The sequence below is a fragment of the Octopus bimaculoides genome, chromosome 15 (assembly GCF_046866305.1).
Source record: "Octopus bimaculoides isolate indiv1 chromosome 15, ASM4686630v1, whole genome shotgun sequence".
NCBI classification, from domain to species: Eukaryota; Metazoa; Mollusca; class Cephalopoda; order Octopoda; family Octopodidae; genus Octopus; species Octopus bimaculoides.
The window spans coordinates 17,930,664-17,985,663 of record NC_142942.1 but is presented as its reverse complement, the minus strand read 5'-3'; the positions used below and the strand labels follow the sequence as shown (position 1 = coordinate 17,985,663).

The following is a 55,000-nucleotide window of genomic DNA, read 5'->3' as shown; positions in this document are numbered from 1 at the left end:
CACCAGCAGCAACACCTATGAAGGTCTCTTGCGTCTGATGTCTTTCTGCCACCTGAACTGTCGTTGATGAAGATGACAAGGATGATAACGACGACCAAGAAGATGAAGACGATGACGACGATGTTGCTGGTGTTGGCTGCCGTGGTTCTTCAGGTGGTGGATTATAGTTCGTTGTTGTTGTTGTTGTTGTATACAGGGCAACTTTCCTTTCCATTGCTGTCGGAGGACCTTCGTCAATTGAAGAAGATTCCATGGTGGTACAAAGTTCATCCAGGCAGTCATGAAGGATTTAGGGGACTTGAAGGGGTTTTGTTGTTGTTGTTGTTGTTATTGTAGCTATTATTGGTAGAGTAATTGTTATTTTCCTTTCAGAATTTAGGATATATGTCAGGGAGGGGTGGCATAACGGGAAAGACTGGCTGTCACAGTTTCTAGGTCTCGGCTAAAATATAAAAACAAACAAAAAAATAAATAAAAGATAAAAATACAAAATAAATTTAACAAAAAAAAAACAATTAACCACAAAATTTGGAGAGAATTATTAGCCAGAAAATGATGCTGGTTTGTCCCACCGGTTGTTGTCTAATAAATATCACATTATTATTATTTATAATCTCTGGTTAAGGGGTTGAGGGTTACGCCAATATCTGCTCGAGATAATCCGTGGGATTAGTGAAGGGGAGGGGAGAGTAGAGACACATTCATTAACATCAAAATAGGAATTTTAAAGACAGTAAGGGTTTGTTCGGGGTCCCTTGAAGCAAGTCAAGACTAGCCGAAGGGCTAAACATGTTTAAAATGTAGAAATGAAAGCAAGTCCCAAGAATGACAACATAATTTCCATCTAGAAAAGACAGAGTGTGAGTGAGGAGAGAAAGAAAGATAACAGTGTGAATGAGGGAGGGTGAGGAGAAATATAAGACAGTATGAGTGAGGGGGATGACGATAGAGTGAGAGAGAAAGAGATACATAACAAAGAGAGAGGGAGCATATAAAAAATTGTGTGAGGGAAAAGAGTGACAGAGACGGCGAGTGAAAGAGAGAGTAGAGTGTGTGTGTTTGTTTTAAGAGAACAAAGTTGAAAAAGACAATTCTGTTGTAAAGAAACGATCATGGCAACAGGGTAGAATAGTGAAAAAGTGAATTTATAAAGCGAGAATAATTAGTAAGAATATTTGTCACACCTGCATTATAAATCATCTTCATAGATGCACAGAGAAAAATGACCCAATCACCATGAGGTACTTACTGGGTTATATTATTCCGCATTTCTTTTTTCTTTTTATAAACTTCTACTTCTTCGAACACCTATTTATGACGATTGTCTAAAGATATAATCACCCTAATAAAAATTACAATTAATATTACGAACGATATCAAGTCATGTATTAGAATTTACAACTTGCGTTTCATCCATAAATTCACAGAGACATAGAGAACTATTTTTTCTCAAGGCGCTTTTAGCAAGGGATGTCGTATGCAAAATAGGCGTAATCTGCCGGTAATCTTCCGATAGTAATCAATAACGACAATTCAATTCGATGAAAAATTTAAGAATTGTCCTAGGAAGAAGAAAAAAAAATAATCATTAAATAAAAAGAAAAAAATTAAATTAAAATAATTATTATCTAAAAATATAGAGTAAAATTTTCTAGAGAAAAAAATATTTGATTGCTCGTTAGAAATATATAAAATATATTAATCGCCCGTACTTAATATATATCACTTAGCCTAGATAGCTTTAGGAAGAAAAAAACTTAATCGATTCATTTGAAGGACAACACAACACATGGTGTATTTCTTCAACGCTTTATTATTAAGAATAATATTTATTTTATTATCATCATCGAGTTTTTAAATGGGCCGTTGTGAAGCCATGCAATTTCACTAAACGTTACTAATGCCCTTGAGAAAGGCATGAACATCACTACTTCCTTCCCTCCCTTACTAATAAAGAAGCCTAGATATTATTTTTTAAGAAGGCGATTAAATAAAATAGCGACTAATACTTTTTTTTTTGTTTATGTTTGCTGGTGTATATTATATAAACGTTACATCGCAAAAAGGATTGTCAGCTTTTATTGTTTATATAGCATTGAAAGGATCACTAAATTGATAAAATAACTTGTAAAATTCTAAGGCTCTCATTAAAGTGACTAAACGTTTCTTACACTTATAAATAAATAAAATTAATACTGTATTCTAAGTCATTAGAAACTAATATTTATTTGGTATAACAATGCGGTAAGCTGGCGGAATCGTTAGCACGCCGGACAAAAATGTTAATCGGTTTTACGTTCTGAGTTCAAGTTCAGATCTCACCTAGGTCGACTTTGCTTTTCATCCCTTAAGGATCGATAAAATAAGTACTAGTCAACCTCTGGAGATCGATGTGACCGACGAGTCCCCCATCCCTACGTCAAGATTTCAGGCCTTGTGCCTATAGTAGAAAGAATTATTTGGTAGAATCGTTAGCGCGTCGGTCAAAAATGCATTTTGTATTTAATTATGGACTCTTTATGTTCTGATTTCAAATCTAACCGAGATCGACTTTACATTTCATTTATCTGGTGGGTCGATATAATCGACTGTTCCTTAGGCTTTAAGTCTATAAAAAAATATATATTTATTAACAGAATGAGATAGAAGAGTCATAGTATCGCTCCGAGTCAGCCTTAGAATAGCAGACCCATGACCAAAATTATTTTAGCCATGATTATCTTTTAGCATATTTTTGTTTCCTTTTATTTTTCTTCAGGTATTCTTTATCTGGGACTACATTATCCACTGTGTCCTTCCGTTTTCAGCATGGTATGTTGTCATTTAGCTGCTGTTTCTAGCAAGCAACGGGACTATAGACAGGCCTCGTTTGTGACGCGCCTGCACTTAAATGCAGGACTGACAATGCTTTGTAATCAACGGTCTGTTATATATAAACACGAGGAAGATAGAAGGGTCACTTTACTTTTTATCTCTACCAGGATTGTCAGTAGAGTGGACCAGTAATATGAGAAGAGTATTAAGATTACAGCGGAGGGGAAGACATAACTATTAGTTTTATAGTGCAATGGATGGGAGGACATAAGTGTTTCCTAGTGCAACAGGGGAAGTTTTATTAACATCACATTACTATAGTGCAGCCGAGGGGTCAGTGATGTAACAGTGCAGATGAGGGGAGGTTAAGCCGATAGAAGTAACATTATAAAAGAACAATTTAAAAGCAATTATAACAGAATCAGATGTTCAGGGAAGAATTTTTTTTTAAATTAAACATTAAAAAAATATTGCTTTATTTTTTTTCCGAGGCAAGGAAGATTTGTCAGGTTGTTTTATATTATTTTGTCGTTATTTTTGTCTTATGTATGTTTTTAAAATTTTTGACAAAGTTGTGAAAAAGTATAAAAGGAAGAAAATATTCACTGCTGCAATTAGTGCATCACTTCCGGAGAGTTCGACGTCCTTATTGTAATGTACTTCCACTCCTTTACGATGAGTGAAGCCTTGAACTTCCGGTTTTGGTCTCCGCCTCCATCTCCTTCCCTGTCTCAGTATTTCGTGACGAGAGGAGAGTAATAGTAGTAATAGCACAGCAAGAAGTGATGGGAAAACGATGAGTAAGAGAAGACGATGGAAGTGAGAACGAGTGACGAGTAAAGGGAGAAGGAAGAGTGAAGGGTAGGAGGAGGAGGTAAAATAAGCGAAAGAAAAACAAGTGTTGTTGGCGAAGGCGGAGGTGAGGAAAAAAAAGGGACGAGTAAGAGGAGAAGGAGCAGATGAGAAAGACTTGGAGAGGAGGGAGAGCGTAAAGAGTAGGAGGTGAACGAAAGAGGGAGGTATAAATAAGCGAGAGAGAAAAACAAGTGTTGTTGGAGAAGCTGGAGGTGTGCAGAGCTGGATGGAAGTGTCCTTGTTTTAATTTTGTCTTCCAGTCTCTTTTTTTTTTTATTGCTTGATTGCATGTTTTGTCTTTCTGTCTGAGTCTCATCTAGCGCTTAATTAATTTTTTTTTTGTTTTGGACATAGCGTATCAAGCCAAGCAATCTCATCTAAGCATCTCTCTGTCTCTCTCTCTCACTTTCTCTCAAGAACGTCCAGCTAAGAACTTTGTTATAAATTCTTCGACTACACAATTATTCCTCACAACACCGACACCTACACACACAGTAACTCTCTTTTTAATAAGAACTTCGAAACACATTTTGATTACGTTTTTATGCTTGATTCGTTAGTAACAGGCTTTTTTTTTTTACCAACAAAACAAGACTACCCCTAACGCTACACCATCTCACTATCTAAAGCAGCTAAAAGAAAACAGAAATAAACCATTTGCAGAAATCTTCGAGGCAACAAGCCGCACACACACGCACACTATACATATAGTTGACACTTGAGAAAATTAAAGAGCAATTTTACTGAAATATAGCTTTAGAAAAGGAAACTAAGTTTTTCCAAACAGAAAGCTAGCAATAAAAATACTATAAATTTGTGTAACGTACATATATATATATATATATATATATATATATATATATATATATATACATACATACATATAATTGACTAACGACTACAATGTCGCTAACGTTATATTTCAAGAGGAATGGTGTTGCTGCATCAGTGACATGTTTGTTGTGTTACGTGTGTTTGCTGTTGGTCAGTGTTGTACCTTTGACCGTTACTGTGGACACTGACCTGACAGTGGAAATTGCTCCAGGAAACCAAGAATGCTTCTACCAGCATGTCCTCATGAAAGGGGAGACTACTCTAGAACTAGAGTATCAGGTAAGACTTTTCTGGGGTCCATTTTTTTAGGTCCTCGGACCTTTGACCTTTCTCTAACACTTACCATTGTTGCTTGTTTATAATAGCCCTTTGCAGGTCAGTCCTGATCGATCGATCGTTCTTCTGACCGACGCTGTCCAATCGTGTTTACCTTTCACACAGTGTGAAGGCAGTGCTCCAGCGGGGCCCTTCGCTGTGATGGTAAATATAGGACTTAACCGATCTATCCTTTTTGGGGGCGGGGGCAACTGAAATGAGACACCCCCTCACTAACTTTTCCTGCTATAAATACCAGACATATCCTGAGGATCGTTTTAATCGACAATATCCTTCTTCTTATCTATCTCTATCAATGGAAATTCTTTTTTTATTACTCAAGTTCACATCTTATCAAACTCGAATTCGTATTTTCTAAGGAGTGGAGCCTATGATCTACTTCCTTTCATACGTTAGATACTATTTTCAAATTCCGTCTCGCTCCATTGAATCTATTTATCACTGTTGTCGTCAAATACAATATAAAACACTAGATTGACTCCCTCCCCTTTTTCTTTTTTGCGATCTACTTCTCTTCATTTACCACTCACCCTACACCTTGTGGGTCTCTGCCAAACTTTGATATTACATAAGGTTCTGTCTCATCATTTCGCCGGTGGTAGTTCTGTTTAGGTTTCATTGACAGAGACAACATAAAGTGACCGTCTCCGCCGTGGCCACCACTCAGTCCATCAACTATTTGTTCGCCCCTCCCTCCTAGAATATATATGGCTTGCGACGATGGAGCATATCTGGGACATCAGTAGTATAATGTTCATTAGTAATTGCTAAATTAATTATTACTATAGCTATTTCAAATTCCGCCGAACTTTCATCCCTGAAATAAAGTACTGAAGATGATTTAACTGAATATATCCCCCCACAAAATATGCGGTCCTGTGTCATTATTATAATGGTTATTATTGTTAAAATTGTCTGTCCTGTATTCTATTTGGTGGTTACATATTCACATTGTCTAAAATAGATACCCACATAAGTATTTTGGCAACAACACTGTAATGTCCCATCTAAACTTTAATTTATTAACACGTCTCTACACCACCGTCAGCCGATGTGCTAAAAATAGTAACGAAATCTCCAATAAACATCCTTTTGTCTTAAGGAAAGGAAGGATGTTTTTAACTCCAAGTCGGCCCTGATCATCATCTCCATTGCTTCTTTGTATATCTAGGACTATACTGTCCAGTGTGTCATTCCTTTTCTTATACAATAAGATGTGGTTTGATAGAGATTCAGCTGCTACTTCTAACGAGTCGAGCGACTTGTTTCTAAGGCTTCTGTCGTTAGCTCGTGGTGATGGTTTAGTTGTAGATTGATTTACGAAGGAATGGCCACAGTTGGAACGTCTTTGGTCATAGATCTGTTGGATCAGAACTGACCTGAAGCTGTGGCTTCTATTTATTCCACTGCTATTGAGTCACTTCGGTAAATATTCTTGCGAGAATTTCGACATTTTAAAATTTATGTCCTAAGTCCTTGTGAAAAGACACTCAAAAATATATAAATTAAAACTTGATTTGTAACAGAAATTGATAAAGTGTCTCGACATTTATTGAAATGATGAATGATCCGTAAATTTCCAAATATTTATTTACTTATGTATCTCTGTCCCGATTTCAAATCCGATGTGTGAGTGAGTATCTGTAATATAACAGGGTTTGACTTTGTGGGCATTGCTCCTCAGATTCGAGAAACCTAGAGAAACCAATCCATTCCTAGGGCATGGACATACAGGGTGGTTTCCCGGGGGTGGGGCTTCATGGGGTCCAGGGTACCAGTTTTGATCTATGTATCCTGTGATTTGGTATCAATAAAAACTATAGGGTTCAGTGCATTGACTTGCCCATGGGGCTTATAATGCTGCTCAGACAACCTTGCTAACAAGTAGAATTTGTTGTCCTTTCCAATAAAGTCTGGATGGTTTCTGTTGTAGAAACTCAAGGAATCACCATTCAAAAAAAAAAAAAAAGATAACTTATCCTCGAAAAAAAGTTGTCAAAATTCCTACAGAAATATCAGTAACAAAAGCGACTGAATCTCACCCATCGTTGCCTGTTTTGTTGTTTAAAACGATGGCATGAAGGCCACAGAATCCCCATTTTCTGCCCTTCCTTCCTTTTTCAATATTTGTTGTCTCGAAAGACAAAACTACAGTTATGGCATAAACGCTACTACATCCAATTTCTCCTCATATTTTAAGTGAGTTAATTACTTAGTGTTTTATGCTAAGTCCTTATTTATGCCATGAACGCCACAACTTCTAATGGTTTCCTGAAACTGTATAAAGGCTGTTGAACTCTTATTAAAAAATGTCGAAGTTTCGAGCCTCGGCCCCCTTCTACGTTGTGACTACGTCTTTCTCTACGTTACTGGGTCAATCGATTCCACTGTCACTTCTTTCTCCTTCCCTATAAATGTGTGGCCCTGTTTGTTCCTCCTTATTTGGAGGAAACATTCCTTGGCACCAATAAATGTTACCCTAAACATCTGCGACGATATATTTGGGCTAAAAACAATATCCTATCTTTTTATCTCTGACTTGCTGGGACACCGCCTCGAAGAGTTTAGTCGAACAAATCGACTCCATGGTTGAGTTGGGGTTTTTTTTTTCTCTTGTAAGCCTGGCATTTATTCTATCGGTCCCTTTTTGTCAAACCGCTAATTTGCGGGTATGTAAACAAACCAACACTGGTTTCCAAGCGGTGGTGGCGAGAAGACAAAGTCACTAACAACACATCGATACACACACACTTACATAGATATACTATATACGACGGGCTTCTGTCAGTTTCCGTCTACGAAATCCACTCACAAGGCTTTGGTCGGCCCGGGGCTATGGTAGAAGACACTTTCCCAAGATGTCACACAGTGGAACTGAACCCAGAACCATGTGACTATGAAGCAGAACTTCTTATCACGTGGCTACTCCTGCGACTTTGAATTATTATAACATTTGGCATGGGGAAATACCAAAGTCCAGTTCATATTGTTAGCTTTTTAGAAAAACAAATGACTTCCCGTATTTTATTTTATAATTAACCCATTAATATTAACGATGTTTCTGACAAATTCCAATAGGCGGAGACGGACTATATGTAATCTGAACCTTCCCCCCCCCCCCCTTATTAATTAATTTTTTTTACGGAATCCCACGTTTTAGGTTATGGAGATTCTGATTCTGAAAAAAAATTGTACTGTATCTCACTTTTGTATTAAAGGCGACCGTATTAAAATCTCACATCATTGTGAATCCCAGTGCTAATTAAATAATTATCATCTTTCACAATTTATATGGCAAGGTGTTTTTTTCTTTTTTGTTTTGAGTTCAAATCCTGACACGCCTTAGACATGTCTGATTATGTATATATATATAATATATATTTATATGTATGTGTGTATATGCACGTGCGTGTGTGTATTCATATATACATTTGTATATAGATGTGTATGTATATATTTGTGGGTGTGTGTGTGTATTAAATGTGATTTAGAAGGCCTCGGGAAGTTAGAAATAAAGAGTTGAAAATAACCCCAAAAAACAAGACGTTTCCACTTTCGTAAACCGTTATTTCTACCTTGTTGCTTTCTAAAACACTTTGAACCGGAGTTCATAATACTTCAAAAAGTCATACTACTGTAATATATATCTGTTACAGTATAAATAGCTAATATATAGTTGGGAATGTTTTGGCATTTCGTCTGTAGTTTTTGTAGTAACGGTGATATCGAGTGAGATTCTAATCTTAGGTGACAGGCACTTTACGTTTGTATATATATATATATATATATATATATATGTATGTTTGTATATATGTATGTATGTATGTATATTCGTACAGAGTTACATACAGGCGTGATAGTCTAACTTCTGTAGAGTGGAAGGGTGGTCTCGTCTGAAATGAGTTTGCATTTCGTCTTACATCGTGCTTTCCAGGGAGAATTCATCGCTCGATCTTTTACAAATGGTACCCAAAACCTCTGTTAAACCACACTCATGGTGGTCATCTAAATAATAAACGTATTTGAAAACGAGGTGGGTGATGGGGGGAGGGGTCAATACCAGGTGTCTCCAGGGGATGGGGTATTGAAGAAGTTCATTCAACCATTTACAGAGTTTACTTGATATATTACCAGATTCTTTTGTATCTTGAAAGAGTCCAAAATACTCAATATTTAACATGAGTGGGGTTACTCAACATTACTATGTAAGGAGCATAGGGGCTAGTTTCCCGGTTTCTCTGGTATATATATCTGCCCCCTTTCTCCCACCACCCGAATGGGACACAGGTCCATCACAGGGTCACTCATTTTGGCCAGCTGAGTGGACTGGAGCAATGTGAAATGATGTGTTTTGCTCAAGAACACAACACATCACCCAGTCCAGGAATCGAAACCACAATCTTCTGATCATAAATCTAACACCCTAGCCACCAAGCCATGCCCATCCACATTTAACATAGGAACATGATCAAGGAAGTGATAGAAGAGAGAGATTGAAGACAGGATAAGGGCCAACCAAGATGGAATCTGTGAAAGCAAGGGAGAGTATGATGGCAGAAACAGGGTGACTAGGGTAGGAGAGGGCAACAAGTGTCAGTACAGAAAGGTATAAAGAGGGTTATGTTTGATTGTATTGGGTCCAGTGGGGTCTCGTATATAGACCAGATCAGTGGTTTTCTACTGGGGTCCATATAAGATTTTATTAAGGTCCCTGTGCAATAAACTGGTTATATTGCTAGGATACACAAAATGTCTTTATTTTTTTTTTTATACAATTCCTAATGATATTTAATGATGGAAATATAATAGGATTGTTTAAAGCATTGAAATGTTTATGAGGGTCCACCCATGTACAATGAGAATCGAAGGGGTCCATAGGCAAAAACAAAAAAAAGTGGGGTTGAGAACCACTAGACTAACTGATAGACTGGAGCAGTAGAGTGAAGAGGATCGTGTTGGTGTATGTGTTGAAATGTTTAAGGGGGGCATCAACAACCTGCTGACATAATTTCAAGCAACAAGAGATGTAGAAATGTTGTTGAAGCATTTGCAGGCTTTTATTGCCCACCTACCCACCCCCCACAAAAAAAAAATCCCTCGGAAAATGAAAAAATAGTCTAGAACACAGTTGTGTTTTCAATATCTAAAACAAAAGCTGTTACACACGTATGTAAATATATATATATATATATATATATATATATATATATATATACACATCTGCATATATATGCATATACATGTGCATGTATGTGTTTATACATATGCATGTATATGTAGGTATGTATATATATATATATATATATATATATATATATATTTGTGTAATGCTGTTCATGTGAAATACCCAACTGTTGCAGAATCAATTAGTTTGGTAATAAACTGTGTTAAGTAAATTGATGGATGTCAGTAATTGCTTGTTTATGGTAGGTTTTATGGAACAAGAAACCATCATCTTCAGTTGAACATTACTCAACATGTCATTTCAGCTTTGTAAATTTTATTATTTTCATTTCCTCAAGCTTACTTTATTATTTGTTCTTTGAGGCTTTTTGTCTTTTGTTTTTTTCCTTATAATTTATTCTGCATAACACTCTCCCGTCTCTCTCTTTTTTTTTTTTTTTTCATAATTATTTGTTATTGTTGTGTACCTCCAACCATCACCTTAGTGAAAAATAAAACAAAAAGCATTATTATTATTGTTATTATTCAAACTAGCAAAATTGTTAGGACGTCATTTATTCTGCCATTCCATCCGTCTATGTTCTGAGTTCAAATTCTGCCAAGGTCAACTATCATCATCATCTTCGTCGTCGTTTAACTTCCACTCTCCATGCTAGCATGGGTTGGACGATTTGACTGAGGACTGGCAAGCCAGAAGGCTACACCAGGCTCCAATCTGACCTGGCAGAGTTTCTACAGTAATAGTAATTAGTAATAACAGCAAAAAATACCTTAGGAATGAGAACCCAGGTTTGAAATTTCCCCAAGACACCCGATAAAGGCTAGAAGGTATATCAGCCGAAACAAACAAAATAAGGACAAATATGCGTCAAATGTAAATAATGTAAAGTTGTATAGAGTTGTATAGTCACAGGTGAAGAATATCAGTTATGACCTTAACTGGGATTCTGAAACTGAGAAAATAGTGATAGGAAGAAATCAGGTTAACGCTGTGTTTAATGTTAAATTCTAACCTAAAACAATACAGAAATATTGTGGGTCTGCTATTATTAAGAATTACATACACCAGTGCTGTCCACTTCAGATTTTTTTTCTATTTATAAATACACAGTATAGTTGTTATTTAAACATACTATATTTATAGTAGAAAACTCTATAATTTCATGATACAGTTGATGAATTTCACTAAACTTGGTATGGTAACACACATCACACAGTTCCATCTCACCACACTTCAGTTACCACGGTGGTCTATCAAGCTCTGCTGTTCAGCACCTTGTTAATAATAATAAGAAGAAGAATTCTTTCTGTTATAAGCACAAGGCCTGAAAATTTGGGTGTGATGGAGCTAGTTGATTACATTGATTCCAGTGTTCAATTGGTACTTACTTCATTGACCCCGAAAGGATGAAAAGGAAAGCTGACCTCAGCAGAATTTGAACTCAGAATGCAAAGCCAGAAGAATTGCTGCTTAGCATTTTGTCCGCTGTGCTAACAATTCAGTCAGGTTCACCACCCTTTAGTAACGGTTTCATATTTTTGGCACAAGGCTAGAAATTTTGTGGGGAGGAGGTTTGTTGTTAGATTGACCCCATATTTAAATGGTACTTTATCAATCTCCAAAAGGATAAAAGGGGTGATGAAAGCACCATCCAAGCATGGTCGATGCCAGTACCGCCTGACAAGCTCCCATGCTGGTGGCACATAAAAAGCACCATTCAAGCGTTGCCAGTGCTGCCTGACTGGCCCTCATACCGGTGGCATGTAAAAAGCACCCATTGCACTCGCAGAGTGGTTGGCATTAGGAAGGGCATCCAGCTGTAGAAACCCTCCCAGATCAGATTGGAGCCTGGTACAGCGTCCTGGTTTGCCAGTCCTCAGTCAAACCGTCCAACCCATGCCAGCATGGAAAGTGGACATTAAACAATGATGACGATTTCAATAAAAACAGTTTTTAAACATCGAATGCCTATAGAAGTCCACCAGATTAAAATAGTAACCAAAGGGATCAATAGATAAAAAATGGTTGAGAACCCCTGAAGTAGACCCTCTCCCACCACAAAAATTCAGGCCCCATGCCTATACTGGAAAGAATTGTTGTTCTTGCTGTTGATGCATTTTGTTTTCCTTTGTAGGTGATAGATGGTGGTGACATGGATATCAGCTTTTACATTCAAGGCCCAAATAATGCAATCCTCGTGGCCGAAGAGAGAAAGTCAGAATCTTCACACAAGTAAGTTTAAAGTTGGTTTGTCACGTGATTAATAAAATATAAACATCAACTCTGGGGGGGGGGGGACTTGGGTTTGATTTTGTAGCACATGTTTGTGGATGAGAAAAGAAATCTGCCCATGGTGGGATCCAGGTAGAATTTTCTTCAGGTTGAGTAGCCCATCCCGCTCAAAAGGTCCCTGATTGAGGTCATTATTATTATTATTATTATTATTATTATTATTATTATTAAGGTGGCGAACTGGCAGAATTGTTGGCGTGATGGGCGAAATGCTTAGCAGTATTTCATCCATCACTACGTTCTGAGCTCAAATTCCACCGAGGCCTTTCGTCCTTTCGGAGTCAATTAAAAAAAAAAAGTACCATTTATGCACTGGGGATTAATGTAATCAGCTTAATCTCTTCCCCAAACTTTGAAGTCTTGTACTTCCAATAGAAAGGATTATTTTTACCTCCGCCTTAGCCAAGGCAGAGGTACTGTTTTCAGTCATGTTTGTTTGTCCATGGACAAGATATCTCAAGAACTGCTTCGGATGAAACTTTCAGGGTTGTTTGGCCTCATGACTGGCACAAACTGCTTAGATTTGGATATCGATCCAGTACCAGACAAGGATTCTGGATTATTTTTTCCTGTTTTTTTACTTAACTTTTCAGAGCGGTCAAGTTCATTTTTAGTATTCTCGTTTGTGAGAACAGTCAAATTTATTTCAGATATTCTTATCTTAAAAATCATCTCTGGTCAATCGTTGAGAGGACGTTGGTGTTGCTTTGGCGGAGCTTTGCGCTCTCTGAGTGCTTTTGTTTATTATTTATTATTATTTTTTTCAGAGTGGATGTACAGATGACAGGAACTTACAAGATCTGCTTTGACAATACCTTCAGCCGATTCTTCAGGAAAGTCGTCTATTTTGACATCATCACAGAGAATGAAGAAGATGATGAGAATGGAAACTGGACTTTCAGTAAAGAAGATGCTGCAGAGTTGATGGACATTAAACTTGATGATTTTAAAGTAAGTCTGCTCTTGATGTTGTTATTGTTTAACCCTGGGTCAGCTGTGACCATCTCGTCTTTTAACATCTATCAGTGTTGTTTAATCATTGATCAGCTGTGATCACACCATCTTTCAGCATCATCCTCTGTGTCTTTTAAAGTTTGCATTGTGTGATTTGAGGAAGATTGAGCTGCTATTTCTAGCAATACATAGAGGCTTCCCTTGTTAACTTGTTTTTGTTGTTACTTGAGCTGGTGGTAATGGTGTTGATGGAGACACTGATATTATTATTTAATCCCTGGTCAGCCCTGTTAAATCCCTGGTAAGCCTATGTCATGCTCCTCACAGAACGTATAGATTAAAAGGGTTACACAGCACCTGTGTAATCCTTTCTCCATCTGTTTGCGTTCAACTTTACTGTTAGTGGAGGCATGTATCTTAGTGGTTAGGGGTGTTGGACTCATGATCGTAAGGTTGTAGTTTCAATTCATGAACTGGGCGATGCGTTGTGTTCTTGAGCAAAACACTTCATTTCACGTTGTTCCAGTCCACTCAGCTGTCAAAAATGAGTAACGCTGCGACAGACTGGCGTCCCATCAAGGTGGGAAGTATTTACTCCATGGAAGCTGGGGAAACCAGTCCTTATTACATTATTTACATTTGACGGATATTTGTCCTCATCTTGTTTGTTGTTAACACGTTTCGGTTGATATACCCTCCAGCCTTCATCAGGTGTCTTGGGGAAATTTCGAACCTGGGTTCTCAGGTTGAGCACTGGGGGTCGTTGTAATTGACTATCCCCCTCCCCCGAATTTCAGGCATTGTGCCTATAGTAGAAAGGATTATTGTATAAATGTGATCTAAAAGATTTGGCTGCTATATCTAGCAGATAAGTAGGTACTGTCTCAAGTCCTAGGACTCCTGAAGCTTGTTACCTGGCTTCCATAATGCATAAGGGACCCCATGGTGACAACATTCTTCCCTGAATGGGTCACCAGTCTGTTGCAGAGTTACTCCTTTACGGCTGAATGGACTGGGGCTACGTGAAATTAAATGTTTTGCTCAAGAACAGAATCCACTACATGATCCAGGAATCGAAACCACGGTCCTGTGATCATGAGCGTAACACCCTAACCACAAGGCCACGCAATATCTAGCAGGTGAAGCCCCTTAATTATGTATGAAATGGTAGTCAATGATTGGTTTGTAAGATGTTCCTTCAGCTATATAACAGCTAACGAGTCTATTAGTTAGGAATGCATCTACTAAACTATTGTTTTTTTGTTTTTTTAGTCAATAGTTGGGCGTGTAAAAGAGAATCTTGAAAGATCGCATCAGGTCCAGACTTACTTGAAAATGTTTGAGGCACGAGACCGAAACATCCAGGAATCCAATTTTGAACGTGTCAACTGGTGGTCCGGCTTCCAGTTGTTCCTCATGATGTCTGTGGCGTTGACACAAGTGTTCATGATTCGCAGCCTTTTTGACGACCACAGCCGGCTACACAAAGTTTTCCAGCCACGAACCTGAATAGCAATACTAGAGCAACGAATGAAGAGAACCTAGAAAAGGAGAAGAGATGAAACAAGAAAGACATCATACTACACACACATGCGCGTTTCTATATATATATACATACATACATACATACATACATACATACATATATGTATATATATATATATATGATTATGAATATATATTTTTTCTGAGAAATCCAGTGAGATAAATGTAAAGTGTTTCTGTGTGGAGGAAATGTTTGTTTGACGAATTCAGTCTGGACAAAAACAGATTGTACATTTGGTACATTTGTCTCATTTAATTTTAAAAACAAGAAATTTTTTGAATCCACTTGACGGCGTTGAGTTCTGTAATTTGGCTTGAAGTTATACTTGTTTCAACGAGCAAGCAAACTGTAATAATAAAATGATGTATGCATGTATATGTGTGTGTGTGTGTATACATATACATACACATACACATGTATGCATACATATATATATGTAAATATATTTGTATATATATATAAATATATTTGTATATATATATATATAAATATATTTGTATATATATATATGTGTATATATATGTAAATATATTTGTGTATATATATATATATATATATATATATATATATATATATACACACATTATTTACATATGTGATTTTATATATCTACATATATTTATTTACATATGTGATTATATATATAAATATATATATACATATGTGATATATATATACACACACATATATACACACATTTGTATATACATGATATATATATAAAATCACATATGCATATAAATATGCATATGTATATTTGATTATGTACTATTATTATTGTTCAAATTTTTTAATTTTTGAGAGACACAAAAAACAGAAAGAATTCTAATTTATACAAAAGTCTAATAATGTAGGAAGAGCTTCATATTTTTTATTTCTATTTTTTGACTTGATTCTTCCTCTTAACCAACCACAAGCATTTCTTCATTAAAAGCAGTATTATACAACATTTTTTCTTCCAGAAACAGTATTATAACCTTATTATGCAATACCAAATCCATAGGTTCTAATACAGTACACCTCACCCCACCCACTTCGTGCTTTATTTATTTTTTTTTTATTTTCTGTTTTTGTTTTGTTTTCTAAGGAACCCATTTCGTGTGGATGCACGAGGTGGTGCTGGCCGGAGTCTTTATAAGTGAAAGCAGTTCACCCTTTGACATTTAAAATGGGCAGACCAAGCCCCCAAATATTCTACCTGTATTATATTTAAACCAGCTAGATCTGTGCTCTTGCACCTACCCTACAATGTAATTCTAAAGATAAGCAATCACATCATTGAAATATGAAAACAAACAGAAAATCCATGGTTAATTCTAAACAGAGTTATTTGAATGCTAAAGGGTTAAGGTGTGTATGTATGTATTTATATATATATGGATGTGTATATCTATATACACATACAGACACACTACTATAATATAAACCGTATTAAACATGATGAACAGTAAACTCACTGGTGGGACTTGAACCTGTCTCAACTAATTACACCACTATACCATACTGAGTTTGGTTTTCCTCCCATACTTTCTCCTGAAAGCAACAAATACTCGTGTTCCAACACCATCAGTGCATTAGCTGAGCCCTTCTAATTGCAAATCAATGCTAACGAAGGAAGATGTCTTGGGGGTGGATGCAGGCATGACTGTAATTAAGAAGTTTGCTTCCCAACCACATGGTTTCAAATTCGTGGTACCCCGAGCCAGTGTCTTCTATGATAGCCCCAGGACAGCCAAGCCCTTATGTATGAATTTGGTGGAGAGGACCTGAAAGAAACTCCTTGTGTGTGTGTACATTTGGCATCTCTGTAAGTCTCCAGCTACAAGTGGTGGTGTTATCATTACTTCCGCCAACAATTCACATATTTGCTTCTTGCTTTCAGAGAGGTTTGAAATAAGAGAATGCTTACTTGAAGAACTAGTAAAGATTACCACCAGGAAGGGTATGTGGCTGTAAAACAATGCTTTAATAAAACATTCATCTAACCCATGCTAGTAGGGAAAAATGGACGTAAGAAGAAAAAAAAAAACGCTAAATACACACACATACACAAACTGTTTTCTTGTCTCAAAAATAAGTGTATCACATTCAACAAGGCATTTTAACTGTCCTGTGGCACCTTTACTCACTTTGCAAAAAGAAACTGTTTCACAGTAGCTATGCATAATATTCAAATACTATTTTATAAATTTGATAATATATTCATAGACAGGATGTGAGACAATAAACAGAAATATTTTCTGACAAGGAAGATGGAGTAATTTTCCAAAGAGAACTATAGTAACTGTTTCAGACATATTGCTTGCATTTATGAAATCTAAAGTTGATTCTTCACTGGTTAAGATGGAGCCATTTGTATGAGGTACAAAAGAATGAGTTCTGTTCTTTAAATTGGAAACAAACCTGAATCTCAAGAAACAAAAATTTTTTTTTTCTTTTATGGCTAAATGCCAGACAAGGATTAATAAAAAAAAAAATAATAATAATAAAAGGAACCCACAGAGGCAAAACTGTCGTTTACTGTTACTATTATATCTTTATTACAATAATTAATTAATGTAGTTAATCTATGGAAGCCCAGGAGTGTAAAACAAAAACAAATATGTTGATGAGATGTTGTCCCTTTGGTACAAACAAGGTTGCGATTAAAGAGTTTGAATCAACATAATGTCGACTGCTGATATTTTATTTCATCAAAAAGAAAGTACGGAACATGAAGGGACATAACTTGGGGTTACTACTCTAAAATAAAATATTTTACTGGTTTCATACACTGGACTGCGGTCAAGCTGGGGCTCCAATTCAAGCGGATGGTCAGTTACCTTCTTTGTATACACACGTATATATGTATTTAATGTATACACATGTGTGTATTTATTATTAATGTCCACTGTCCCATACTTGCATGGGTTGGACAGAATTTGCTGAAGCTGACTTTTCTATGTCCAGATACCATTTCTGTTGCCAATCTTTACTTGTTTCTAAGCAAAGTAATATTTTTTCCATAATTAAGCACGTCTATGACAGTGATGTTCATTTACAATGTTACACACAAGCAACCGTACACACACACATATATTCAGTTTCCCTGTACAAAACTCTACTCAAGGCTTTGAAGAATTCAGGGCTATAATAGTAGATACATGCCCAAGAGGTGCTACACAGTGGGACTGAACCCAGAACCATGTGGCTGAAAATCAAGCTTTTTATATATGTACACTCATACACACCTGTATACGGCTAATTTTGAAATAGTAAAGTTGCCCTTGACAAATAATAATGATAATATTTTCTCATAATGGCATTAGGCTGAAAGCCTAAAAAGTATAACTAATAATCATGCAGAAGAATATAATTATCTTAAAAGCATTTTCCATATGACATACGTAACAAGTGTGTGTAGTTGAAAAACCAGAGACTGTGGCTTTCATCCAGGAAAAATCCTTTTATAGATGTGTTAAAGAAATGCAATATACTTCAGAGCTACGTGATTTCATTTTTACAGGGCTCACACATTAGATGTCTCTTAATAGTTATTTCTACTCTAAGCACAAGGCCTTGAAAATTTGGGGGAAAGAGAGGGGGTGCCAGTCAATTACATCGACCCCAGTGCGTAACTGGTACTTGTTTCACTGACCTCGAAAGGATGAAAGGTGAAGTTGACCTCGGCAGAATTTGAACTCAGAACGTATATGACTGTTAATAATGATAATGCTTTCTACTGTAAGCACATGACCTGGTACTTGTTTCATTGACCCCGAAAAGATGAAAGGCAGAGTTAGCATTGGTGGAACTTGAACTCAGAACATACAGGAGCATTTTGTCCAGTATTTCATCGATTCTGCCAGCGTGCTGCCTTAATAATGATAATAATAATAATAATAATAATGGTTTCTGATTTAGGCATGAAACTAACAATTCTGAGAGGAAGTAGTTGATACCATGAATTCCAGTATTTGCCATTTATTTTATTGACCCAAAAGGATGAAGGAAAGTTGATTTTGGCAGGATTTGAAACCAGAAAGTAAAGAGCTCAAATAAATATCACAATTCTTTGCCATCCTTAATAACAATTGAGGCACATGGCCAACCATTTGGCAGGAAATTGGTCAATATTATCCAGCTCAGTACCTGTTATATACTTCATATTTCATTGGCTTATGACAGTGAAGGTGCATGGCTCAGTGGTTAGAGCATCAAATTTACGACTTATGTTGTGTTCTTGAGCAAGACACTTTATTTCACTCAGCTGTAGAAATGAGTTGCGATGTCACTGGTGCCGAGTTGTATTGGCTCTTTGCCTTTCGGTGGCATGGAGAGGGGAGGCTGGCATGCATGGGCGACTGCTGGCCTTCCATAAACAACATTGCCCAGACTTGTGCCCCAGAGGGTAACTTTCTAGGTGCATTTCAGGCACTGGGGTCGATCTAATCGATTGGTCCCCTCCCCCAAAATTTCAGGCATTGTGCCTATTGTAGAAAGGATTATTATTATTAAGACGGCGATCTGACAATCGTTAGCACGCCGGGTGAAATGCTTAGCGATAGTTCATCTGTCTTTACATTCTGAGTTCAAATACCTCCACAGTTGACTTTGCCTTCCATGCTTTTGGGGTCAATCTAATCGACTGCCCCCCCCCCCCAATTTCAGGCCTTGTGCCTATAGTAGAAAGGAATATTATTATTATTATTATTATTAGCCCTGTTACATGATCAAGAACTGTTGATTTTTTTGCAGACACACTTGAGAAATAGAAACCATTTATTACTGACCAGGGTCAAGATTTAACCAAACCTGAGGTCACAAAGAATTTTAGAGAAAAGAGTGGGGCAGTAAAGTTTCTTTTCACCAGATTGTAAACAAAACAGGTTTTAAAAATTTAATTTGCAATAAACATGATTATTGGTGAAACACCGAAAAAAGAAAGCACTGTAATGGATAACACAGCTGATGACAATTATAATTGTGTGTATATATATTTATATATATATACATACATGTGTAAATATGTGTATATATATATATATATATATGTATGTGTGTAGATATATATATATACATGTATATAGTCAATTCTTATTACTGTGTGATTCAATTTCATGAAGCCTAAATCATTATCATTATTATTATTATTATTATTATTATTATTATTATTATTAATTTCTTGTATATTTTTTTTCTTTTTCTGCTGAAATATTTTCATGAACCAAAACAGTTTGTCCTTTGTTTTTTTTCCCCCTGTTTCATTGAGTTACACACTGACATATTTCAATAAAACTTCAAGCTATTTCCTACAAATTGTGTTTTACAGTTCTGTATTAGAGAGATGAGGAATTATGTACATTATTTACATTTGACGCCATATGGCATAGTGGTTAAGAGCACAGGCTACTAACCCCAAGATTCCAAGTTCAATTCCAGGCAGTGACCTGAATAATAATAATAATAATAACATTGAAAAATACCTTAGGAATGAGAACCCAGGTTCGAAATTTCCCCAAGACACCTGATGAAGTCTGGAGGGTATATCAGCCGAAAAGTTGTGTTAACTAAAAAAGAGATGAGGACAAATATCCATCAAATGTAAATAATGTAAATTGAGTTTTGACTTTTGTTAAGTTAATTCTTTACCCAGTTTCAGTGCTTGAACCATGACCATGCTGGAGTAACATCTCCAAAAGTATAGTTGATTACTTTGATTTATTTTACAGCTCTACCTTTTTTTATCAACTTTGAAAATTAAAATGGTAAGTGGATCTGGTCAGGATTTTAAAATCATAACTTCAATCATCATTATCATCACCATCGTTTAACGTTTGTTGTCCCTGCTGGCATGGGCTGGTTGGCTGGATAGTGTGACCAGAGCTGGCAAGCCAGGAGGCTGCACCAGACTTCAGTCTGATTCAGCATGGTTTCTACAGCTGGATGCCCTTCCTGGCACCAACCACTTAAAAAAAATACAGAGTATGCTGGATGCTTTTTACACGGTACTGCATGGCCACTTTTACATAACACCACACTGGCACTTTTACGCGGCACTGCACAGGCATCCTGGAACCATATGGTTGGGAGGCAAACTTCTAACCACACAGTGCCAACTACACCTATAAGGAAGAACTTGGTAAAATAACTTTGTCAATTATTAAGCTGGCTTTTGCTCCCAACTGATATGAAATTTTCATGGGAGCTTTTAATTCAGATCAGTTTAGAACAGGAAGTTTGTGTCACGGAACCAGTGACAATGGTCTCAGATGAGTTGGTAGCATAAGGAAGTTAAATACAATTAGTACAGATCAGGTTTCATTTCATTTTATGCTAATTATTTATGATCATCAAATAGGGAGAGAGCATTATACAAATCTCATTTATGTCCTCCTCCAAATCTGTGGCTTTCTACACTAGCCCACCACTCATTATTCATAACCTAATCAAAAAAGAAATAAAATTAAAAAGCTACTGACCTCATTCTGCAAGTTGGCAGAATTATTAGCATGCTGGGCAAAATGAAGAGTGGCATTTCGTATCTGTATGTTCTGAGTTCAAATTCCACCAAGGTCAACTTTGCCTTTCAGCCTTTCAGGGGTCGATAAAATAAGTACCATTTTAAGGAGTGAGCACTTATTAAAATCATACAATTACTAATTAATTAATGCCCAAAATCCAAAAGAAGAGTTGGAATTAAGAAAATACATTTTACAGACTTAATAAAGTCATATTAAATAATATGAATGTAAATACAAAATGATAATGATAATGATAATTATAATGGTGTGAGTAAGTGGTTATGATAATATTTGTGTTTTTTCTTTGGCTTTTTTTGTTGCTTTTGTTTTTGGATTTACTTACTTATAAGAAGAAGAGTAGTACTCTTGAGCTCTGAGACTATTAGAAAGAAGCCATTCTCAAAGGCTGGCAACTGAGCAGATTCCATGGAGAGTAGTGAAAGAAGAGGTAATGGTGTTTAATCAAGAGACTAGACACTACCACACCAAAAACACAGAAATGATCTCTGATGATCAGCAAAAAAATTTCTGTCTATCAAATTTCAATCACGAGACTTTGGTTGACCAGGGGTTAAAGTAGAAGACAACAGCTGAAGGTGTTGCACAGTTCTGTTGAAGCTGAAAACATGGCTGTGAAGTGGAACTTTACACCATACAGTCGTTTTATGCATTCATTGAATTTGTTCCAGGCCTTGTCACAGGGACTATATTGTGGGTAGTATAAGGGTGGAGATGCTGGTGGTGCCTAAATAAATATTATTTCTTGAAGTTCCTTATTCGTTGTGCATTGAAATGTTTTCCCAGCCTCATTACAAGAGGAAGTGGTGATGCAGGGTTCAATTTTGATTCTAGTTTGGAGTCATCTGTATCACAACTGTCTTTGAGATCAACATCTGTGTTCATCTTAACACTGCTCTTGTAATTATCGAATGTGTCATCAGAGTTATCTGAAGAATTAAGAGATAGATTTAGATAATCCCAACAGCATTTTACTGGCTTATTCTGATTAATTGATCTCAGAGTTATCGTTTTGGTGACATCAAATGGGGAGAAAGAATCATCAAAACCAGAAAGGTAACTCATCTCTTCATACGTTGAAGAACCTCCCTGCAGAAATGAAGTTTGGTTTGGACTGCTATGAATATTTTCACAAGACAATGAACTTATATTTCCTTCATGCAGAGACTTGAGTTTAGTGTTTTCATTCTCTAAACCTGCAGACTCTTTTGAAGATTTAAAAACCAATTTATTATTAAATCCAGTTCTTAAATTTTCTTGAAGAACAGAAGCAAAAGAATTTGGTACTGCACCAGACATTTCATTTGAACCAACTGTTGTATTGTAAGAAAAACTGGCATCATTATTTAGAGATTTCAGAGGACTTAATGTCTTCTCTACAGAACTGATGTAAGGAGACAAAATAAAACGTGAATTCTTAGGCAAATTGGTCAGAGAGTTCTTCCGACAAGAATATTTAATTTCCATCTGGTGTTTATAACCAGAATTAGTTGTCGAGTTGAATATATGAGTCTTCATGTTTTCAGAAATTTTAGGAGAATCAGAATCCAACTTGGATTCAGAAGAATTGTCTAAAAGAGAAGAGATGAGTTCAAAATTCCCCACCCTGCTTTCACTGAAAGAATTCAGAGACTCGGGTGTTAAGTTATAAACAGCATCCATAATTGAAGAATTATCTTCAAACGATGAGTATGGAATTGCGTCTTCTTCGGGATCCTTGTTAAAGACAGGTAATTCTTGCATTACTAAATCACCTCCTGGCGTCTTTGATCCATGAAACTCTACTACTGTGTTCTTTGAAACTGTGATGTCTGACTGACTTTCAGACAAATTCTCAAGATGCTGAGAAGCAGTTTCTGTTTTGGTTGGATTTAAACAATGATTTGATATCAGGGAACTATTTTTGAGAACCTGATCAGGACTTGAAGAATTTACAAAATCGATTATATTATTATTATCATTATTATTTTTATTATTATCATTATTACTATTATCATCATCATCTTCAATAACAATTGGTTCTGAGTCTTTAGAATTCAAGTTGCTGCCTAATTTGCCCACTACAGATTCTGAAGACCTTCGCAGGAATTTTGGTTTTTCTACGACAGATTTTTTGTTGTCCATAAACAGCATAGAACTGTCTTCGGGGATCTGAAAATGGTTATTTATGTCAGAAATAGTATTACAAACTGAAGTGGAATTACAAAAAAGAAGGGCTGCATTGTCTTCTCCGTTTATAGAATAGTTTGAAATTGTGATGCTACAGTTTCCATGTTGAAGAGATTCATTTAAAGACGTCTTCAAATTGGGTGAAAAGGAACGGCAAGGATCATCCTGTACATCATGGAAGGAAAAGTCTCCAGTAGAATAAAATTTTGTGACTTTGGTCAACAATCTGCTTCCATCTTTTATTGGTGGGTATAGTGATTGATTTTCAGCTAAAGGTTGAGTGGCATCTGTCTGTGATGGAACTTCAAGAGTATTAGTGCAAAGTTGGGTAGCATCAGTAACAATACCTGTACATGGCAGTGTGGCATCTGTACAGAATGACCGCTCAACAGGGTCAGTACACAGCTGCGTAGCATCTGTGCTGAATGACCTTTCAACAGTGTCCATACACAGCTGTGTAGCATCTGTACTGAATGACCTCTCAACAGTGTCCGTACACAGCTGCGTAGCATCTGTACTGAATGACCTCTCAACAGTGTCCGTACACAGCTGCGTAGCATCTGTACTGAATGACCTCTCAACAGTGTCCGTACACAGCTGCGTAGCATCTGTACTGAATGACCTCTCAACAGTGTCTGTACACAGCTGCGTAGCATCTGTGCCGAATGACCTCTCAACAGTGTCCGTACACAGCTGTGTAGCATCTGTACTGAATGACCTCTCAACAGTGTCCGTACACAGCTGCGTAGCATCTGTGCCGAATGACCTCTCAACAGTGTCCGTACACAGCTGCGTAGCATCTGTACTGAATGACCTCTCAACAGTGTCCGTACACAGCTGCGTAGCATCTGTACTGAATGACCTCTCAACAGTGCCCGTACACAGCTGTGTAGCATCTGTACTGAATGACCTCTTGATAATGTCTGTACACACTTGTGTAGTATCTGTAGACTTCTTGATAGTATCCCTACACAGTTGTGTAGCATCTGTACCAAATGACCTCTTCGTAGTGTCCTTACACACTTGTGTAGCATCTGTACTGAATGACCTTTCAACAGTATCCGTACACAGCTGCTTGGCATCTGTACCAAATGACCTCTCGACAGTGTCCTTACTCTGTTGAAGTGTGGCCATTGATACCATTCCAGAATGGTTTGATGACAAGACTTCTACTTCATTTACATTCAACAGGAAGAATTGTTCAGTTATTTCAGCCGTTTTGGATAATTGAGAATTGTCAAAGTGTTCAGCAGAATTATCTGGAAATTTTTGAGAAAACTCTGTTGATTTATTCAGTTCTTCCATTCTTTCACAATGGTTTATTTTGATGCTGTCATCACATGGAATCTGAGAGGAATTTAATGGGAGGCATTGATTAGACTGAAAATTATCTTCGTTTTGAGACTCACCAGAAATTTGGTAACGGCTAAGCAGTTTTTGAGAAACAGGAAGAAATAGGCTGTCATCAGAGTCTTCATCATTGGAAGAGTCTATCTCTGGACAAGAGGAATAAGACTTTCCTCTTAAATCAATTGACTCAGTAATACTGGCACCGTGACTGATGGTATTGGTCTGTTGATCAGAACACATTGATACACTTGTACAGTTTCGGATTTGGTTTCTGCTTTTGGAGTATGTTTCAGAGTTAGGTTCTGATTTAATGGAATTGGTAAATGATGGTAATAATGATGTTCTAGACATTTCCTTCTTTGGTTTATGGTTTTGAATTTGTACACAAGAGTTCTTTATTCTTTCTTTAAGAGGTAAATATTCATCATCAGAAGTGTCTGGCTCAGAAGACTCAGTATTGTTACAGTTTAAATTGGTCACCCTGGCACCAGAAGAAGGTTCCTCATTCTGAGAAACCGAAGATAAACAGTTTCTTATAGATTTTTCATTAAAAGTTGAAAGAACTTGCTCACATGCAAATGTCCCCGTGTGTTTCTCTCTTTTGACAGGTAATTCCTCACTGGCCCCTTTCACAGCCTTCTGTGTAGCTGCTTTGTTTGGTTTCAGAGTAAGTCCTTCCATATTCAGCAACAAAACTTGTTGGGTCAGTGCTGAGTTTTCTTTTGCTCTGGTCTTCTTTGTCTTGCTGCTAATTCTGGAGGCTGAAATGAGAAATTGAAAAAGACCAGCTACATACACTTCATGAAATATATATATATATATATATATATATATATATATATATATACACACACACAAACACACACACACATTTATATATTCATATGTATTTTTGAAGACCATGAAGGAATGTAGCAAGCATGCTTTAGAGCAGTGGTTCTCAACCAGGGTCCATATGGCCCCTGAAGGTCCAGATAAGATTTTCAGGGGTCCACACAATAAAATAGTAAATACTTCACTCTCCCTTATTGCTCTATCCTTCCTACTGCTGTCAGCTTAGAATTGGTGGTTCTCAACCTGGGTCCATATAAGATTTTTTGGAGGGGTCCCCATGCAAGCAAAATAGCAAACAAGAACTCACAGTAGCAAGTTATGGGTCCATGAAAAAAAATTTGCTTTAGACGTATTCATTGCATGAAACAGCTGGGTTTCTTTCCCTAACATTTTACAGGGTTCAACCTACACAAGTGAACGTGTGATGAACAAAACAGGAATTTTAAAAGAAGCTTCTATAAAACTAGTTTTAAACATTGAACGGCTATAGGGGTCCACCAGAATAAAATAGTAATCAAAGGGGAACCACACAAGAAAATAGTAAATTGGAGATCCAGAATAGTATTTCAAGGGGCCCTGAAAGAATGTTGTTTTAGATGTATGTATTGGTATGTATTGCAAGAAACAGCTGGGTTTCTTTCTCTAACAGGGTCAAGCTAGATCTCAACATATATATATATATATATATATATATATATATATATGATGGGCTTCTTTCAGTTTCCATCTACCAAATCTGCTCACAAGGCTTTGGTCAGCCCGAGGCTATAGTAGAAGACACTTGCCCAAGGTGCCCTGCATTGGAACTGAACCAGGAACCAAGTGGTTGGTTAACAAGCTACTTATCACACAGCCACGTATAAATGCCTGAGTTGACCTATCACTTTAATTATTATTTTACTGACCTTGTATCAAAATTTGAAACCAATATAATAATTATTTTACTGAATATTCTAATGAACTCTGTCTTGTTGCATAGAATCCTAACCTAGCCATTAAGCTATGACTCATCACTACATGACATTAGTCTGTTAAAATAATATACAGTGATATTGTAAATCGCTGGCCTAGCTACTAGCTATACTACAACACATCACTAAATAACAGGAGTTTGTTAAAGAAATAAATATCAACAAACCAGGTTTTGTCTTTGTTTTCTTGTTTAATTTCTGTGAAAATTGCTCCAAGAGATCAGGAAAACACTGGCCAACCATTTCTCTGTCCTCAACAGTAACATAAGCTTCATTTTCATCAGATCCTTTGAGAAAAAATAAACAATGTATAAATATATATATATATATATATATATATATATATATATATATATAAAACATGTATATACAAAAAAAAGATATACATAAATGAAATAACCCACCTGAAATTTTCCATTCCATTTCAACAGATTGTACACCTTTACAAACTCGATTCTTAAGGATTCTACAATGCCAAGAAATTTATTGAGATAAAAATGGTGCAGGCATGGATTATGTGGTTTATGAAGTTTGATTTGTAACCAAATGTTGTTAGATTTAAGACTACAATGCGAAACCTTGGGCAGGTGTCTTCGATCATACCCACGAAGCTGACGAGACAAAACTTCTAAATTCACTGCCATGTGTTTTTCCTGAATGACTTGGGCAATATGTGGTCTTGCGTTACTATGTAAGAGCAACACCTGTGAAGGTGCACAGCTTAGTGACCAGGGTATTCGGATCACATCTGTAAGGTTGTGGGTTCAATTCCCAAAGGCATTGTGCCCTTGAGCAAGACACTTTATTACACGTTGCTCCAGTCCACTCAGCTGGCAAAAACGAGTTGTACCTGTAATTACAAAGGGCTGGCTTTGACACATTTTGTATCACACTGAATGTCTCTGAGGACTATGTTACTATGTTAGGGGCATGCATGTCTGTGAAGTGCAGACTTTACCATTGACCAGATTGATTGGAACCCTCGTCGTTGTAACCAATGGAGTACCAGATTTTAAGAGCAACCTCCATTTACAACTGATCAAGGATAAGCACCTTATCTGCAAATTTTTTATGCAATGCTTCCAACAGACAACAATACTTCACCACATTGACTGTTTCATTTTGGTTTAGCACATCATGCTAGATGCTACTCTTCACAGCTCACCAAACACAGAACATAACTCTTTCCCTTGTCTTGTCATTGGTATGTGATGGTGGTGGTATTGGTGGTTGTTCGTTTGTGATAAAATATGTAACGGTAGTAAATGTGATGGTGGTAGTGTTGGACAAGGGTACTCACTTTACAGGGGTGAGATAAAGTTCACGGGTTTTAGTTGTGACCAGACTGACTGTCTCCAACATAATCCATCTTGTAAGAAGTGGTAGAATTTTCTGCACAGCATAATCTTTGGGCCATTCCAGATTGACAGCCACGAAATTCTATAAAAGTAACATGTAACAAGTATTTATAGAATTATCTCTAGAAATAACAAGAAAAAAAAACATGAATGAAAAAATAATTCATAAAATTTTAATGTTGTTTAGCACTGGGTTCATCCTGATTAACAGGAGGTGCAATGGCCCAGTGGATAGGGCAGCGGACTCACGGTCATAGGATCGTGGTTTCGATTCCCACACCGGGCATTGTGAGTGTTTATTAAGCGAAAACACCTAAAGCTCCACGAGGCTCCGGCAGGGGATGGTGGCGAACCCTGCTGTACTCTTTCGCCATAACTTTCTCTCACTCTTACTTCCTGTTTCTGTTGTGCCTGTAATTCAAAGGGTCAGCCTTGTCACACTCTGTGTCACGCTGAATCTCCCCGAGAACTATGTTAAGGGTACACGTGTCTGTGGAGTGCTCAGCCACTTGCACATTAATTTCACGAGCAGGCTGTTCCGTTGATCGAATCGACTGGAACCCTCGACGTCGTAAGCGACAGAGTGCCAAAAACAACAACATCCTTATTAACAACACCTATGATCAAAGACAATCTAGCCATGACCGTCCTTTCTTTTTAGATATATTTTATTTCAGGCTATGTTATCTTGGTGTTAGAAAGAGCCATTCTAACATAGAAACCATGCCAAAGTTAACATGAAGCGCAATGCAGCCATGTGGCTCACCAGATCCAGTCAAAAGGACATTAAATGTTGATGATGATGAGGATGATGTTACCCAATATATACTGTTGGGTCAAGAAAACACTTTAATCTTATCAAGGACACAACACATTTACTTGTGCTGGTGCCACAAGGCACCCAGTGGTAAGAAGGGCAAACAGCTGCAAAAAACTAAGCCTCAAATAAAACGTGTGAGTCAGATGTGGTACTCTGATCATACTGAGGAGGGCAGTAACTTCAAATAAGAACAAATTCATATTGTGATCACCAGACGATTCTTCAGTTTTTCTTTAAAGAAAGTAGAGTGTGATTTAATAGAGATCTAGCTGTTATTTCTAGCAGGAGGAGTTGTCATAAGAAGCTGCCTGAAACAGAAAATAGTGATGAATCTGCGGCTGGCACCTGAACTGCCCGTGTTGCACTTGTCAGCCGATTTACCAATTATACAACAAAGTAAGTGTTATTTTCATGAAATTGTTAAGTTGAAACAACATAAACAACTTATAGCAGCTAACTTTGTCTTGCAAGAAACTTGGTGACTCTGTCAGTGATGGTGCCACATAAAAAGCACTTGGTACATTCTGTAAAGAGGTTGGTGTCAGGAAAGGCATCCAGCTGTAGAAACCATGCCAAAACAGTGCAGCTGGTGCAACTCCCTGGTGCAGCTCCCTGCTTTGCCAGCTTCTGTTGAACTATCCAGTCCATACTAGCATGGAAAATGGACACTGAATGGTGATGATGATGATGAACTTAAGAATTGGTAATGGCAGAAAGTCTGTAGAATTATTGGTGACATAGTCAAATAGCAAGTGATAGATACATAGTTCAAATCCTACCAATGGTACTATTGTTCTACCTCATGTTATGTTTTGTGTCTATAATGTGGAGTGCCATGATACGTGGTTTAAATCCAGCCAATGGTACTACACAGATGATAAAAGCTGTGATTTGGCAGCTATTTCTAATGGATGAAGTGGTTCTGTAGAGGCTTACACAGATTCATGAACAAAACAATTATGTTGTATTTAGTAGAAATCTCACCTCAAATTTCTTCATATCTGGACTTTTCCACTGAAGATCGTTCTTTGGTAAAACATCTTTAGAAACTAAGAATTCTTCAATTATCTACAACAACAAAAGAAGAATATTATTATTCTTAATATCATCAACAATACCATCTCATTGTCTTTTTCTTCATCATGACCACTGTCGTTATCATATTTTCTGGTATACAAGTTGAAGTTTACAGACCAAAAGTTGCAGTTAAAAAATGGAAGGTCAACTTCTACACCAAGACGATTTCAGAGGAGTAAAAATCCATGTGAAATGCAGCAGGATTTGGAAAGACAGCAACAATGTTTGAATGTTTACACTACATGTTTACAGCATTACACAATGTCAGCTTGTATGCCAGAAAATATGGTATTCATCATCTCACTCATATCTGCATGGAAAAACAGTTTTATAATGATGATGGTGGCTATTTTACTTTGGTGTTTTTGTGACAGAATCAGGAGAGCAACAAATAATATAATATAACAGCTTGCGAAGACTTATTGGGGCAAGTGAAAGCGAAATCGGGATGGCACCTGTGCCCAGCATCGCCTTTCTGACACTTGTGCCCGTGACATGTGTAAGGACTTTCGAGCGAGATCGTTGCCAGTGCCCCTGGACTGGCTCTTGTGCGGGTGACACATAAAATACACCATTTTGAGCGTGGCCGTTGCCAGTACCGCCTGACTGGTCTTCGTGTCGGTGGCACGTAAAAGCACCCACTACACTCTCTGAGTGGTTGGCGTTAGGAAGGGCATCCAGCTGTAGAAACTCTGCCAAATCAGATTGGAGCCTGATGTAGCCATCTGGTTTCACCAGTCCTCAGTCAAATCGTCCAACCCATGCTAGCATGGAAAGCGGACGTTAAACAATGATGATGATAATATAATATAATATGATATAATGAAACTATTGTGTATAGTGCTCAGGTGCACTACAACTCATCAAGGGTGCATGTAGAATACATAGAATTAAGTAGGCATGCATGCATGTATGTATATGCTTAGTGTCTTGTATGTTTGTATATCAAGGAATAAAGTAGCTTTGAGCATGATGAAAGGTCAAACTGATTAAAATATATTTGAAATATACATCCACTTTCAAAATAAAGTTAATTGTTTGGTAATGGTTTAGAAATACCAAATATCTAATTGTACCTGTTCAGATGGAAAGCCAGGTAACTTGCAGGCTTTCTCCCAGACACTCCTCTCAATACCACAACAGCAGTCTGAAGATTTCATGGAGTGCCACTGACGAAATCTACAAAACAGAATGCATATATATAAACAAACATGTACACACATTTCTAACTAAAGCATAAATACATGCAGACATTTACAATCAATACACACACACACACACACACACACACACATTGAAAAATCAAGCATACACAAACTTGTATATCTAAACACACATACACACTGACATACACATAGATTTACGCATATTATGAGTTAAGGAAATATATAATCAAAGGCATACACACAATCATGACGCACACGAGTGGCTGTGTGGTAAGTAGCTTACTTACCAACCACATGATACCGGGATCAGTCCCACTGCATGGCACTTTGGGCAAGTGTCTTCTACTATGGCCTTGGGCCAACCAAAGCCTTTTGAGTGGATTTGGTAGACGGAAACTGAAAGAAGCCCATCGCATTTATGTGTGTGTGTGAGTTTGTGTGCCTGTGTTAGATCTCCCTAACATTGCTTGAAAACCAATGCTGGTATTTTTACATCCCTGTAACTTAGCAGTTCAGCAAAAGAAACCAAGAGAATAAGTACTAGGCTTACAAAGAATAAGCCCTGGGGTTTATTCGTTCGACTAAAGGCAGTGCTCCAGCATGGCCGCAGTCAAATGACTGAAACAAGTAAATGAATAAAAGAAAACAGCCAAACCTGTACCCATGACAATGAAAGCCTGTGTAGCTGCAATGTAACATTGATTGTAGTAACAGCATCAATGTAACATGGCTGTGGCAAGATGTGGGAACATGTGCACTCAAAGAACCAAATGATGAGATAAAGACGAGAAATGGAGATTTGAAAGGAACAGATAGGAATGCATGTGTAAAGAGTAGTTAATGACCTCGAGCAGTCATGGGTGAATGGCAGCCCATGGGTCAAGTCCTGTAGCTTCCAGGACTCCCTGAACGGCATATCTAGTGTTTTAAATCTGGGTTTTGTCCCCGTTAACCGGGGTGGCCAGATCTACCTCAATGCCATAGCAACTGAGGTAGGCAGGTGCAGCCCACCCCTAACCTTTGGGCTGGCTGGTGTCCATTATCCCTTGCTATCATGAGGCTTTTTTGGGGGCTGGATTTTCTATGGGGAGCATGTCCTTGCTTACCCCCAACCTTAGCTTCTAGACATGAGCGGTTTTGAGACCAAGGCCTCTACTAATAGTAGCAGCAGTAGTAGTGGCAGTAGCAGGAGAAGGAGAAGAAGAAGAAGATGTGTCATCCAAAATGTAGATCAGTTACCAACCTTGATAGTACATCTCTGTTGGTGAGGGCCATAAGTAACTTTAGTGTTGTTTCCACTCCAACTTGCGGAATGCCCTTTGGTTGGTAGTCACAGCCGGTAAGCAGAGCAAAGGCCACAAGTTTCTCTTGGGTAAGGGGCAACTGTTGTTCGATGTCTTGCATTGTGTAGCTCTCAACGTGGGGGTCCTGGTAGGAAGAGATTGAGTGTGAGCGTGAGGAACTGGCACAGACTGTTACGGAATGAAGGGATGAGGAAGAACGATAGAGTGAGGTAATGTGAGTGACAGAAAGAGAGAGGGTAAGAGAGTAACACTAACAGCGTGAGAAAGAGAGAGACGAAGAAGGTAAGAGAGAGAGGGTAAGAAAGAGAGTAAAACTGATAGTGAATGAAAGAGAAAGAGAGAAGGGGTGAGAGAGAGGAAGGGAAGAGAGACAGTCAAATTGACAGTGTTTGAGAGATTGAAAGAGAGAACGTATAAAAGACGAGAGACAGTATGCGAGAAAGTGAAAAAGAGTGAAGAAAATTTCAAAATAAAGATAAAAGGAAAAACCTTTGGGTCTACGCTGATGTTTCGATAAATTTTCTGGGCTCCATAAAGGAAAGCATCTCCATCATCAGTGATGCAGGCATCGACTACCTGTAAAGAGATAGATATAACAACAGAGAGGTGACATGTTGCATCAAGAGGATATAAGAATTGTTGTTGTTTGTTGTTGGCACTCCGTCGCTTACGACGTCGAGGGTTCCAGTTGATCCGATCAACGGAACAGCCTGCTCGTGAAATTGACATGCAAGTGGCTGAGCATCCAGCTATAGAAACCATACCAAATCAGACTGGAGTCAAACTGTCCAACCCATGACAGCACGATGATGAAGATGCAAAAAGGAAAAACATATTGCATGCTGAAGCACAGAATAAACTACCTGCATCAGGTGTTAACTGTCAAGCCACTACATCCTTCAAAACTTCCATGCTTCCCAAAGTACACCTGATGCTCCCCATCCATTTTTGGGTTGTTTTTTTTTTTAACCCTTTAGTATTTAAACCGGCCATATCCGGCCAAAATATTAAATCTGTTTTATGTTCAAACTGACCAGATCCAGGCTCTCACACCTACCCTACAATGTTATTCTACATTAAGTAATTACACCATCAAGATCTTGAAGATATGAGATAATGCATGATTAATTGAAATCAATGTGAATCAATAAGCATATTATGTTTGATAGAATAATCTGAACACTAAAGGGTTAATGACTTATTCACTGTTCACTTCCTGTGCATATTCTATGTACTGTTCATGCGGTTTTGGTGACTTTTTCTGATGAGTTGTAGTGTAACCTGAGCAATACCATATACAATAAGTTTATTATACTATTATATTATAATATAAACCTAGATATTTTTAAAAGACAGGACAGTCCTCATAACCATGCTTAAACAGGGCTGACCTACATCAATAGAAATGCTCTCACCCATATGATAAAAGACATAACTTACACCATGTTTGTTAAGGAAAGCACAATAGGCTTCTGCTTCTCCTTGACTTTCCAAATATGGCACTCCAAGACAATCCAGCAACTCACAACACTGAAAACCAACAAAAAAGAAGAGAAAATTAAATAACTGACAGACATATTATGTCAATGTAGGGTAAAGTTGACTGGATTGACACCAAAATATTACTGGTACATATATCTTTAAACCTTGGGGACACGTACAAGCAAAGTCACAAAGAAATAAGATCAACCATAATTATAAAAGAAAATGAGAAGCACAGATTAAGCAACAAAAATTATATAAAACAAGAAGAAAAAAAGGCCAAATATTAAATAAGAACTGGAAGGAAAACAAAGAATGTGAAGTAAATTTTTACCTTTTTAACATATGCATTCAAATGTGATCTTTTAGTACTCTTGCGTGGTGGAAAGTTATTCTGAGACGATTTTCCATACAAGAAACACTCATTTTGGCGTTTTCGCATTGTCTCTGCCTTCAGTTCAGGAGCGCAACCATCGATAATAAATACTAAATCGATTCCACTGTGTAATAAGTGGCTCACACGGAAGAACAGGTTTCTGTGATTAAAGATAAAAGATATTTAACCCTTTTGGAGACAGAGCCTCACTGGAAATTTCAGTGTCAAGAAGTGGGAGACCTTTTCATAAACCCTACAAAGAGCATGCATTTATTTTCCAAAATAAAATAATTACTTTACATATATAAAACTATATATCTATAGGAAATTGAATGAACTAATACAATCTCGGTCATTATACTTTACGGCCGACAGGTCAGCCCTGTTGTCTTCTAAGGGTTAATGCATTTTTAGGAAAATTGTACTTAATTCTTATACACGCACACATGCAATTTGTCATTGTTTAACGTCCGCTTTCCATGCTGGCATGGGTTGGACGGTTTTCTCCTTTTGGGGATTGATAAAATAAGTACCTGTTGAACACTGGGGTCGATGTAATTGACTTATTACCTCCCACAAAATTTCAGGCCTTGTGCCTATAGTATAAAGGATTATTATTATTATTATCATTATTATTACTACTACTACTACTACTACTACTACTACTACGGTGCCCCAGCATGGCCACAGCTTGTGAACTGAAACTAGTTCAATTCAATTCAATATGATTGACAAGGTGTTAAGTCAGTCATAAAATTTAATCCAACGAGATTTATGACAGTATAAGAATTTGAATGAGATATGACAGCTTGGCCGTCTCTCCCCAGTTCTTATATTAATCATTAAATCCAGAAATACAACAACACGAGGGATAACGGTAACAACAGATCAATAGTTTATTCTAGGTTGGTGTAGAGCCGTTTCGTTCCTGGGTGAATAGGCATGCCGCTAGAATACCAAAGAAGCTTCGACCACATGTCGGGGTCGAGTTGTGGGAGAGCCTGAAAGAACATCCTGTCGCCACCGCTGCTGGAGAGAATAAGAGGGCGAACGCTATTGCTTTTTCTCCACCTGTTGCATTGCACATGCGTGCTCGGGTACTTCCGCTGACGGCAAGTCCTTGCACATGCGCAATGGCACTTCCCAAAATGGCGGGCACACGCGCCACTACAACAGCAATAGTTATGTGACATATTTGTTTACATGCCAAAATGATGTAAATACACCAGGCAGTTAAGATTCAGATTCCATAAATTTGCAGGCATATCTGGTACTACTAAAGCAGCACGCCCGAACGCGCAGTCGCGCGTCCGCGCTAGCTAGTCGTGAGTGGTCGATCCTAACCCTAAACCCTAAACACGTATTCATTTGCACACGCGGGTTAGGGATAGGGTTAGGGATAGGGTTAGGGTTAGGGTTAGGGACAGGGTTAGGGCTAGGATCGACCACTCAAGACTAGCTAGCGCAGAAGCGCGACTGCGCATTCGGGTCCGTGCTGCTTTAGTAGTACCGGCATATTTGACCGTGTGTGTGTGTTGTGGTAGTATGCATGTGCATGAGTGTGATAATCTGAGAAAAACCTACTTACCTGAGGAACGGTTTTGGGGTAACCCTCTCTAGTTGCATGACACCTTGAGATTCACAAATCCAAATACTGAGATCCACAGCAAGCCTCTGTCCACGTAAGCTGCTCAATGGCAAACGTTTCTTAACTGGGTCAAGCACAGGCCATAAATACGTGACCCCCATGGTAAATACAAGCTGAAAACAAGCGAAAATACGATGGGTGCCGAAACGTTCCTAGCTATGGGTAAAAGAAAATACAGGAGGATCGGTTAATTATGATTTTATTAAACATATTCCCCTTTCAGATTCACACACTTATGGCAGCGGTCCTTCAGTTTTCCTAAGCGCTGTAAAAGAACTCGGAAGGTTGGGCCTCCAACTAGGCTTTTCGCCATGAACTTTTCAGCACTCCTTCGTGTATGAAACCTTTAAAAAAAACATTAACAAAAGGCTATGCTATAACTTCCTGCCACTTTCAGGGCGCGATCCATCATTCTAATGCCTATGGTTTGTTTTAAGTTTCCATGAATTAGCAGTTTGGTAAAAATTTACCGATAACGAAAATTAAAAGTACTATACTATGTATAGGAATCGATTTGATCGAATTAACTTGTCAATGTGATGCCCCAACTTGGCCACAGTCCAATAACTGAAACAAGTAAAAGAATACATGTGTATGTGTGTCTTTACATATTAATAATAATCATTAGATATTAGGAAAGACTCAAGAGTCGGCACTGTCATGGTATTAGCTGTCAGAATTGAAAGTAGAACTGACAAGGAACGTTACTGCTGGTTTGAATTGATTCCTTGGCTACTGACTGGCAGGAGCTATCTATCTGTACATACTACCGAGACAAAACGACGGAATCTTTACGAGATCACGAAAACTGCTAGAAATAGCAACCAAATCACCTATCAATTATATATATATATATATATATATATATATATATATATATATATGTATATATATATATATATATATATATATATCTATATATATATATATATGCGAGTAAAAATAAATACAAAAAAGGTGGGTTTTTTTGTATGATTGTGTATAGAGGAATATATTATTTTGCTTAAAAGAGTTCCAAGACAGTCTGTTAAAGTCTGTCATACAGGCCATGACGAAGGGAAATAGCCCTGAAACTCGAGTCGCCTTTATATATATATATTTATATTTATATATTTATATATTTGATCCTTTATATTGAACACTCAATATTTCATCTACATTCAATACTTTCTTTCATGGTGCCATCCATTTTTATTTTATTTTATTTTATATTGTATATTGTAGATCATATTATATATTGTATATTCCATATTCTATACCCCACATTAGTTCTGCAGGAATATAAATAAAACATAAAAAACAGACAGTGTTGGAACTCTTTTAAGCAAAATAATATATATATATATATATATATATATATATATATATATATATGTATATATATATATATATAGTGTAACCTACATAGTAGATATATAAACAAGGCAGGCAAATTTAACTTTTCCTCTGTATGCTGAAAGAATAAAAAGAAAACGATGAACAGCTTTAATCGATTTTCGAACCTTATCGAGTCTATGTTTAGATGTGTCTACACCGCTTGACTCAATCTGTTTATATATACTCAACAGATCCAATAACAAGAATTTGCAAACCATATACTTTTTAACGTGAAATTCGTATATGATCGTAATCTACATCATCTGAAGTATATATGTAGAAAATTTCATTTTAAAATATCCGTTTTTTGTATAAGTTATGAGGAAAGAAAAGCCAGACAGAGGTGGGGCACTTATATCGATGTCATAGACTGAGATTCGAAACTGTTTATTTCAAACCGAAATTTTAAACAAAATCTTGTTTGGTTTAACGTATAGAACAAATCATTTAATTACACAATATAATGGATGCAAGTGTCGTTTAGAGATACTAACCTGTAAAACAAGCTTCCCGCTGTGTTTTAGTAAATATTATGAAAATAAAAATGTGATGAAAAACATTTTTGAATTTGCTGCCATGTTCACTAGCGCCACCTGTTATATAAAACAAGCAAGGGGAATAACTCTAACGTGACAAAGGCCTTAGGCTGAGAGTGATGTGTTGGGTTATTGTTGTTGTTGCTGTTATTGTTGCTTTAGTTGTAATTCACACCCGGTCGATCTTAATCAAGGAAACCGATAATCAAATGCATTGGTGTTTATTGATCCAGTGGGTTCGATTAATTTTAAAACTGTAGTGAGTGATCTGAAGGAGAGTTGGCTGCTATTTCTAGTAAATCGAGCGAACGAGGAAGGTCCCTCGTTGAATGCAGTGAAAATGAATTGGAAGAATCGGTTAAGCTTCGAACTCTTTTACTTGTTTCAGTCATTTGACTGCGGCCATGCTGGAGCACCGCCTTTAGTCGAGCAAATCGACCCCAGGACTTATTCTTTGTAAGCCTAGTACTTATTCTATCGGTCTGTTTTGCCGAACCACTAAGTTACAGGGACGTAAACACACCAGCATAGGTTGTCAAGCGATGTTGGAGGGACAAACACAGACACACAAACATACACACACACATATATATATATATATATATATACATATATATATATGGCACCTGCTGGATTTCACATAATTTTTGGTCTTCCAAAGTTATCTTGGTGTATAAATCGACCTACCTTCTTTTTATTTTTTTGACTGTGAATTTTGGTCTGGAAAATTCGATATATATGCCTGAAAATACAGTAATCCCCCGCCATATAGCAGTTTATAATTGAAGCTTACATCGATTCCTCCATAGTGTTGTTTTGCATTTATAATAAAATAAATATTTGCAAATTATAACAAGAGCACTCAGAGAGCGCAAGCCTCCGCCAAGACAACACCAATGTCCTGTCAACGATTGGCCGGAGATGATTTTTAAAATGAGAATATCTGAAATAAACTCAACTGCTCTCTCAAATGAGAATACTAAAAATGAACCTGACCACTCTCAAAAATTAAGTAAAACAAAACGGAGAATAATCCACAATCCTTGTCTGGTACCAGATCAATCCGAAAATGTAATCAGTTCATGCTAGTCATGAGGCCAAACATCCCTGAAAGTTTCATCTGAATCCATCCAGCAGTTCTTGAGATATCTTGTCCATGGACAAACAAACAAACAAATATAACTGAAAACAATACCCCTGCCTTCACTAAGGCAGAGGTAAAAATGATAAAAAGAAATATACAGTACAGTACTGTTTCTACTTCGAGGATTTTCACCTATCGCAGAGGGTTTTGGAATGTAACACCTGCGATAGTTGAGGGATTACTGTATTATGCAATGAGTTATCGAATAAATTTATAATTCAGAGAAAAATATTAAAAAGTGGTAATTTTTAAAATAACAAAAAGAAAAGCATTTTTTAAAAGTTAATTTTTATTTTTATAAAGAATTCAAATATATTTTTTTTAACTCATAAAACTTTTACAAAAAAATAACATTCCAAAATCGTAAGACGTGTCATGCAGTTTTTTTTAGTTTTTTTTTTCGCACTTTTTGTATACTTTTATTGTTGTTCTTGATGGATTTATTGTTCCAAACTTCAGCATTTTCTTCAACTTTTTATAAACCAAAAATAGAGCATGATCAGGAATTTAAAGGAGTGAGGGGGACGAGAGGAGGAGGAGGAGAGAAGGGGAATCAAACAAGAGAGAGAGAGAGAGGGAGAAGACAAACAAAAGAGACAAGTGAGAGAGGAAGAAGAGAGAGATAAACAAGAGAGTGAAAGAGAGAGAGAAGCAGGAGACAGAGACAAAAGAAAGAAAGAGATTGAGACGCGGAGGGAGGGAGGGAGAGAGAGAGAGTTTGTTGGCGTTCAATATTCTTCAGGAGAGAATGGAAGACATAAATCTCAAGAAAGACACAGACTTTCAGATTATTTTTCTCTTTGAATTTGTCTCTTAATGTCTATATAGGTATTAACTACATCAGAGACACTACAGTTTTTTAAGTGGAAATTCAGCATAAATTTCATAAATATAGATAGAACTGCAAAGTTGTATTTGCAAATATATTTATTTAGAAATGAAATTTACAGGAAAAGTAAAGAAAACTCAATACCTTTCTGAGAGTAAAACCATTGCATATATTACCTCGGGCTATATTATATCAAGTGTGAGGATTGTCTCTGGGCTTGAAAATCTGAATAATGAAATATATAATGATAAGAACTAATATCTATCAATCAGTCTGTCCATCCATCTGTCTCTCTTACCTATCTAGTAATACACACACATGTATATATTTATATATACACACACATATATATATAGATTTGTACACACACACGCGTATATGTGTTTAGGAAAGGATATGCTTAGTGTAAGGCAGGTTTACCATTCAGGTTTCAGCTCTGAAGAGGTGTATCGTTGGATCGCATTTAAAGTGTGACATAATTTCTTACCGAATACTGAAACATATAAAGGAATACCAAGTTCAAGCCCATGTTCTTTTCTCTCATTTTACACACACACACACACAACCAGTGTTGGTTTGTTTACGTCCCCATAGTGACAATTAGAATAAGTATTTTCAAACTCTTGAAGGCAGAGCCCCAGCATGGCCGCAGTCCACTGAGTGAAAGATAAGGACAACAGCTCTGAGAAACCAGTTCCAAGCAATGATTCTCAACCTCATCGAAGACTTGCTCTGAGTTACCTCCCTTCAAAGAACACTACCTTCGTAGACCGCATCCCAACATGACCAGCCTTACAATTTCACCGACAGACTTTAATATCTTCTGCCATCTTTTACAATACTGCCTGAACGATTACAACCAATGGCCCTTGTATGTCTGGTGAAAGTGAGTGAGGATTGGGCTGTTTAATTTTAAGAAGTTTGCTTCACAATCATAAGGTGCCACATTCAATTCTAGTATGAGAAGGCAAGTGTCTTCTACCACAGCCCCAGATTGACAAGTGCCACATGTGAAGAATTTGGTAGATATCACATGCACGTGTGTGTGTGTGTAAATGTATATGTATATATGTTGGTGTATTTGAGCTTATGTTCATGTAAATTTACTGTGTAAAACACACACACATATTTGTATGTATGTGTGGTTGATGTGTGGCTGGGTGGTAAGAACTCTACTTCCAAACCACATGGTTCTGGGTTTGGTTCCACTGCATGGCACCTTGGACGAGTGTTATCTGCTATAGCCTCGAGCTGACCAAAGCCTTGCAACTGGATCTGGCAGACAGACACCGAAAGAAGCCCATCATATAAACATATGTGTGTATGTATATGTGATAGTGAGTGTGTGTGTGTGTGTGTGACTGTACACATGTCTCCTGGTCATGACATCATGTGACAGTTGTAATAATAATCTTTTCTACTAAAGGCACAAGGCCTGAAATTTTAGGGAAGGGAAATAGTCGATTCCATCGACCCCAATACTCAGCTGGTACTTATTTTATCGACTCCAAAAGGATGAAAGGCAAAGTCCACCTTGGTGGAATTTGAATTCAGAATGGAGCAACGGGTAAAATACCACTAAGCTTTTTGCCCAGAATGCTGATGATTCTGCAAGCTCACCATACCAAGATGATAATATTGATAATAATCATCATCATCATCATCATCGTTTAACGTCCGCTTTCCATGCTAGCATGGGTTGGACGATTTGACTGAGGACTGGTGAAACCGGATGGCAACACCAGGCTCCAGTCTGATTTGGCAGAGTTTCTACAGCTGGATGCCCTTCCTAACGCCAACCACTCAGAGAGTGTAGTGGGTGCTTTTACGTAATAATAATAATAATAATAATAATAATAATAATAATAATAACAACAACAAAAACATTACTAACAATAACACAAATAATAACAATAATAATATAAATAACAATAAGTATTAAATTATGTCATTAAATTCATTGCTGTTTGAGTGTTTTTAATTTTCAGTATTTGGATTTTGTTTGCCAAAATTTAACAATAACAGGTCATGGCTGACTAAAGAAATTTTAAATTAATTTGGATTTAAATCAGGTTTACTTTATGTTAAAACAGATGAGGAGTATTTCTTGTCCTAGACAGAGTGTCAAACAATCCCAGAAAAGTTTGGTGTCTGTTTTCAATCTCAGCGGAATTTGAACTCATAACATAGTGACAGGCAAAATATAGCTAAGCATTTAGCCCAACATGCTAATGATTCTGCCAGCTCACCATCTTAACAATAATAATAATAATAATCCTTTCTACTGGAATCACAAGGCTTCAAATTTGAGGGGAGGGGGCCAGTCTATTAGACTGACCCCAGTACGCAACTGGTACTTAATTTATCAATCCCCGAAAGGATGAAAGGCGAAGTTGACCTCAGTGAAATTTGAACTCAGAAGGGGAAAATACTGGTAAGCATTTTGCCTAGCATGCTAATGATACCGCAAACTCACTGCCTCAGATATGATAATAATAATAATAATAATAATAATCCTTTCTACTATAGGCACCAGATCTGAAATTTCAGGAGAGGGGGATAGTCAATTACATAGACCCCAGTGTCTGACTGGTACTTATGTTATTGACTCCAAAAGGATGAAAGGCTAAGTCAAGCTAGGCAGAATTTGAAAACAGAATGTTAAGAGCCAGGAGAAATACTACTGAGCATTTTGTCTGGCATGCTAATGCTTCCAGCAGCTAACGATTAATTAATTACAAAGAGAAAAAAACATCGTTAATTCAATGAATTTTTTTTTTTTTTTAGTGCACAACATCCTAGCACCATGTGTCCCATAAGTCTGTGATAAATTTAGCAGTCGTTTGCATGTTAAATGCTGCTTTACTTTTGGTACATATTCTGTCACTACGCCACCCAACCACCCACCCACTTCTACAACATCATGGCAAGATGGAGAAAGAAGGAAGAAAGTCTTAATTCTTGAAGGACTTTGGGTGTAGAATACCAAGAGTTTAAAACCAATTAGATTCATGATATTCCAGTCTGAGAGTTTACCATTTTACCAATTCACTACCAAAGCAAAATGAGCAATTCTTTTTTTTTTTGTTTTTTTTGTTTTCAAAAAAAGAGCAAATTTCACACACTTTATGAAAAAATTATCTTTAGATTTTAGATAAGGATATTTCATCTCAAACAAAAAAAATAACAATTTTATGAATGTATAACTGGTATAAAATTTTGAAGGATATATATAAAAAAGAAAAAATATAAAATTTGAAAAAAAATAAACACATTTAAGCAACATTTTTGATACAACAGTTTTTTTTTTTTTTTGGTTTGTTTGTTTTTACAGAATTTAAATAAAGACAAGTTTATAAAACCGATTTGGTAATACAAAATTATCAGTTTTGTTGATATACAGATATAACATCGACTTTCTGGGCGCTGATGATCCAAAACCTCACTAATTTACAACCAAGAACTTCAATTTACCGTGGCCACAAAACTAGTTGATTGGTACGTTGCACAGACTAGTACTGTGCACAGTAAAGTATTTATAATAACACAGGTACCTACTGTTTTATATTTATTTTATTTATGCGCCCTTCTAAAGCCTAGCCAGGCTCATGGGTCCGGTTTCCCAGTTTCTATGGCATATGTGTTTCCCCCAGCTGGACGGGACGCCAGTCCATTGCAGCGTTACTCAAGAAACAGGAAGAAAGAGTGAGAGAAAGTTGGGGCGAAAGAGTACAACAGGGGTCACCACCACCCCCTGCCGGAGCCTCGTGGAGCTTTAGGTGTTTTCGCTCAATAAACACTCATAACGCCCGGTCTGGGAATCGAAACCGCGATCCCCCAACCGCGAGTCCGCTGCCCTAACCACTGGGTCATTGCGCCTCCACTACACAGGTACCAATATTTCATTTAATTATCCAAGTAAATTTAATATTTGCTTGACTTGCAAATTTACAAGGAACTTCAGACTCCGGTGGTCACCAGACTAGTTTATTGGCACCATGCACAAATTAGTACCTTGCACAGTACCGTATTAATAAACTTGTATCATTTATATTAATGTACTTCATTTCATTAAATTATCTAAGCAGTTTTAATATTTGTTTAATTTGGAGTATGTTGACCAATGTGATCCATCCCTGGTTCGGTAAAAATGAGTAATCGAGAATGACTTTGGAACGGTAAGTTCTGGAAATTCGATGTTGTGCTTGTAATACTGTCAAGAGACCATAATACTTAAATTGATAAATAAAATAACAGAATAAAGAAGAAAGAGAGCAGAGAATGAATATGAAAATGTAATTAGATGAGGGATTGCAAAGAAAAAGAATGGACTGAAGGAAAATGTTCTAACCACTGATGCAAAATAAATATGGACTTAACATTGTGGTATGTTTTAATCTAGATATTAAAAAATATTGGTTTCAAATTTCGGCACAAGGCCAGCAATTTCAGGGACGACCCCCAGTGTTCAACTGATACTTATTTAATTGATCCTGAAAGGATGAAATGTAAGGCTGACCCTAGCGGTATTTGAACTCAGAACGTCAAGTTGGAAGAAATGCCGCTAAGCCTTGACCAAAGTGAGTTATGATCTGTGGTACTCTGACTGTCTTTGTAAGAGTATCTAGGACTAGGTTTTCTAACAAGTCTTTTCTCTATATAAGGGAGTAGGGAGCCATTTGAAGGAGATTTAGCTGCTGTTTCTAATAGGTCAAACAACCACATAAGGGCTTTTTTCGTTGATTCTGGAGTATAGAAGAACTGGAGTGGAATTCGAAGTAGTTGGTGTACATGAATAATGAGTGTGAGGTGGAGGGGTAGAGTGAAGGGAAAGGAAAGAAAGAAAGAAAGGAAGAAAACTTTAAAAACGGAGGAGAAAATGTGGAAGATTTTGAGAGATTTGTAATCTTAGATTGAAAAAGGTGATATGGAAAAATAATACTTTCTTTTGACTAGGCACAACTGTTTTATATATTAAGTAGATGGGAAGTTGTGATGTTTATACATTTCTGAGGACATTGAGAAATTGTAAATGAAGTGAAACCTTTTGAACTGGGAATTGAACTTACACTACACACCTCATAGCTCACCAGAAATTGATCTCTTACTCTGTAAGAACTGGGTATATAAATAACACAGCATATTTAATAACTTAAATTATGCACAGGTATATTAAACACACCCCATATTCAGCATCAGGGACAAAATTAGCTTCTGGGGTGGGGAACTTCCCATAAAGGACCTGGGGTGATTTTTTTTGAGGCACTTTCTATTTCAGAAATGGCATTTTCATGCCCTTACATTTGGTTATAATAATGGTCAGCATAATATATCAACCAGTTTAACATTTTGGTTGATGTATTGTCTTTAACAGGTCTTCAGGAATGACCGGCAAAATTGATCTCGGCAAAGATTCGAACTCAGAATGCTAGAGAGATGAAACGCTACACTTTCTGCTGCCCCACCATCTCACTCATAGTGAAAATAATAATAATAATAATAATAATGCTACTAAGCATTTTGTCCAGCATAGGTAACAATTCTGCCAGCTAGCTTCTATTATAATAATAATCATCATCATCATCATCGTTTAACATCCGCTTTCCATGCTGGCATGGGTTGGACGATTTGACTGGGTACTGGCGAATCAGATGGCTACACCAGACTCCAATTTGATCTGACAGAGTTTCTACAGCTAGATGCCCTTCCTAACGCCAACCACTCCGAGAGTGTAGTGGGTGCTTTTTACATACCACCGGCACGAGGGCCAGTCTGGCGGTACTAATAACCTTTCGGGTTCGAAGAAATGAATACCAGTGGAGCACTGGGGGCAATGTAATCAACCATCCCCTTCCCCCCCAAATTTCAAGCCTTGTGCCTACAGTAGAAAGGATTATTATTATTATTATTATTGAGTGAGAGAGCAGTGTACGCCATCAAAGTGACATTGGGGTAAAATATACAAAGCCCATTATACCCATCATGACTACCCGTCTGATAAGGGCACACCAGGCACATGCATCACAACCATATGTGCGTGACATGGTGGTCTCATATCAAGATAAACAGCGCATGACCTCGCAGGTGGGGCCCAGTTAGTATTTTCTTCATGTCGAGTAGCCCATCCCACTCAAAAGGTCCCTTATTATTATTATTATTGTAGAAATGAAAAGGAAAAGAAGGAAGATGAAAAAGACAAAGGAGATAATTAAGATGGTAGCGGTAGTGGTGAAAATGATGATACTAAAATTGCGGTTTCTAAGATAAAGATTACAAATTCTTGGAGAGAAAAACATTGAGTTCAATATTTGATGGTTACCATTTTTATCAACTCTTTCAGAGTTGAAGTCAAGGCTAGACAGGGTTTTAATTCACAATTTAACAATACTGTAACGATATGTCCTGAAATGAACAGAACCTGTGTGGTGCAATGTTCTGTTTAATGATATTTACAATCTTAACGAGAATAATAACGAACGCTTTTTTTTTTGTTTTTTCCGATGCAGAAACAAAACCCAGAATTTGTGGAGCTCAGATACAAAGTCAATGCAGTTAAGGACCCCTTCCGCTTCCCCCAACCCCCAGTATTTTACTGGTAGTTTGTTTTACTGACTCCTTCCTCCGAGTAAAGGAGTATGGTCCTGGGAATTGAACTCTGATATGATGCAACCAAGCATTGCAGTGTATTTTCTTAGTTCAACGGTCTGCCGGTTCTGAAATTTACTGATGTCATGGTGATGATGATGATGATGATGATGATGTTGCTGGTGACAACGATGATTATAATGATGGTGGTGGTGGTGATGATTGATGTTGGTGGTGGTGGTGATGGAGGTGGTCTTGGTGGTGGTGGTGGTGGTGGCAGTAGTGATGATGATTATGGTGGTGGGGGTGGTGATGGTGGTGTGCTGATGATGATTGATGGTGGTAGTGGTGATGATTATGATGGTGGTGGGGATGATTATGATGGTGGTGGTGGTGGAGATTATGATGAGGAGGATGAAGATAATGATGATGAAAAAGATGATGATGATGATAATAATGATTTCAGCAGTTTCTAAAGTTACAATAACAAAATAGTTTCGTTAAAACAAGAAAAAGGAACAAAGAAAACAAAATTAGCACATAATTAAGAATAGATTGCTTTTTTTTGTTTTGTTTTGTTATCTATATATTTTTGTTTTGTTTTCTTTGCCTTACTCAAGGTTATCTTCTTTGATTTCTGGCTTAGACTTATTTTCTCCATGGTTCTGTGTTGTGTTGTTACCAAAATAAACACCACGGTCATCTGGAAAAAAAAAGCAAGAGACACACAAATGATGTCAGATAACAATTACTGAAGAATATATATTCCGAGACTGGTTTCAAATTTTGGCACAAGGTCAGTTTTTTCAAAGGGAGGAATTAAGTCAAGTACATCGACCCCAGTACTCATTTTATCAACCCTGAAAGGATGAAAGGCAAAGTCAACCTCGATGTAATTATCCCTAGATTGCCGTTGTATTTTGGGAGGGGTCAGTAAGCCAATAATAAACACATGCACTGGTTCAGTTTCACATCTATAATAATAAATGTGGATTTCTGTCTACCCGTCTGTCCATCCAGGACCCCTGTATATTTGCTCTAGACATATTATCCCCTTTTGGAATCAGGATGATCCCGGAAATGAAAATCTGCCCTTAATTTGGTTCTTGAACATCCAGCATTGGGATCAGGTCTGGGTGAGGATTCATTACAAGCTAACAGTTGAAGATTCAAATTTTAAAAGAACTCCCAAAATTTGTGAACTTACAAGTTTTACATTTACATTTATATATACATGTACCATATGAAGTGCGAATAAATGCTCACTGTACATACATGTATGGATACAGAGACACAATGCATGAGGTGTATAATATTTATATATATATATATATATATATATATGATAGTATGGTTATTTGTACAGAAATGCAGATACAAACATTTGCTGCGTACATATGTGTGTATATTGTTTGTGTATGCACACAACTAGGGATATATAAATGAATAATTTATCAAATTAAATTTATCAACATGAGCCAATGAGTCATAAACAGCAACAAAATCTAACCCAACACCAAACACACAGGATACTGTTGTCCTTGTAAAATATAATTCCTGCTCTTCTGAAATTGCCTGCTTCATAAAAATCTTTGCGTTTGTTAGCATTTCCTTTCCATCTCAACTCCATCTTCCTGTGTTGTCTGTCTCAGAATGACTGCTATCAATCATAGCTTCTTGTTCCCTTACCCCAGCATCAGAGTTCTTGCAGAAGGTCATGGTGGGGATCAGCAGGGATGACTTACTCCTTTTCATCATCATCCAGTGTTTTAAATCCAGGTTTTGTCTCCGTTAACAGGGGTAGCCAAATCTACTTCAAAGCCATAGCAACCGAGGTAGGCAGGTGCAGTCCACCCCAACCTTTGGGCTGGCTGGTGCCCATTCTCCTTTGCTATCATGAGGCTTTTTCATAGCTGGATTTTCTACGGGGAGCATGCCCTTGCTTACCCCCAACCTCAGTTTCTAGACATGAGTGGTCCTGAGACCAAGGCCTCTACCACGATGTTTAGGAAATCTGGTGGAAAACTAGCACAGGAAGGCAGGGACACTACTCCCTGAGACCTCTTTCGGAGCCTCCCTACCCACACTCCTTTTGAGAAAGTAAAAAAAAAAAACAAAAAAAAAACCTCAAAGACAGAAAAAGAAGATAATTTACCTGTATGATGTTTAGGGAGTCTGCTTGGAGTTCGTTCCTCGAGTGTGTTGACAGTGATCCAAGGGTTCATAGTCGGATTGTCAGGATGTAAATGAGACGTGGAGACTGTTTTAGTGGCAAGGTAATCATGGAATAGCAGTGACTGAGTCAAGTGTTCTTGTTCTCTGCGTTCTAGCATGATGCTGGCCTCATCAATCAGCTATAAGAGAATAGTGTGAAGCTATAGCATGTCTTAGAATTGTTTCACTGTGGTTGTTGCTGTAAATAGGTCAGTCCTGGCTAAGAAAATGAGTGTCACCAGACAAAAAAAATGGATAATTAAAATAATTATAATTAACTTTTTGGCTCTAAAAGGATTCTATCCTAAGTATGCTGCTCTGCCAGTATCTACGCAAGGAAAAATATATCCTTCTGCTTGTTCTACAATATATTTCAACGCTTCAAAAACAAACTTATGCTTGTTTACATATGAAGCCATCTATAAGACATCTAGCATTTCTGGATGACTTTATAACTTCTAAAAAATTGCAGAAGAATTTGTCGGTCAGCAGTTTAGCTTAAAGGTAGAGCACTCTGACCGGATATAAGAGGGATGTGAGTTTGATCCTTATGGCTGGTTGCTGACAAACTTTTCAGCTCTAAAAGGATCTTATCCTATATATGCTGCTCTGTCAGAATTTATGTGTTGAAAAATATATCTTTCTACTTGTATAATTAAACTTAAACATACACACACTGATGAGGAGCTTACATGAGTTTGCATTCATTTGTGATGTTCTTGTTTACTTCCCAATGACATGGTTTCAGGTTCAATCTTACTGCATGGCACCATGAGCAAGTGCCTTCTACTATAGCCCTGAGCCGACCAAAGTCTTGTGAGTGGATTTAGTAGACGGAAACTGGAAGAAGCCAGTTATGTATATGTATGTGTGTGTGCGTGAATATATGTGTGTGTATATATGTGTGTGAATATATATATATATGTATATATGTGTGTATGTCTGTGTGTATATATGTATGTATATATGTGTGCGTATATGTGTGTGCATATGTGTGCATGCGTGTGCACGTCTCCTCTTGACCTTGCATGACTCGTAAATGAATGGCGTTCATTTCTAGTATCCAGCAAAATATATCTGGCCATGGGGACATATTGCCTTGCTTGATTGGAAACAGGTAAGGGTTGGGGACAGGAAGGGTACCCTGCCATAGAAAACTTGCATGTAAGCATGGAAAAATGGACATCAAAACGAAGAAAGGAGACAGGCTAAGAAGTGGTGGAACCTTCTCTGATACGGGAAGAAGCTCATGAAAGAGATGACACGATGCTGTGATGAAGAAGGGCCATTCAGCCCATGTGAACATGGAAAGAAAAAGAAGTAAAATGGTGGTGGTGGTGATGGTGGGGGTGGTGGTGGAGGTGGTGCTGGTGATGCATATATGTCTCTATGTGCACTGGTATGGACTGGTGTGTTATGTTACATCCTTCTTCATCAAAAGGTAACTTTGTCATTCAATAAACAGTGATTGATAAAATAAATATTGGTTCAGGTATGATTGATTGATTGATTGATTGATTATGAAACCAATGAAAGAATAAGATCTATATTTACATGTGTAATGTGATCCCTGAATGCCCCTTCTAGTAACTCAGAATTTGACAAACATTTGGTGGCTGGGAACTTCACCACTTTCTCACTGTCCCTTGCTGGGTCCACAAGCAGTGTCGGAATATAATCTACATCATGACGGTTTTTGCTGATTTTCCCAGACTTAAAGTGCACCGAACAGATCCAGGTGCTATTATTTGGAAGCCAATTACTGGGCAGACCAATTTTCTTGATGAACTTGCTCCGCTGGTACTTTCCTCTTGGAATTCGGTAAAATCTGTGTAAAAAGAAAATAATTGCAAAAAATAAGAAAATAAAAAGTTAAAATTCAGAGTAAAAAATTTATATTTAACACCATAGTATTTAAACTGGCCATATCTGGCGCAGGAGTGGCTGTGTGGTAAGTAGCTTGCTTACCAACCACATGGTTCTGGGTTCAGTCCCACTGCGTGACACCTTGGGCAAGTATCTTCTGCGATAGCCTCAGGCCGACCAAAGCCTTGTGAGTGGATTTGGTAGACGGAAACTGAAAGAAGCCCGTCGTATATATGTATACCCTTGTAAAATTAGTGTCAGTTATAATCCGAAATCAACTTTCAGCTTTTGTGGTTTTGCTGCAACGAGAGACATAATTAGAAAAGCCGGAGAGGCAATGAGCAGGCGGATCTGTTAACGGTGTCAGGCAAATTGCTTTGCAGCATTTCTACCCGTTTTCACAGTCCGAGTACAAATACTGCAGAGGCCAACTTTACCAGTCATATACTAGGGTCGATGCTATCACCTAAACCCCATTCCCCTCAAAATTACTGACCTTTTACTTAAAATGGATACAATTATAAAGACTGGCAGGCGGGTATGGAGGCAGGTAATTTTAAGTAAAAGAAAAACGAAAAGAAAAATGAGCCACCGACGTGCTAGAAAGAGCAATGATATCTCCTTTAGTTCACTCGCTTTATTGTCTTGGAGGGGGACGGACAGATTCGGTTAAAGTGGATCTGGATAGAATTGGAAAAAAATTAACCAAAGGACTGTTGGACCAGAAGAGTTTGACCTGGGTTAAAACAATAACAACAACTGATGATTGGGCTTCTGTGAGGTCATAGAAATAGCAGCCAAAGTCCCTTAAACCGTACTTTAAAGTCTTAAAAACGAAAGAAAGAAAGAAAGGATGCAAGCCAAGAACGTGCTAGAAATAGCAATGATATTTCCCTCAATTCTTATCACCTTTGAAAGGAGAAGGATATATCTGATTAAAGTGGATCTGGAGACACACACACACACGTATGACTATATATATATATATATATATATATATATATATATATATATATATATATATATATATATGTATGTATAGCAATTAGAAAATGGAGGAGAATATGCGGTACCCATCGACTTGCAGACACTGTATTCCGTTGAATGGGTACCCTCCCAGCAGTATATTGGATAGATACTATCCCTTAGTGGGTTGAATCCTCAACCCCTAACTCTCTTGCATTATATATATATATATATATATATATATATATATATATATATATATATATAAGAGCAAGGAATGTTATACAACAATAACAACAGCCGATGAGTGACCCCTTTACGTGGTCGTCGTAAAAATAGCAGCCAAATACCTTAAGCCACACTGTAAGGACTTGAAAAAAAAAGAAAGGAAAAGAGTAAGATAAGGACATATAGAATTATGTAGTGTGAAAGCGTGTCTGAGGAATGGTCACGGTAGGAATGTACATGATTCTTAGGTGTATGACATGAAGGGCTAAACAACAAACATCAAATCACAACAGCAGTGACAGCAACAACAACATGGTAAAACGCCATTTCCACGTTGGAGCGAAACACGTCAACAAATCCTTTAACTGCCATGTTTCGGAGGGAAAAAAAGCGAACATCAACAACATTATTCAACAGGGATTTCGTTTTTTATTAGACACAGGGACAGATCAGATAATAACAGTAATAGTAGAGGTGTTAATGGTGATAATAAGGTAGGATATTAATGGTTAAAAGGAACAACAACAAGAAGACTATTGTTGGAAAATAACGTAATCAATGACAACAGCAATGAGCATGAAACAAAATTAAAAAAGAGTAAATTTAAGAAATACTAACATACATGTATATAAAGGATGTATATATATGTATATATATGCGTGCGTGTGTGTATGTGTACATATATATATATATGTGTATGTGTGTGTGTATGCATGTATATACATATATGCATGCGTATGTATGTGTGTATGCAGGAATGTATGTATATGTGTGTGTCTGTGCAGGAATGTTGTGTGTGTGTGTGCAGGAATGTATGTATGTGTGTGTATGCAGGAATGTCTCTGTGTGTGTGTGTGTGTGTGTTTCTTCATAAACAAATAAAATAAACAAACCGTAATTTTTTGCTGGACGAATGTCGATTGTTACAACCAACAACACAACAAGTTGCGGCTGGCATTCTCAGCTGGGTTCACTTTAAATATTACTATTACTATTACTATTACTATTATTATTACTATTATTATTATTTCAGCAATCCGGTCTTCTCAATCATCAAATAGGGAGAGAGAGAAAAAAATAAGGGTGTTTATATATATGCTTTCTTTTTTGGTGTTTAAAAGAGGAAAGAATCCACAAACAGATAAATATAAAAGGCGACTTGGTTTTAAAGCTTCGGTCGTCGTCGTCGTGGCGGATGAGAAAATGCCACGAGCTTTCAGCTGATGGTTTTATTTATTTCTTTCTGGATCTCGTCACGTAACGTGTTTATTAAAGTTGCTTCCCCTGGTAGTGTTCTTTACTGTTTAGAGGTAAGAACAACATGCTGTGCCAAACAATAACAAAAATATTTCGATGTAGTGGGCGGGGTCGGTGTGTTGTGGTGTTCATGCCTTTTCTCATAGCATTAATGATAAATATATATAAGAACTTACAACTTCTCTGTACTCGACTGACGTTTCTGAAGTCCGTATATTGAGTTCTAATTCCCAAGTTATTACTATCGCAATGTTTGAGCACTATATTTATTTGTATGGCTATTTTATTTGTTTCAGAGTCATTTGACTGCGGCCATGCTAGAGCACCGCCTTTAGTCGAACTAAGAGACCCCAGGACTTATTCTTTGTAAGCCTAGTACTTATTCTATCGGTCCCTTTTGCTGAATCTCGAAGTTACGGGGACCTAAACACACCAGCATCGGTTGTCAAGCAATGCTAGGGGGACAGACACACACACACATATATATATATATAGGTAATCTTCAAGTTTAGGGGGATAAAAAAAAATATTCAAGGGAAGTAACTGAACGTCTTACCAGTATTCTCCGTACATCTCTGTTTATAAATAAATCACACACGTGATTTGATTGACGTTAGGGTTAAGGTTAGGATTAGGGTTAGGGTGTGATTTATTTATAAACAGCTAGAAGAAAACGGATAATACTGGTAAGTCGTTCAGTTATTTCCCTTGAATATTTTTATTTATTTTTTTTATCCCCCTAAACTTGAAGATTACCTACGTCTATACTGAAATACAGAGTCCAGATACCTCCTCGAGTCATACTGACTCATAACAGCCAGTTTCCTGGTTTCTGTGGTGTTTGAATTATATTTCCCAGCAGTCAATCTCAGGATGACTCATTTTAGCCAGCTGAGTGGACTGGAGCAATGGAGCAACGTGAAATGAAGTGTTTTGCTCAAGAGCACAACACGTCGACCAGTCCAGGAATCGAAACCACAATCTTATGACTCTGAGTCCAACACCCAAATCACTCAGCCACATGCCTCCACATTTAATGACTTGATGTAAGCAATACAAAAATGAATGTAAAAAAAAACAACATTGTATCGGATATACAATATAAAGAATGATTAGTTAAATAAATGGTTTAAAATATTTGCCACAAGAGCAGCTTGTGAGAAGGGACCCCAGTGCGTAACTGGTATTCATTCAATTAACCCCAAAAGGATGAAACACAAAGTTGACCTTGGCGGAATTTGAACCCAGAACTTAGCAACAGATAAAATACCGCTAAGCAATTCGCCCGGTGTGTTAACAATTCTGCCAGCTCACCACCTTTGAATAGTTAAATAATAAATAATGCATGAGTTTTGGTAATTAATGTTAGGAACCTAAAATGTTTTATCATGAATCCTGGACATTGCTGAAATGAATCTCTCTTGGTAAGTGTGCCAGCAATGCAACCATGAAACCACGGAGTTACAGCGAAATTTCACCCACTCAGGCCAACAGGGTCCAATCCAAGCCTACATCATACATTTTCCCAACCCAACCCAACCAATCAATCAGAGAGTCCTTTCTTTAAAGGCAAGCAACAGTCTCCATGGCAACAGCAAGCACAGCATGATTCTACATCAGTCATCTGTAGACTAATCAGCGTTTAACACCAGTTTATGTAACCAGACTTGTTTAGTCAATCAGGGTAGTAGTAGTAGTAGTAGTAGTAGTAGTAGTAGTAGTAGTAGTAGTACCTATATGGACATGGATGACAGACCAGTTATGAAGTTTCAATAACTAAAATGATGGACAAGGCTTTCACAAGCAACCCAGATTAGATGTACCGGCTTGCAGGACAGCAACCGGCCTCAACAACTGTGCGCTAATAGAATTACCATAATCCAGTGTTTCATCAATAATATATATATATATATATATATATATATATATATATATATATATATATATATATATATACGCACATGAATAAAAAGAGAAGAAAGAGTAGGATAGAGAGCTGTATATCTGTTTCTCTATTTTTGTAATTTCAGTTTGCAGTGTGTTTATGACATCCCATTCAACTACATCTATTCTGGTTACTGATTTTACACAATGTCAAATAAATTA

The 55,000-nt window shown here is 37.2% G+C and overlaps 4 protein-coding genes across 5 annotated transcripts in view; 1 reads left to right on the top strand and 3 right to left on the bottom strand.

The window, feature by feature from the left end:
* Positions 1 to 442, bottom strand: part of LOC106869489 (uncharacterized) — a 37,099-nt gene extending 36,657 nt beyond the window's left edge. For both annotated transcript variants that reach the window (XM_089363492.1, XM_089363493.1), the window contains exon 1: positions 1 to 442. This exon is cut by the window's left edge and continues 465 nt beyond it. In XM_089363492.1, coding sequence (XP_089219618.1) covers positions 1 to 253 — 253 coding nt within the window. In that variant the 5' untranslated portion in view covers positions 254 to 442.
* A 3,393-nt stretch (positions 443 to 3,835) lies between these two features.
* On the top strand, positions 3,836 to 14,913 carry LOC106869486 (transmembrane emp24 domain-containing protein 1). The gene is made up of 4 exons (XM_014915249.3): positions 3,836 to 4,782; positions 12,159 to 12,256; positions 13,084 to 13,267; positions 14,543 to 14,913. The coding sequence occupies exons 1-4, from the start codon at positions 4,573 to 4,575 to the stop codon at positions 14,777 to 14,779; spliced, it is 729 nt and encodes a 242-aa protein (XP_014770735.1). The 5' UTR covers positions 3,836 to 4,572; the 3' UTR covers positions 14,780 to 14,913.
* Positions 14,914 to 21,109: 6,196 nt separating this feature from the next.
* Positions 21,110 to 37,873, bottom strand: LOC106869487 (uncharacterized). The gene is made up of 12 exons (XM_014915250.3): positions 37,764 to 37,873; positions 35,833 to 36,005; positions 34,203 to 34,404; positions 33,827 to 33,916; positions 32,876 to 32,962; positions 32,326 to 32,510; positions 30,993 to 31,095; positions 29,824 to 29,907; positions 27,962 to 28,101; positions 27,066 to 27,127; positions 26,829 to 26,948; positions 21,110 to 25,617 (listed from the first exon to the last, which is right to left on the bottom strand). Exons 2-12 carry the CDS (start codon positions 35,991 to 35,993, stop codon positions 22,076 to 22,078), a joined length of 4,776 nt encoding a protein of 1,591 aa, XP_014770736.3. The 5' UTR covers positions 35,994 to 36,005; positions 37,764 to 37,873; the 3' UTR covers positions 21,110 to 22,075.
* Positions 37,874 to 43,338: 5,465 nt separating this feature from the next.
* Positions 43,339 to 52,933, bottom strand: LOC106869488 (uncharacterized). Its single transcript, XM_014915251.3, has 4 exons — positions 52,531 to 52,933; positions 50,132 to 50,405; positions 48,519 to 48,717; positions 43,339 to 47,066 (listed from the first exon to the last, which is right to left on the bottom strand). The coding sequence occupies exons 1-4, from the start codon at positions 52,593 to 52,595 to the stop codon at positions 46,975 to 46,977; spliced, it is 630 nt and encodes a 209-aa protein (XP_014770737.1). The 5' UTR covers positions 52,596 to 52,933; the 3' UTR covers positions 43,339 to 46,974.
* Between the last annotated feature and the right edge of the window lie 2,067 nt (positions 52,934 to 55,000).

Coding starts and splice junctions, on each gene's coding strand:
- LOC106869486 (XM_014915249.3), top strand. CDS start 4,573: ATGTCGCTAACGTTATATTTCAAGAGGAATGGTGTTGCTGCATCAGTG. Junction 4,783..12,158: donor CTCTAGAACTAGAGTATCAG/GTAAGACTTTTC, acceptor TTTCCTTTGTAG/GTGATAGATGGTGGTGACAT. Junction 13,268..14,542: donor TTAAACTTGATGATTTTAAA/GTAAGTCTGCTC, acceptor TTGTTTTTTTAG/TCAATAGTTGGGCGTGTAAA.
- LOC106869487 (XM_014915250.3), bottom strand. CDS start 35,993: ATGGGGGTCACGTATTTATGGCCTGTGCTTGACCCAGTTAAGAAACGT. Junction 32,511..32,875: donor ACATCAGCGTAGACCCAAAG/GTTTTTCCTTTT, acceptor TCTTCCTACCAG/GACCCCCACGTTGAGAGCTA. Junction 25,618..26,828: donor GAAAACAAAGACAAAACCTG/GTTTGTTGATAT, acceptor TTCTCATTTCAG/CCTCCAGAATTAGCAGCAAG.
- LOC106869488 (XM_014915251.3), bottom strand. CDS start 52,595: ATGCCAGCCGCAACTTGTTGTGTTGTTGGTTGTAACAATCGACATTCG. Junction 50,406..52,530: donor TCGTCCAGCAAAAAATTACG/GTTTGTTTATTT, acceptor CTTTTTACACAG/ATTTTACCGAATTCCAAGAG. Junction 47,067..48,518: donor ACTCCCTAAACATCATACAG/GTAAATTATCTT, acceptor TTTTTTTTCCAG/ATGACCGTGGTGTTTATTTT.